At 43.0% G+C, this 72,089-nt stretch overlaps 1 pseudogene; it reads right to left on the reverse strand.

The window, feature by feature from the left end:
- Positions 1-4,884: 4,884 nt before the first annotated feature.
- Positions 4,885-10,058, reverse strand: LOC133927983 (serine/arginine-rich splicing factor RSZ21A-like; annotated as a pseudogene).
- Positions 10,059-72,089: the final 62,031 nt, after the last annotated feature.

The raw sequence follows: 72,089 nt of genomic DNA on the forward strand, positions 1-72,089 counted from the left end.
CTACTTCCGCTATGCCAGCTAGTGGAGGTGGATGCGTTGGCGGGGGCCTCAGAGGTGGTGATGCGATTCAGCTACGATAGGACCCTCCTCGCGTTTTCACCTACCGTTCGGCGTGATGGCGACCACACTCAAGGACGTCTCGCTCCTGATGGGCATGCTTTGCACGGGTGCCATTGTTGGGGCTAGGGACGTGGGCGTGGGTTGGTGCAACAGGATGTTAGCTTGCTTCTCCATCATTGGATGGAGGGACGGCGTTACCGCGTTCAGGCCTTTTCCATGGACTGAGAAGCACAACCCGACGAAGGCCTTTCTCGTTCAGTTTGTTGTACATATATATTGTATTGTATTCTCATCTCATTTATATTACTAACGGATGAAGATATTGATACTTATTCCTTTTTTACAGGCGGACAACATCCACCCACAGGCTGGCAATGTGGACGTCTCCTGCCACATGGAGCCATACCTCCTATGGTTGTACGGCTGGGTCATGTTCACCAAGACCCACAACGACACGGTCTCGAGGAGCATGATCCCCTATGCAGAGAGGTTGTAGATGCCAACTTGGGGGAGGTCCAGTAGTACAACTTGGCTTCAGCTGTGCTGGCTACGACGTATCGCTGCCTGTGCTATGGCTGAACGAAGACAGACATCAACGCAATCCTCATTAGGTGTCCCCTGCTTCTTCAGATGTGGTCGTATGAGCGCATCACCATCGTCAGGCCTGTTGTCGACCATATCGCGTACCAGTTCGCTGCGGACAACGTCGATGGCCCGACCATTGGGTCCTTGTGGTGCAAACATAGGGTAAGTGCTATGCTACTTATGTATGTATATGTTCATTACTTCCTTTTTTGTTTCTCTAAATTAGTTTGGTTGCACAGCCAAGTTGGTCTAGCGTGTAGACACACCACACGTACCCGGACTTTGTTCACCAGTTCGATGAGCTGATAGTGGAGTGTGTCCGCTGGAGGCTATACATGAAGGCCGAGATACATCGACACACTCTGCTAGCACTTTTGGTGCTCTGCTTACGTGATCGGGAGTACTGACTCATGACTTGCACCCTCATTTTTTATATCTACGTCGAGGAGTACTTACCTCATCGCGTGATGTGATAGTTCGGGAAGTTCCAAGCGTTCTCGCTATAGGTGACTAGGTCAGTGCTTATCAATATACACAGGTGTGTAATGTTGTAATTACATTTTCATATTTTTGTAGGTTCACGCAGAGGGGGCTCATTCCATAAGCGTGTTTGCATCGCGTGTGCAGTAGTGGGTTGATGAATGGGACCAAGCTATCGAGCACGTCATGGACAAGGATCGACCGCACTTTGAGGAAGCATATGCGAAGTACCTCTCGTGGTTCATGCCTCGGACGTAGATCCGAGTCACGTACACACTGGCTGAGATTCCACAGCACATGGTGGAGGCGCGCAACACGTACCCGACGCATAGGGACCAAGCACATTATCTTGAGGTACGAATAATACTACGCTAGTCCTCATTTACTACAATAGATTGTGAAAAGATTATGTAATTAAATGAAGCTTTCCTTTGTAGAGAGGCATATTGTACTAGATTGATGCCGAGGCACGCGCATCAAAGTTGCGACTTCACAGTGGTGGCGAGGTCTCCAGGGCCGAGATGAGCATGGTGTTTGGCTGGATTATTCGAAACGTGGCCAAGGTCTTCTGATCGATGAGCTGTAGTTCGTCCTCGGATGTTACGATAAGACCACGAGCATCGCCTTATATCCCTACATGCCCATCCACCACCTTCACTAAGTCGCCGTACCCACCAGAATGGCCGACCTTCGTCGCCAACCCATCGAGGACGTCTTCGACCCTGACTTCCTCTTTGACACCTACTACGGCGAGGTAGTCCTTCACCAGGGCTAGTCACCCCCATTATAGTGGGATGTTGCCTCAGCTTTCGTTCTCCAGTGCCAATGACCCCCACTATGGCATCACAGTGTCTAGGACACCCTTCACCCATGGCGGTGGCCGCTGGGGTTATGCACCCTTCCTCCGCGGACCCAGGTCCTTCGAGTTCTCGTATCCCTAGCTTAGGTACAACACTCATTTCATGCATAACAAATTGTTACGTATATCATAGTTTATTGATGCTAACATGTTTTCTTCGTTATTCCGTGTGCAAAGATCGATAATCTCCGGGACGTAGAGGCGCAGGGTAGCTACATGGAGCTGCTTATAAGGGAAGTTACTCAAGTCCCTGGGTACGACTTCATCTTCGGACAGAGCGACGAGTTTGGTGTATCGCAGCTACCTGGCGTGTCACTCCCAGGGACACGGCCCTCCCAGGATGAGTACGCCACTCCACTGCCCACTGGACAGCTTGAGTGGCTGATTATTCCACTGGACCACTTGACATACTCAGCTAACCAGGCGAGAGCGAGGAGGCGCAGGGTCCTGAGGACGGTTGTGACCAGGGGCCTCATCCCTAAGAGCGGACGTAACCTATAGGCAGCTATGTCATTGTTAGTTTTATGGTGTTATGTTATTGTCTTTCTTCATTCTACTATGTTATTAGTACTGTCATAATAGCTTTCATGTACCATGTTTTTGTTTTGTGATTCTATTCGGACCATTGACTCGTACAACAACCATTCCATAACAATCATACTGAACATGTCAACCAAATTAACGATGGCATATACGATACCCCTAGTGGTGTACCGATGCTTCACCTAACATGTCTTAGGGAATAAAAAACAGTACAAGTCAAATACAAAATCAAATCCTCTGTCGATAGCTAGAATGCATCAATATTACTTCCAGTTGTTCCTTTGACCCACCATGTGAGGTGGGATATAGCATCTTCTAACGTTTCTGGCTCTCTCTTGACGCAATTGTCCATATAGTTCCTCGATGACTATGTGAAGGTGATGGATGCATTCTTGAATGTGTATTCTATCCGTGGGTCAATCCAGTATTGGAACCCACAATCATCCATCTAGAAAAAGTGATAGATGAGAAAAGTAAATGATATTGAGATAATAGGAAAGAAAGTGAGCATTATTTGTTCGTACTCTGAAATGTGGACAATTGAAGAATTGATGTCATGTGTCATCAAAATGCTCATAAACTTAGACTACAGCGTCATCTCCATGTCGACATGGTAGCCAAAACGAGCAAGGAAGAGCATTGTGGTTTCCGTAGTAATTTCTACCATAGACGTCTAAATGGGGGTGTGGAGGTGGTGGATTGTGGGGCCATCAGGAGGATGAGGATACACCATTGTTTCAATTCAATTCAATGTCAGGAGATGTGTGAGTAGAGAATCGATGGGTTTTGTTTATATACAAGAAGTTCTGGCGGTAGTGGATAGATTTGGAAGCACTAAAAAGCCTATTGCCTAGATTGTACCGGCCTATTAGGGGTAGCACCGGAAAGCCTATTCACTAGACTGCTCGGGCCTATTAGGGGTCCACTGATAACTGTATAGTTTCTGAAACCTACTCTACATTAAGGTGAAAATCAGCGTCAGGACGTTGTCGAAAGCGTGCTAGAGGCAGGGGCCAGGGTAGGGGTGCCACACTATTAGGCAAATTAATCGTTGGCTTGCAACTTTCCACATCAAAACCATTCGTATTATGAACCCTACCACTAGCACGCGTGCAAACATAATACAACATTACATGACAAGGTACAACTTATTCAATTACAAATAGTATGGTATAATGAAATATTATGTAAGGGTAAGGCAGTACATCGTGATACATTAGTTCTATTCATACTGAATTGGTAACACCCTCATAAATTGCAACAACGATAGTACAATACACGTAGCATACGTTACATGAATGCCTTACGTGGAATACATTGGTCCTAACTAACTCAATGGTCTACACTAATTGAACCACCCTTCTCACGATAGGCAACAATAACTCCTTCATAAACTTTTGCAGAATAACATAGCCAAGAAAAGAAACCCGATCTGTGCAAAAGATGCACTTTTTAAAGTTACCGAACAAACATGCATCTTTTAAAGCATTAAAAACAACACGTAGATGATCAAAGTGTGACTCATGTGAATTGCTATAAATCAAGATATCATCAAAGTATACCATCACAAATCTTCCAATGAAAGCACGTAAAACTTCGTTCATCAATCGCATGAAAGTACTAGGTGCATTAGTTAACTCAAAAGACATTACTAACCACTCATACAAATCAAACTTAGTTTTAAAAGTAGTTTTCCATTCATCTCCAAGTTTCATCCTAATTTTGTGATATCCATTTCGCAAGTCAATTTTAGTAAAAATTATAAAACCACTCCACTTATCAAACATATCATCTAACCTAGGGATAGAATGACAATATCTTATAGTAATATTATTGATGGCTCTACAATCAACACACATATGCCAATTACCGTCTTTCTTAGGAACCAAAAGAATAGGAATAACACAAAGACTAAGACTTTCTCGTACGTACCTGAGATCCAATAGATCTTAAACTTGTTGCTGAATTTCCTTAGTCTCTTCCAGGTTGGTCCTATATACAACACGGTTTGGTAAATTTGCTCCCAGAATCAAATTAATTTGATGCTCAATCCATCAAATAGGTGATAATCCCAATGGTACCTCAGCTAGAAATACATCCACAAACTCCTACAAAAGGCTAGCAATAGCACGAGGCAAAGAGCTAGATATATTCTCTAATGAAACTAAGGTCTCTTTGCATATCAAAGCATAGCATGACTTCACCTTACCACTATTGTTGAACTATTGAATATGATAAAGATGAGGATGACTTCTTGTCAATAATACAAGCTTTTTGATCATATCTGAACTTATCAAGTTGTTACAACTTCCTCCATCAATAATAACTCGAACACGATAATCCTTGACTCTGAGAAACATCTAAAACAAATTGTGACATTATTGATGTTCCACTTGCTCTATTTGAGTGTTTAACACTCTCTGCACAATGAGAGTCCGATAATTCTCCGTGCCGATGGCATCAAGCACTTCCTTATGGTCAATATCCGTATCACGTCTATCCTCGTCACCTAAATAAGCCCAGCTTGAACATAATGTTGTCGTCATCTTTTCACCAGTTATTGTATCGTAGTTAATTCAAGGAATTCAATGAAAAATCTGTAGAAATATAGACAAATCAAAATAAAAACACGTAAAACTTGAAAGCTTTCTTAGCTGCCTTAAAAAGGAAAACAAATTTATCAATCCAGATGCATCAACTAAAATAATGTCTGCATATCCAAAATTTCCAATTACCACTGTTGTTCCAGCAGTGAGATGCAAATTAGCTCTGAAAAGTGTTGAAGACATGTTCTGCAGAAAACTGCACATTTGACACTGGATATTGAATGGAATTGACAGCTCGATGTGCAAAATTGTCCTCTCAGCTCCACAAATGTTGCTGCACCTTTCCTTCCACCAATACACAGGTTCCAACAACACTATCTTGCTCGGAATGACAGAGAAGATTCCACTACTAACTGAAAAATTGTTTTGTACATTCACTGAAATTAAACTGATCACAAATGATCATGCTTTTGTGAAGAACCCACAATTACATAAATGTAGAACAAGTTAACATGGATGCACCAAGAGATGCCATGCAGATGGGGCAAACAAAATCTAGAACAAGTTAACATGGATGCACCAAGAGACCAGTCTGCCATTTGAACAAACACATGGTGAGCATAAACTCATCTCCGACAACTTGATCTGCCTGCTGCCGCTCGTCTAACCTCCAGCGACACAGAGCATGGCGCGCAGGTGAGACGTCCAACTAAATATTGTAGTTCCTTAACCAGGTTCAGTTAGAAGAGACCTGGCCTACGCAGAAACTTGTGCTTCTAACACCAGATGTTGCATTTGTCAACACAATCAAACCTTACCAAATGGTTCGAGAAGGAAAATCATTACTGCTTTCAGACATGCAGCATCTTCAGCGAAGCATATGGATCGAGAAGAGGCGTCGGTAGGACTAACAGGCGATATTCTCATTTGTTTGCATGACCCATGTGAGGGCGTGCGAAGAATGAAGAGTGCAGAACAAAACCATGAAGACATAACTGTAAGTCGTAGTCAGTTGAGTCGTTTAAGCAGTGCAGGATGATGCCTTTTTAACACAGAGAAGAAAAGATAGCTGGTCATAGTTCAATAGATACATCCATCCATAAGTTTCTCTACTGATTATAAAATAGACTTGAGCATAATAAGATAGATAAAAGTTATGAGAACCTTAACCAAAGTCTAGTGGTCAATGATGGATCTTTCAAATGGGTTATTGTTCATAGCTGACAGCCCATAGAACAATATCTGCAACAGAACAGTCCTCAGACAAACAGACCTGGCTCTAGCTCCTGCTGTGGCGGTATCTGGCAATATAAGATAGCAAAATTGCATTAGAATACAGCTAAGGTGCAAAGATGTTCCAGTATCTGAAAATGAAAAATTTAGTAACTAAAACTTGCATTACCCGTTATCGTAGGGAGACTCCTACCGGCCGCGGTTGTATTGTGGTGACCTGCTATAGCTGTGTCCACAAGCTGGTGACACACTACGACGCCTTGGAGAGCGTGCTGCGGAGCTGTAACTTTTGTTTGCAGAGCGTATTATTTCTCAGGTTCATTCTTCTTCATTTATTAGACAACTTACGCGATTAGCATACAGTGCAGTACTTATTTGACAAGTACAACAAATAATGAAAATAACAAGACGAAAACAGACAAATTTGCCCACATTTATTGCTTACATCCACAAATGAGTGGACGTTGTGGATAAAGTGGAAGAGGAAATTTAAAAAACTTTTCCTGAATGATATATTATCATCTCATCTTAATAAAAATATGACAGCAATTTAAGGCATATGTAGTAACAGAAAGTCAGTTACTTTTAAAAGAAAAAAAAAAGTATGCAAGACTAATAGCAACACTGATTTTGTTACCTTCTACCATAACTTGTGCTCCTGCGGCATCTGGGACTACGACTGCGGTTGCGGCTCCTGCTGCAGCGCCTTCCACTGCCAAGACCTCCAGAACCAATCCTCAAGCAGCACTCACGAGCAAAGTGCCCAGTCTCACCACATTCATAACACTTTGACTCAAACCCACCATGCTGATCAGGACCACCACCACGACCTCTGCTGGCATTATGAGATAGCTCAACTCTCCATCCATTCTTTCCTATGCAAACATAATGCAAAAGGTTACAATACATCTACACAGGACCATAAACATGGAATATAGAAGCCTTGACAATAAAATAAGGATGGCAGGAATCTAAAAGAAAAAGGTGGAAAAAAAGATGCTAACACAAAAGATCAAATAAATTCAGCTCGACAGCTGTAAATTTTAACGTTACCCACTCTCCCAATGGCTACAGTGGATAGCATATGTTAGTAAAATATAGTCAACTGTGACCTCAACTCAAAATGATGTTTCCATACATTATAAACTTTGAACGAGTTTAATAACAATTCAGCTATTTCTCAGAACAGCCACCAACATCTATCTTGTTAACCAAAAAAGTAAGGCTGAAAAGGAGAAATGCTGTATACATATGGTCATATGATACATCATGCTGAGAAAGGTTAAACATGCTCGCGAGAAAACATTGATCACATACCATCTATATCATGAATTGCATCTTGAGCATCCCTCTGGCAATCAAAATCAATAAATGCAAAGTGCAAAGCCAGGTGGTTTTTGAGCAACCCATACACTGCTTCCATGGAATAAAATAAGAACACCGTATCAGAATCATCAGCGTCAAGCAGCAGCAGCATATATGGGTGTAAAAGGTAAATATAATATTTATGCATTCAATCATAACTTCATCAGTTAGTAATCACAACAATTAAGCATTCTGGTGAACTTCAGGGTTCAGGATGAAATCTTTGTTTTCAGAAAATTGGCCACATCATTCGCAGTAGTTACACAAATCTATCATAGTGTAAGCTAATCTTAGATGTATCCCTAGTGTATTTGATAAGATTATAGCGTGCAAGGTCCATCAAACTTGTGGGAATGTTGCAAAGCTTAAGGTAATACATGATACATCATCAGTAGTAAAGTTCCACCACAAAACCCAGATGGAATAATTCATGAAATTCCCAGCGAGATACGTCTTGTTTTGCGGCATCAATCTAGCTCGGTCATATTTCCTATCTGTCTGAAACACCAAATTATATAAGACGAAATTTGCCTTTCGAAAATATAGTATAATTGAATAGGGAGTTTCAGTAGTACTATGTGATCAATGGACAAAGCAATGGGTTTGTTTCCTTGCAGTTATCACATCGAAGCTCCCTGATGCCAAAAATTTCTCACAGTTCTCATTTATGTCCAACTCCCCCAATTCCCTTAACCTCCTCGCAGTGTTGCTTGGTGCCTCACTAAACACAATGTGTATCCTGTCCGCTCAATAGTTCTACACCATGGAAAATGTTCAAAGTAAGGCATCATATTCAGTGGTCAATGATGCTAGTTGCAGATGGAAAAGGGCACAATTTTCAAGCTAAAGCTTCAGCTCCAGGTACCAAATAGCAAGCTTATTTGTTCCAATTGGCATATTACCACAGAAGACAATAAAGCACTCAAAGCACATACCTGATTGCATAGCTCAAATAGGAATATCATCGCAGACAACCTCATCATGGATTGATGTCATGCTAAATGCAGTAGAGCCCCTAAACTGACATGAAAATCGCGGTCTTGAGATTCTAAAAAGAGAAAAGCTTGCACAATGGAATCATATAGCAAATGGAATCATTCTTTAGACCATGAAAATCACGGTTTTGAACTCGAAGAAGAAACAAATAAGGGGATGATCGGACTTACTAATGGCATGTAGACATAGACCCCAGCGCCGGGCTACTCCACCGGCGAACTATCAAGGCGTTGACACGACACGTACAGGAGGCGCAGGTACATCTGCTACAAGACAAAAAATAATTAGGTTCACAGCTCAGCCACACATGCACACAGAAAGCAAGTTTCTTACTTGAGGAACAATAAGTTATCTCTAGTAACCCTTGAGGCGGGCAGTACATTGCAAATCTATCATCTTGATTCCCTCAGCGTGCAGTTTTTGCAGAATCCATTGCCCTAACAAATAAAATTTTCTTTTATTTACATATTAAATACACACAAGATATAACTGAAATTGGAATTATAGAAACACACCCAGCTCTCCTTAGGTCAACACCCATGAGAACAATTGTTTGTTTTATAGACTAAAGCATCACATATTTGATATTGGTGAATAAAACAACACCAACCCTGCATATGTATGAGAGGATTCAAGAATCTAATTGTTTTATTTCATTGATGTCGACAAATGGAGAACATTCCCATCAGTGCTTGTTTTAACTTTTACTCTCCCTTCCTTTACACGGCAACAATTTAGTGCCTCAGAACAGAAGAAAAGGAAATTACAGCTTAACCATAAAATCGTCTCATCCTTAACATCTGATCGACCACCCATTTCATGAAACCATAGGCCTCGCTCGGCGTATATAATGGAACTGGCTGGAACGTTCGGAAGATGGTCATTTTGATGTGAGAGGATTCAAATGGCCACCGCAGTAGCACAAGCAAGAAGAGGCACTCCAGACTAATACCAAAGAAGTCAAAATTCAGTTTGATGCAAAGCAAAATAGGGAGACTAACTGCAGTAACCGCATGCGGCACAAATTAAGAATCGATTCGTGACTGATTTACTTAGCACATCGCACTTGTGCGCATACGCTACGAATTCATCCCTCGAAAGGAATACCACATGCTCGAATCGCGCCCCGGCCCACTGCTCCGGACCTCAGAGTAAGCCGCATCCAGATTTGGGAAAGCCTCATGGGGACGCCTGGGAGGAGCACTAAGGGAGAAGGGAGGGGAGGCCTGAGAGTCTGTTGAGCTCACCATGCGTTCGTGGAGGATGTCGGCGACGGCCTGGCCGGAGTGGTGCGCGACGGCATCGGTGTAGCCCTTGACCGTGCGGGTGACACCGCTGCGGCCGCTGGCCTCCACAGCCCGGCTCACCGCACTGCACAGCCACGATGACATCTCCAGTGATCGGGCGGGAGGCTACAGCTAGAGCTAGGGTTTTGGATTTGGACGGCACTGACCACCACGAGGACGACGGAGGCGAAGACCAATGGAGTGGATGTCACAAGTCGGGGAAGAATCCAACTCCGTTTCAGAAGAACAACGCGAATTAGGGAATCGCCATTGAAATCCCGGAAATATTCTCAGGTTTTTCCCCTCATGATGTTTCTGGAACAGAAATACAAAAGTGAATGTCCAACTCGAGGACTCCCAAGCTATATATGCTGTTTGCTAATCTCAGCATTAAGCTAAACTAATCGCAGCATTAAGCTAATGAATACGAATGAGTTGGACAACCAGTTTAACCGTTACCGATTTAGCTATTGTCACGCGGTAAAAACCATTTTAATGGCAAGATAAAAAGGAAACGATCATAGCCGGAGATCCGACCGTCAAGCGGTAAGAAGACACCATCGCCGTCCATAAAAACTTGAATCATAACAAATCGCTCCTTTTTAAAAGGTCACTTGTCCTCAAGTGTCCAAAGAATCTCTTATAGGAACATTTGTAGATTCTTCTTCAGACCACCATGTCTTGATAACATTGCTGTAGAATTTGGGAAATGTAGACTTGATAAAATCTTTGTCCTCCCAAGAAGCTTCATCAGGGGGTGAGTTACTCCATTGCATCAGCCATTGAGTAACAACTTGGTCCCTTCTTGGGAGTGCTCTAGTTTCTAAAATAGCAACAGGTTCAAAATTGATGTGGCCATGAGAATCCACTAGAGGAAGATCTTCAGAAGGTACAGCATGTTCTCCAATGTGTTTCTTGAGCTGATTAACATGAAAGACCGGTGAATCTGAGCATCTTCAGAAGTAATAGCTTATAGTCTATCTAGCCAATTTTTTGAATCACTTTGAATGGTCCATAGAACTTGGTAGCTAACATCAATGAGTTCCTTAAGCCAAAAACCAACTGCCTATATGGTTGCATTTTTAAGTACACAAAATCTCCGACATTGAACTGTCTCTCAGATCGATTCAAGTCAGCATATCGTTTCATTCTCGCCTGGGCTTGTGAAAGATTCTGCCTCAACTGATTTATCATATCCTGTTTCTTAGCAAGGTAGTCTTTTGCTGGAGAGTCTGGACCAGGGACAGATACTTCACTGATCATGGGTGGAGGAAAACCTTGAAAGTGCATCTAGACTCCCTAAGTGGGTTTTGGCTTATTGATAACAAAACGATTAAAGAACTAATATGTTTATCGAAGCTATGAACAGATTTTAGTCTCAATTGTGAAGACTCACGACGATTGACGCCCCTCGAAAAGAAAAGAGAAGCGGTGTGTAGTACTCAATAGGATTTAAATTGTTCTATCTTTGAAATTGAGTCTAGGTTAGCCGTACTATTAAGAGGGTTGCAATTAAAAGCTTCTATGGTGTCTCAATGCTCAAAATAACCTATTAGAATCAATAGTTGAGAAACACATTCACCCACGAACACCAGGAAAACTAGGTAGTGTGCACTGAGTCTGGAGTCTCCGGTGTTCACCGATACTCCAGTAGTTGATGAATTTTTGGCCGGAGTCTCCGACAAAGTCTCCGGCAGAGAGCCTCGGTTAAGCTTTTACTTTTAATAAAAAAGACCGAAGTCTCCGGTGTTCACCGGATACTCCGGGAAGAAAAAGTTTTTTTACCGGAGTCTTCGAGAGAGATTTTGCCAAGAGAGCCTCGGTTAGCATTTAATTTAAATGACCGGAGTCTCTAGTGTTCGCCGGATACTTCGGTACCTGGAGAGGCCGGAGAGTCCGACAATTCTCCGGACTGTTTCTTCATGGTGACTAAGTCTGGCCCGGAGACTCCGGACAGTTCAACAGAACCATAACAGCTAATTCTGACACCGTTCTGAGCCCGTTTTTGATTTCTGGCCGGAGACTCCGGTGTTCACCGGATACTCCAGGGTAGGTATGTCAGAACAGTAATGGTTAGTTTTTGAGGGTGAGCTCTATATACCCCCACACCTCCTAGCATTTATTGCTTGCTGTTGCTGCTGAGCTCCACTTTCACAAAGCTTCCCAAGAGCATTTAAAAGCCCTCCAAACATCTCTAGTGCTTAGTTTTGCGCTAAATTTGAGAGATTGTGTTTGGAAGTGAAGTTGAGTCATTGAGCATTGAGTTCATCATCGAGCATACATTTGTGATCATTTCTCTTGGAGCCTTGTGCTCCTAGATAGCAAGGCGTCGCCCGTAGAGCACCCAATCGTTATAATCGACATCGACTTGAGTAAGATAATCTAGCTTGATCTTTCTGGTCGCTAGAAGAGGATAGGGTTAGAAAAGATCCAGCTCTTTGTGAGCTCCTCAATGGAGATGTAGGCACTTCTTTGTGAGGTGGCCGAACTCCGGGATAATTTCTTGTATCATCACTTGTGCAAGTTTGTGAGGAACCGTCTAAATAATATTCTAATTAATCACCAGGAGGATCATTATTCATAATCACAATCTCGATGATTAACCCAAATATCATCCCAGTAGTCCCGGCACGTGTTTTGTGCCCAAGATCAGAACACATGCCTTTCCAACATATACATCACAACAAAGCTTAAGAAAGAGCGAGTAATTAACATTATTTTACAAGTTCTTAAACATGCAATAAGTTATCACAATTTACAGCAAAAGAGATCTAGAAGGAGACTAAAACCTGCTCAACTCCTAACTAACAAAAGAACTAAGCAGTGGAAGACTAAAAGCTATACAACAAAAGGGGATGGAGCCATATGCCCTTAGTCTCCATCACAAAAGCACGACCACCCAGAGTAGGATGCACTACTCTTTCCCACCACCTGCATCGGCAGGCACGAAGTAGCCAAACACCGTCTCTTCCTCAGCGACAGGAGTACCTGAAAGCGTAGACATGAGTACGAAGGTACTTGCAAGACTTAAACCATATAGAGCACATATACATAGCTTGACTCCAAGGATTATGCATTGATTATTAGCAAGGATGAACCATATGTTAAGTAAAATATAAGTACTAAGCATTCTAGACATATGTGTGAGCGACTGAAACTTTACCAAGCATATAAAAACTACCCTGCATCTAACAACTGAAACATGTAACTGTAACAACATGTATATCAATAAGTAACAAGTGCCACATCAACATCTCCCACATACCAAACCACAAACCATACTCGAAACTCTACGACCAGGTGCAAATAAAACAATAGCATACTCATGACCGAGAGCACGTCAGTTCAAAATGTTTATACACCATGTAGGGGGATACTCCTAGACCCATATGATACGAGGAGCATTCGGCTTGTGCCACCGGCCAAAGTGCACACAAGGGGGTACTCGTGACAACCTTTCCCAACCAGCCCCAACCGTGTGGGGCATGCATCGCTCGGCGCGGCGATACTAGAACTACTCCCGGAGCAAACTAGTACCGCTTACAAGCCCGCCCGCTCACACCATCGATGTTCACACCCACAAAGCCACAACTGCGAAGGTATTTGGCTTGCCTTACCATTAAATCAGCATGTGGTGAGTAAGGTAAGTGCTAAAGCCAACTACCCCGACGATCGACCTTAAACGATGCAAGCGGCCTACGGTGTCCGGTTTTCCTCTACCGACCTACCTAGGGGAACTCCACATCCGGACAGGATAAAACACCATCCTAGCACCACCCACACCTCGTCTCATACTCACCACTCATAAACCATGTCAACCTCAACAAGTGTGTGTAATCATAAGAAGGTCCTATGCTCGCGAACAATGGGATGCGCCGTCGTTCGACTTCTACCGAATGACCTAAGCATGGCTAAGCATATAAGTCAAACCCATACCTAGACATTGACAACACCTCAAGGCAACAAGGAATGTAAATACACAAGCATTCAAAGTAGAAGAATGCAATCGGCATAGGTTCTACCTATTGGCACCCGACACTGACTCACTAAACATGCATACATACATAAGCATAATTTATCAATATTTTGACTTCTCCAATTACACAAGAGGGATCAATATGCTTAGTTGCTTGCCTTGATGCACTGGCTCACAAAGGTGGGGTGCCTCTGGATCGCCCTCGCTCGCCGGGATCGTCAGATCGGCGTTCTCTAAAAAGAATAACGCGTGCAATGCCATGAGTATGGATGAAATGCAACAATGCATACCATATGATGCGTAAAACATGTTAAAAGTAAATTCAATTGGTATCAGAGCCTAACCTCCTACAAGGCTTCACCGCTTGGAGGAAATCAATATGTCAACATCTGGCAGTCCGAGAGGTCTAAAAGATGATCCGTCGAAGAACGACGATGGTAGTGGTAAGGGAAAGGGAAGTGAACTTCCTTTTAATTATGATCGTTTAAATTCTTCGAGCAATTACATCTCCATACTATCCGGGTGTGCACCATTCTTTGATGGTACACATTATGCCGCTTGGAGGCACAAAATAAAAATGCATTTAATATCTCTTCATCTAAGTATTTGGAAGATTGTTTGCACAGGTTTTGACTTACCGGATGAAGATCAAGAGCTTATTTCAAATGAAGAGCAAAATATGTACCGCAATGCTCAAGCTACGAGTGTATTGCTTAGTACCTTGAGTTCGGAGGAGTTCAACAAAGTAGATGGACTTGAGGAGGCTAAGCAAATTTGGAACACTCTCCAAGTTGCTCATGAAGGCACTACAAGCGTGAGAGAGTCTAAGATAGAGCTACTTGAGGGCAAGCTAGGAAGATTCGTAATGGAAGATCATGAAACTCCTCAAACCATGTATGATCGGATGATGGTGCTTGTAAACAAGCTAAGAGGACTTGGGAGTGAAGACATTGATGATCACAAAGTGGTGAAAAGATTGCTTAGAGCTTTTGCTTCTTGAAATCCCACTTTGGTGACACTTCTCCAAGAGAGAAGAGACTACAAAAGGCTTACACCAAGCGATGTGCTTGGAAGGATACTTGCCCATGAACTCATAGAAGAAGAAGCTAATGAAGTGAAGATTCATGCCAAGCAAAGCTCAACCTCCAAGAACAAGGAGGTTGCATTCAAGACAAACAAAAGCAAACAAATTAAAGAATCAAGTACAAGTGAAGAAGAAATCTTCGAAGATGAAGAAATGACCTTCTTTGTGAAAAGATTCAAGAAATTCATGAAGAAGGGAGGCTACTCCAAATACAAGAGAGACATGCCCAAGAAGAGAACATCTAGAAGGGCATGTTATGAATGTGGCAAAATTGGCTATTTCATAGCCGATTGTCCCAACAAGAAGAAGGAAAAAGACAAGGAAGACAATAAGAGCAAGCCATACAAGAAGGACAAATACAAGACCTATAAGAAGAATTATTTGGGTCAAGCACACATTGGAGAGGAGTGGGATTCAAATTCCGACTCCAACAACGATGATGAAGGGGTTGCCACCATTGCCATCCACGAGCCTACATCAAGAAAATCACTCTTAATGAGTGATGATGATGATGACTCCCCCAAGTGCTTCATGGCTAAAGACCACAAGGTAAATTCTCAATCTAAGCTCCTAGATAGCGATAGTGAGTATGATAGTGATTGTGATAACTTGTTAAAGGCTTAAATAAAAATGTCATGGCTAAGATAAAGGAGATAATTGATATAATAGATAGTCATGAGGAGACCTTCGAGAGACAAGAGGACTTGCTCATCCTTGAAAAGGAGAGAAACCTTGAACTCGAGGACCTCTTTGCTAAAGAGAAGGGGAAAGTTGAGAAATTATCAAATGATTGTGATTTGGTCAATTTCTCAATTGCTAATCTTAAGAGTAATAATTCTATGCTTCAAGAGAAATTATCATGTTTGGATAAAAATTATAAAACTCTTGAAATGCAAATTGATACCCTTAAGAGTGACTCATCCAACTCTAATGAAGCAAACTTGCTATCTAGTGCATCCACTAGGAATGGATGCTCTCGTTGTTTCAATATTGATGTAAATGCTTGTACCACTAATGTTGAATCCTTACAAGCATTAAAAAAGAGAATGTGAGGCTAAATGCCTTAGTCAAGTATGGATGCATCAAAACTTATAAATCAAAAGATGCACTCTACAAGACCATTCAAGCCAAAGACAACAAGCTAAAGATAGGACTTGGATTTGACCAATACATGAGCAAGCCAAATGGTCGTGTGATGATGAATGGAGTGGAATGCCTCAAGTTCGTCAAGTGAGGCAAGCAAGATGGTCACACGGCTCAAGCAAAATAACCAAAGGCTCATGCTCCTCAATCCACATTTTATGCCTCTTATATGCTCAAGAGAAACCACCGTGGTAAAGTGGTTGCTCTCTATGTTGGTCCCCGCACAAAAGATAGAGTTATCAAAAAGAATATGTGGGTACCAAAAGTGCTTGTGACTAACACTAAAGGACCCAAACAAATTTGGGTACCTAAAATAAAGGCATAACTTTGTTTTGTAGGCATACTCCTCCGGTGGATCAAGTTGGGTCATTGATAGTGGATGTACAAATCACATGACCGAAGGAAAAGAGTATGTTTTCATCTTTTGAAGAAGATGGAGGACCTCATGAAAACATCGTCTTTGGCGATAATGAAAAAGGAGAGGTAATGGGCTTAGGTAAAATTGCCATTTCCAATGATCACTCTATTTCAAATGTTTTGTTAGTCAAGTCTCTTAATTATAATTTGTTATCCGTGTCACAATTATGTGAGATAGGTTATAATTATCTTTTTACTAATGAGGGTGTGATTGTCTCTAGAAGGGAAGACGCCTCAATAGCCTTCACCGGTAAGTTGAAAGGTAAACTTTATTTTGTTGATTTTTCAACGAATGAAGTGAAGCCTAAAACTTGCTTGATGGCTAAGTCTAGCATGGGTTGGCTTTGGCATCGCCGACTAGCCCATGTTAGCATGAGGAATTTGTCTAAACTTCAAAATGACGAGCACATCCTAGGACTAACAAATATTTCTTTTGAGAAAAATAAAATTTGTAGTGCTTGTCAAGCGGGAAAATAAGTCGGAGCACCTCATCCCGCCAAGAACGTGATGATAACTACAAGACCCTTGGAGCTTCTCCACATGGACTTATTTGGGCCGATTACCTACATAAGTATTGGCGGTAACAAATATGGTTTAGTTATTGTTGATGACTTTTCACGTTTCACTTGGGTATTCTTTTTGCATGAAAAAAGTGAAACACAAGTCATATTCAAGAAATTTGTAAGAAGAGGCCAAAATGAGTTTGAAGTAAAGATCAAAAGGGTGAGAAGCGACAACAGAAGCGAGTTCAAGAATATACAAGTTGAAGACTTGATGAAGAAGGGATCAAGCATGAATTCTCGGCACCCTACTCCCCCCAACAAAATGGAGTGGTCGAGAGGAAGAATAGGACTCTAATTGAGTCGGCAAGAACAATACTTGATAAATACAAATTATCGGATCAATTTTGGGCGGAAGCAATCAACACCGCATATCATACCATTAATCGGTTGTATCTCCACAAGATCTTGAACAAGACCGCATATGAGCTCCTAACCGGTAACAAAGTAAATGCTTTATTTTGAATAAGAAGGCAAAGAGTTCTAAATTTGCTCTAAAAGTAGATGAAGGCTTTATGCTTGGTTATGGATCAAATGCCTACACCTACCGTGTTTTCAACAAAACCACTGGTTGTGTTGAAATTGCAAGAGACGTGATATTTGATGAATCTAACGGCTCCCAAGTGGAGCAAGTTGATCCTAATGTGCTAGGTGATGAAGAAATTCCAAGCGAAGCAATCAAGAAGATGGCAATTGGTGAAATCAAGCCTCTAGAACCACAAAAGCTACAAGTGGCTCAAAATGATCAAGATCAACCATCTTCATCAATGCAAGTGGAACCATCAACATCAATTCAAGACCAAGGCGATAAACAACCTCAAGACCAAAATCAAGCCTAGAAGACTCAAATAAATTCTTAGATGATGAAGTGGAAGAGATTCAACATCAATCTCAAGTTCCACACCCACGAGTTCATCAAAGCATCCAAAGAGATTACCCGGTGGATAACATACTTGGTGATATACAAAAAGGGGTAATTTCTCGCTCAAGAATTGCAAATTTTTGTGAATTTTACTTTTTTATTTCCTCTTTGGAGCCTTTGAAGGTAGAAGAAGCCCTTGATGATCCGGATTGGGTGATGGCCATGTAAGAGGAGTTAAACAACTTCAAAAGGAATGAAGTTTGATCCTTAGTGGAAAGACCAAAACAAAATGTAATTGGCACAAAATGGGTCTTCCGCAACAAACAAGACGAAAATGGGATAGTGACAAGGAACAAGGCAAGGTTGGTTGCTCAAGGGTTCATGCAAATTCAAGGTTTGGATTTTGGTGAGACTTATGCTCCCGTAGCTAGGCTCGAGTCAATTTGCATATTATTAGCCTATGCTACTCACCATGATTTCAAGCTATACCAAATGAACGTGAAGAGTACATTTCTTAATAGATCAATTTCCGAATTGGTATATATGGAGCAACCACCCGGTTTTAAAGATCCCAAATATCCTTCACATGTCTAAAAACTCCATAAGGCGCTATATGGGCTAAAGCAAGTACCAAGAGCATGGTATGAATGCCTTTGGGATTTTCTTGTTAAAAAGGGTTTTGAAATAAGTAAAGCTGATTCGACTCTTTTTACTAAAAATGTTGATGATGATTTATTCGTTTGCCAAATATATGTCGATAACATCATATTTGGTTCTACTAATCATCAATTTTGTGAAGATTTTAGTAGGATTATGACAAGAAGGTTTGAGATGTCAATGATGGGAGAATTAAAGTTCTTTCTTGGATTTCAAATCAAACAACTCAATGAAGGAACTTTTATTTGTCAAACAAAATATATCAAAGACATGCTCAAGAAGTTTGACATGGAAAATGCCAAACGCGTCAAGACACCCATGCAAACCAATGTCATCTCGATCTCAATGAAGACGGCAAAAGCGTGGATCAAAAGGTATATCGCTCCATGATATGTTCTTTACTTTATCTTTGTGCATCTAGGCCTGATATCATGCTTAGTGTGTGCATGTGTACAAGATTTCAAGCCGCTCCAAAAGAATGCCATTTAGTGGCCGTTAAAATGATTCTTCAATATTTAGTTCATACACCTTACCTTGGCTTATGGTATCCTGAAGGGTCATCCTTTGACCTTATCGGCTATTCAGATTCCGATTATGCCGGTTGCAAAGTGGATAGGAAGAGCACCTCGGGGACTTACCAATTCTTGGGTAGGTCCTTGGTGTCTTGGTCTTCAAAGAAATAAAACTTCATAGCCCTATCCACCGTCGAAGCCGAATATGTTGCCATGGGAGCTTATTGTGCTCAACTCCTATGGATGAGGCAAACCTTGAGAGATTATGGCCACAACATGTCCAAAATTTCACTTTTGTGTGATAATGAGAGTACCATCAAAATAGCTAGCAACCCCATGCAACACTCAAGAACCAAGCACATAGATATTAGACATCACTTCTCGAGAGACCATGCAACAAAAGGGGATATCGATATTCGCCATGTGAGAACCGAAAGACAACTAGCTGATATCCTCACTAAGCCACTAGATGAGCAAAGGTTTTGCGAGTTGAGAAGTGAATTAAATATCCTAGATTCTCGCAACGTGGCTTGAACTGTTGCATACATTTGATTGTTATAGTGTTATAGCTTTCTTAGCTAGGAGTTTGCAAAAATTGCATTTTGTGTGCTATTTTTCAAATTATTTGATTTTTTGATCTTTCGATCATAATTTGCTACTTGTGATCATGGTTATGTAATGATGCTTGTTGGCTGATCACAAGTGGTAAAATAGTCTTATATGTCCAACTATTCATCTCCCAAAAATTTCCTTCTTGAATCTCAGCTATTTCTCAATTCTGTCACAGTTCCAGGTGCCGGAATGTCCGGTGTCCATCGTAGTATCCGGTACCTGATACTGTTCATGTATTCGCTGATTTCTGTCAAGACTCCAGAACCTGGAATGTCCGGTCTTCACCGGAGTATCCGATAAAGTGTCAGGCCTAGAGTCTCCGGTCTACACCGGAGTCTCCGGTCTCTCCAGATCCTTTTATCCCTATTCTTCCCGAACAGTTATCTTTCTTCCTCACACACATCTTCTCTCAACTTCTCTCCTCTCAAGCAATCCCCTCCGGCGATTTTCAAGAGTAACCAAGGAGTTTTGTCATCTCTCGTTGTTTCTCTCTCAAATCCAAGGTCGGAATCTCCAGACTTCCCTATTCATCGAATCTCTGGAGTATTCTGCCCTAAAAAGGTACTTTTTTCGAAAAATCTCCCGATCTCTCAATACCCTTCTCTAGAATCAATTTCCTTTGGTAGACCAGCTCATTATCCATCTTAGAACTTATTGCTCCAACAGTTTCATCTTTTGTTGGACGAATCTCCCAAAACCCTATGGTTTTGGGTCTGGCTCGGGCTGACCGGAGTATCCGGTGTTCACCGGATACTCCGGCCTCAATCAGAGTTTCTGGAATAGCCCTTTCATCAAGCATATCTCGTGACCTCTTAAATCCTTATTTCTCATGTATCTCAGGGATCTCGATATGGTGGGAGATAGATATGTGCAAGGTGATGAGGACATCACTCCCTCGGATACATACAATGATCCTCCATTGAACTTTCAAGGTCCAATCACAAGAGCTCGCGCACGACAATTAAATTTAGAGGTGAGCTCGTTCCTAAGCAACTCTTTATATAATTTTGAGAATAGATTACTACCTAATGATTATGTGTTGTTTAGGAATCATGGAGAGGACAAGGAAACACATAGAGGAAGGCTTGGAGGCGTGGAGGAGCAGCTAGGACGTCCAACAACAGCAGGAGGTCCAGTCCAACTCGAGTCCGAATCAGCCTCGGCCTCCAGGACCAGCGAGCAATAAAACGGACGCCCAGGACGCATCCGGACTTTGTTTTCGACGATTCACATATGGTTGGAAATATAATTTCATAAGGAAACCAATGGCGTTAGTTTGAGGTCCAAATTCCTTCTGAGTCAACGGGAAACGTCGAAACAAGTCAGCGTCCAGAATCTGTCCCGGTGCTGCGTCACCGTTTTTGGTCCGTTGGGCCATGTATCGTGTTCGAGTCCATTAGGGACGCGTCTAGGGGTCCTTGGCCGACCCTAATCCTTTATATACAGTAGCCGTCGCCCTAATTAGGGTTGGGTTTTGCTTAAATTATTCTGTCAAGAACAGTTTCGCCGTTTCGTCGGTTTGTGAGACCCCAACTTGTGAGATTAATCATTCATCTGCAATTTGGTTGCATTCTTCCTTGTTCTTGCTTGTGTTCTTCGATTCGCAGGCAAGGATTTTAGCCTTCTTGGCGAGGTCAACCGTGCAACGCCGGTTGATAACCAGAGGAGACGTGGTGCTGCGATTGCGGGGTTTCGGATCGTGTTGTTCGGAAGCCGGATCGACTTGTGTCTCGTTTCCACCAAATCGAGAGTTACTAGAACCTTTCGGAAGATCAGGAACCCTTGTTCATATTAAGTGGTATTCAGAGCTTCAGGTATACCGTCAGGTTCATATCTACCCTTAGTTTCGAGTGTTTTCGCCTTCGTTCCATAGTCCACTGCCATATCGTTTTTTTTTTCCTGTCCTACAACCCTTCCGCGCCTTTAGCTTTTGCATATTTCAGTTTCAGAGTTCGTCGTGTTGAGTTTGTGTCCTGGTCAAGGTCTTGTTGCTGGTTAGGTCGTGTTAGAGTCCAGTTCGTGTGTTTTCCCCCACCGTTTCCATCAAACCCTAGCCTCCGTCGCATATTTTCCCCACTTTCTTCCCGTTTTGTCCTCTAATTCGGAGTCGTTTCTCAAATCGGGCATAACTTTCGCATACGAACTCCGTTTTCAGAAAAGTCATAGAGTTTTTCGCATCGAAACAGCGTTTCGGATCCGTTCGTCCCCCGCTTTGCCGGGTTCGGCGAAATCAGAATTCCCAAATTCGCCTCCGAAGTTTGAGTTTTCAATTTCCAAATATTTTTCTCATTTTACGGCTGAACTTCAGAAAATTCTACAGGCCACGTCTTTCACTTGTTTAAGCTCAAATTTTCTGTGGTTCCCTCTTGTGTGCTCCTAAGTATAAAAAAAATATCAAAAAAATAAAAAGAAAAAGTCGAATTTTCCCAAAAAAACAACGACAGCCCAAAAAAATAGAAAAAAGAGAGGGGCAAAAGAGGAACAATATCTAGAGGAGCACATAGAGAAGGGCAAAGTGAGCTGTGTTAGCGTGTGCTGTTTAGTTCTTTGTTTCTGTTGCTCTTGCTATCCATCATACTTGTTTCTCCACCTTGTTTCACACACATACTTGGTACTTGCAACACTTTAGGCCAGCAACGAGAACAAGTACTTGGGACTATAATTCAGCATTACTATCTGTTTCTGATTTGTGTTCCACATATACATATTTGTTCTCTTTGTGTGCCTTCCAAGCCCCACAGATTCTTCTGGACAGCACTGGTTTGCATCCCTGCAATCGCTCGCACGCCTTCCAGGTATCCTTTGCTTTGCTGGTAAGAACCCTGGTAAGAGCTTGGTAAGGTGTCTACCTTTGCTGATCTTGATTGAGAGGCACCACTCCACCTTTGTAGTACGATTATTAGGGATAACCTTCACTGTTTGTTGTTGTGTTTGTTTCCACAATGTCAGTTGAAGGAGATAAAACGCCAAAGGACTTCAAGGAGTGTGTCAGCCAAGAGCAGCTACAAGCTGTTGTAGACAATGCTCAGAAGGAGATGAGGGAGACAGTCATCAAGGCTGTCACTGAAGCGATAATTGAGATGAAACTCGCAAACGCGGTTGAGCGGGTGGACAAACGGTTATCCGAGCTCACCGACAGAGTAAATGCTTTGGAAAACCGTCCTGTGCACAACGAAGATGTGAATGGAAGCAACACCGGTGATGAGTTGTATGATGACGATGTTAATGTTGATCCAGCGGCGACATTGCAAAACAGATTACGGCGTCGTCTTCGCACTAACACCACAGGTATGGGTGGCGTTCCACATCACCACCACCATCGAGGTATGTATAATCGAGCTCCTGAAGATCCTTATGCTAAGGTTAAATTTACTATACCTTCTTTTTCGGGACATTATGATGCTGAGGGATATCTTGATTGGGAGATGACAGTAGAGCAAAAATTTAGTGCCCATCAAGTACCTGAACAACATAGAGTTAGACAAGCCACTAGTGAGTTTAAAGATTTTGCTATTATTTGGTGGACTGGTTTAGCTGCAGATGGTGCCACACCTCGTACATGGGAAGAGCTTAAGGTTGCTATGCGTGATAGATTTGTTCCCCCATCTTATCATAGAGACTTGCGTAAGAAATTGATGCGCTTAGAACAGGGAGATAAATCTGTGCAGGATTATTATGGTGAGCTTCAAAAGGGCTTGATGCGTTGTGGCATAGTAGAGGGAAACGAAGATTCTATTTGTCGATTTTATTCGGGTTTGAGACGTGAAATCCAGGATATTATTGATTATAAAGAATTTAACAATGTCAACCAGTTGTTTCAGTTTGCTATGCTTGCAGAGAAGGAGTTGCAGGGGCGTGAGCAGCAGGGCAAGTACAAGGCCAGCACCACATACACGCCGCGCACAGGACCATCCTTTGGGCTGTCCAAACCATCCACTTACAGGGCTCCCTCACCAGCGAGCAAGCAACAAGCAGCTACGGCACCAAATCCGGTCACTACACGACCTTCAGGCTCAGGTAAAAATTCTGTTTTGCAGGGACCTTCCAAGAGTGCTTCCTCTGTTGCATCAACAGGATGCACCTCTGGCATTCAATGCCGTCGCTGCCATGGATTCGGTCATGTGCAGAAGGATTGCCCAAGTCAGCGGGCATACATTGCAACGGAAGATGGGTACATCAGCGCCTCTGACATTGAAGAAGAAGAAGAACCAGTTGTTGAGGAGAGCAACGAAATCTTGGGCAGTGATGACACAGCGACCTATAGGAGCATCATTGTGCAGCGGGCGCTCAGCACAAAGGTACAACAACCAGAGAAGCTGCAACGCCATAACTTGTTCCAGATTTTCTTCGTCATCCAAAATCGGCGAGCACGTGTCATCATCGATGGAGGTAGTTGTAATAATTTGGTGAGTTCAGATTTGGTCAAGAAGCTTGGCTTGACCACACGCCAACACCCCCATCCATATAATCTTCAGTGGTTTAATGATACTGGAAAAGCTAAGGTAACACAAACTTGCAGAGTTTCTTTTTCCATTGGTTCCTATGCTGATTATGTTGACTGTGATGTGGTACCTATGGAAGCTTGCTCACTTTTATTGGGTCGACCTTGGGAATTTGATAATGATGCTATACACCATGGTAGAAGTAATACATATACTTTTATGCATAAAGGAAAGAAAATTACTTTGGTTCCTATGACCCCTGCTGAAATTGTACAAGCTGATAAAGAACGAGCTGCTAATTTGCGTGATACTAAATCTGAAAATCAGCAAGTTGCTAATTCTCTTTACCCACCTAAAAAGGATAAGTCTACACCTAGTTCTAAGGTAGAGGGCATAAAATTGAAGGGTGGTGTTATGCTTGCACTAAAAAGTGACCTTGCTGAAATTTCTAATAATGATATTTGCTACACCTTGGTTTGCAAACGAGTTTTGTATTCGCTTGATGATGTTATTAGTTCGATACCTCCTGCTGCAACTAACCTTTTGCAGGAGTATGAGGATGTTTTCCCAGCTGAGATACCCCCGGGACTGCCACCTATGAGAGGGATAGAGCATCAAATCGATTTGATCCCGGGAGCAACATTGCCAAATCGTGCTGCGTATCGAACCAATCCCGAGGAGACTAAGGAAATTCAGCAGCAAGTCCAAGAGCTTTTGGACCGCGGGTATGTACGTGAGAGCCTTAGTCCTTGTGCTGTTCCTGTGATTTTGGTTCCTAAGAAAGATGGTACTTGGCGTATGTGTGTTGATTGTAGAGCCATTAATAACATTACTATTCGATATCGCCATCCTATTCCTAGACTTGATGATATGCTTGATGAGTTGTGTGGCTCTGTAATTTTTACAAAGATCGACTTGCGTAGTGGTTACCACCAAATTAGAATGAAACTTGGAGATGAATGGAAAACAGCTTTCAAAACTAAATTCGGATTATATGAGTGGTTAGTAATGCCTTTTGGTTTAACTAATGCACCTAGCACTTTCATGCGTTTGATGAATGAGGTTTTAAGAGCTTTTATTGGACGATTTGTGGTGGTTTACTTTGATGACATATTGATTTATAGCAAGTCTTTGGATGAACATATGGATCACTTACGTGCTGTTTTTAATGCTTTACGTGATGCACGTTTATTTGGTAACCTTGAGAAGTGCATCTTTTGCACGGATCGAGTCTCTTTTCTTGGCTATGTTATTACTCCACAGGGAATTGAGGTGGATGAGATGAAAATTGAAGCCATAAAGAGTTGGCTGGTGCCCCAAAACATCAAACAGGTGAGAAGTTTTCTTGGACTTGCAGGTTTTTATCGTCGTTTCGTGAAGGATTTCAGCGCCATTGCTGCCCCCTTACACGAGTTGACAAAGAAAGGTGTGGTGTTCCATTGGGGTAAGGCACAAGAGGAGTCCTTTGACACTTTGAAGGACAAGCTTACGCACGCGCCATTGCTGCAACTTCCAAATTTTGGTAAGACCTTTGAGCTAGAATGTGATGCTAGTGGAGTTGGCATTGGAGGTGTTTTGATGCAAGAAGGTAAGCCCGTTGCATACTTTAGCGAAAAATTGCATGGCCCTGTTCTTAATTACTCTACGTATGATAAGGAATTGTATGCACTTGTACGTTCTTTAGAGACGTGGCGTCATTATTTGTGGCCTAAAGAATTTGTTATACATTCAGATCATGAATCGCTTAAGTATCTTCGTTCTCAAAATAATCTGAATCGTAGACATGCTAAGTGGGTTGAATTTATTGAATCTTTTCCTTATGTTATCAAACACAAGAAAGGGAAGGATAATATAATTGCTGATGCTTTGTCTAGACGATATGCTTTGTTGTCCCAACTTGATTATAGAATTTTTGGACTTGACTCAATAAAAGAACAATATGTGCTTGATCCTGATTTTAAAGATGTATTGCTGAACTGTAAAGAGGGACGTACATGGAACAAGTTTGTGATCAATGATGGATTTGTGTTTAAAGCTAACCGTCTATGCATTCCAGTTGGTTCCGTTCGTCTTTTGTTGTTGCAGGAAGCACATGGAGGAGGATTGATGGGACATTTTGGTGCTAAGAAGACGGAGGATATGTTGGCCACACATTTCTTTTGGCCAAAGATGAGGAGAGATGTTGAGCGGTTCGTGGCACGCTGTACCACATGTCAAAAGGCTAAGTCTCGCTTGAATCCACATGGTTTGTATATGCCTCTTCTTGTTCCTTCTATTCCTTGGGCAGATATTTCGATGGACTTTGTTTTGGGATTGCCTAGGACTAAGAGGGGGAGGGATAGCATTTTTGTTGTTGTGGATCGTTTTTCTAAGATGGCACATTTTATACCTTGTCATAAAAGTGATGATGCCGTTTATATTGCTGACCTCTTTTTCAAAGAGATTGTTCGCTTGCATGGTATGCCTTCTACTATTGTTTCAGATCGCGACGCTAAATTTTTGAGTCACTTTTGGCGCACTCTATGGAATAAGTTGGGTACAAAACTATTGTTTTCTACTACTTGCCACCCACAAACTGATGGCCAAACGGAGGTAGTGAACCGCACTTTGGGTACCATGTTGAGAGCTATTTTGAAGAAAAATTTGAAGATGTGGGAAGAATGTTTGCCCCACGTGGAGTTTGCTTATAATCGGGCAACACATTCTACCACCAAGGTAAGTCCTTTTCAGGTAGTGTATGGTTTTACCCCTCGCGCTCCTATTGATCTTTTGCCTTTACCTACCACTGAAAGAACACATAGTGATGCTAGTGCACGTGCTGATTTTATTCGTAAGTTGCATGAAACAACTAAAATAAATATCGAAAAGATGAATGAAAAGTATAGAATTGCTGGTAGTGAAGGTAGGAAAGAAGTCAAACTTGAACCGGGTGATTTAGTGTGGTTACATTTAAGAAAAGATAGGTTTCCAGAGTTGCGTAAGTCTAAATTAATGCTAAGAGCTGCTGGTCCTTATAAGATAATTGAGAAAATAAATGATAATGCATATAAACTTGAGTTGCCACCCGAGTTCGGGGTTAGTCCTTCTTTTAACATTGCAGATTTGAAACCTTACTTGGGAGCCGATGATGAGCTTGAGTCGAGGACGACTCCAATTCAAGAGGGGGAGGATGATGAGGACATCACTCCCTCGGATACATACAATGATCCTCCATTGAACTTTCAAGGTCCAATCACAAGAGCTCACGCACGACAATTAAATTTAGAGGTGAGCTCGTTCCTAAGCAACTCTTTATATAATTTTGAGAATAGATTACTACCTAATGATTATGTGTTGTTTAGTAATCATGGAGAGGACAAGGAAACACATAGAGGAAGGCTTGGAGGCGTGGAGGAGCAGCTAGGACGTCCAACAACAGCAGGAGGTCCAGTCCAACTCGAGTCCGAATCAGCCTCGGCCTCCAGGACCAGCGAGCAATAAAACGGACGCCCAGGACGCATCCGGACTTCGTTTTCGAAGATTCACATATGGTTGGAAATATAATTTCATAAGGAAACCAATGGCGTTGGTTTGAGGTCCAAATTCCTTCTGAGTCAACGGGAAACGTCGAAACAAGTCAGCGTCCAGAATCTGTCCCGGTGCTGCGTCACCGTTTTTGGTCCGTTGGGCCATGTATCGTGTTGGAGTCCATTAGGGACGCGTCTAGGGGTCCTTGGCCGACCCTAATCCTTTATATACAGTAGCCGTCGCCCTAATTAGGGTTGGGTTTTGCTTAGATTATTCTGTCAAGAACAGTTTCGCCGTTTCGTCGGTTTGTGAGACCCCAACTCGTGAGATTAATCATTCATCTGCAATTTGGTTGCATTCTTCCTTGTTCTTGCTTGTGTTCTTCGATTCGCAGGCAAGGATTTTAGCCTTCTTGGCGAGGTCAACCGTGCAACGCCGGTTGATAACCAGAGGAGACGTGGTGCTGCGATTGCGGGGTTTCGGATCGTGTTGTTCGGAAGCCGGATCGACTTGTGTCTCGTTTCCACCAAATCGAGAGTTACCAGAACCTTTCGGAAGATCGGGAACCCTTGTTCATATTACAAGGTCACACATTTGAGAGAAAGAAGAAGCAAAGAAGTGATCTTCGTGCACAAGAGCAAAGTGCACCAGCACAATTTGAGGATAGTGGCAGTGGGCATGCAAGAGGCGAGCGAGTTCGGAAGGTGGTAAATAAAGTGAAGTCACCTCAAGCCACTGGACGTGTAATTCATCTTGAAGAAGGCACTTTTGACGAAGGGTCACAAAGAACTAGTGTTGGTCTAGGCAGGACCAAAAATCAAGCTGGCAGAGGTCGAGAAAGTGGATGAGGAAGGGGATCAGCCCCTGTGATAGTAGAAAGAGGTAGAAGAAGCATGCCTTCTCGAGAAGACAGAGGCAAAGGTATTGCCATGGGGAGCAGCTCTGAGTCTCCTGATGCCTTTGAAGAAGAGCATGAAGAGGAGCGAGAGGAGGAAAATGTGATAGGGCCTCTGAAACTTCACATACCCCTTAAAACAGCTTCACCATTTGATACTCCAAAGCAAACAATCAACTACATGAAGCATGTTTCGAAGGTGAACTCTGAGGGGCATATAAATCCATTTGAATATGAGAAGAATGTCACTGACTATCGTTTCTAGAATGACTTCCAATCAAACTTTTACGAGACGATCATTCTCACCAAGAAGAAGCTTATAACCCATATGCAATGGATAGATTGGGACTATATGGCACAGAAGGATGATTCTGTGTTCAATGAGGTTATAGCTGCATGTGAGCACAAAAAGGTGAAAAACATCATGGCTTTCAAATATGATTGGTGTGAAGAAGTAATTGCACAATTCTATGCCACAGTCTGGTTTGATGGAGCAGAGAACCCCTTCATGCACTGGATGACAGAAGGAGAGTAGTACAAAGTGAGTTTTAGAGCTTTTGCTCACCATTTTCGGTTTGATACTCATGACACTCATAAAGATCAGATTCACAACAAGCATCAACTCACTTTGGAAGAGTTAGGCTTTATGTATCTTAATCATGGAAGGGTTGAGTTTGGAAAACTCACCGGTATGAGGCCTTTCTATAGATGTTTGAACTCTCTATTTTGACTCATGTTGGCACCCAAAAGCGGAGATGCAACCACAGTGCAAAGTATCTCAAGGAATCTTCTCACGGCCATGTCCAATGATCATGCACCTTTTAGTGTTGCATACTTTCTATGGGAAGAAATAGTCTTTACTTCAAAATCACCTGTCAAGAGCTGTGGATATGCTCCTTACATCATGTCCATCATCGAGAGTGTATCCAAGAAGACTTTTGTGAAAGAGATCAAACATGAGCCATATCGTATGAGGCCTCTGAATATTAAAGCTCCATCTCCTTCGCCATCTCCTCCTCGTGTCCCACAGAGCACTAGGAAGATTGCTTCAAGACGTGCTCCACCACGAGGATCACCTTTTATAAAGAGCGCTCTCAAGGCCATCTTCAATGTGTGTACTCATAATGCCACTCAGATTAAAGAGCAGAATGCCAGACTAAGAAGATGGAAAAGCACCAAAAGGCAATGTATGCTTCAATGAACCTTCAGCTGCCCTGCTCTCCTATTGCTTTAGACAAAGCAGAGAGTGCACCCGTTGAATTTGAGAATCCGTGGGCTTGGTATGATGAAGTTCAAGTGGCTGCTGAAAGCTCTCAAGTGCAGCATGATGATGATTCCTCCAATGCCAAAGACATCCCTGCAGCAAGCTCTTCTCACAATGGCAACAACGATGGAAGTGGGGATGATGACGACGGAGATGATATCTATGAAGAAAGCAGTGATTAGTCCCTCTCCTCTTTTTGGTGCTTGATTCCAAAGGGGGAGAGATGTCAGTTTCTTTCTTTTTCAGCTTTGAACTCTTATCTTTTCATCGCAGTTGGACATTGAGACATATCTATTGTTTGTGATGAACTATGTGGTTTGTTTAAAAATTTGTAAGACATTTTATGTTAGTGTGATGCTTGTTGAGTTTGTCGTACCTTATTTATTAGATTGAGTGATATATATCTTGTCATATGCATCTTGAATACTTTTATATACTCAATCTTGCATCCCACGGATCCTAGGATATAGGGGGAGCTCTTGCAAAATTTTCTCTTAAATATGTGCATTTGAGCTCAACTCGATTCTCAATCAATGCACACATTTAGGGGGAGCTCGTCATATCTTCTAGAATTCAAAATCCTTTTCATTCAGCTATCTTTTGGAGCTTTAATCATGTTATCATCAATCACCAAAAAGGGGGAGATTGAAAGTGCATCTAGGCCCCCTAAGTGGGTTTTGGCTTATTGATGACAAAACGATTAAGGAACTAATATGTTTATCGAAGATATGAACAGGTTTTAGTCTCAATTGTGAAGACTCATGATGATTGACGCCCCTCGAAAAGAAAAGAGAAGCGGTGTGTAGTACTCAATAGGATTTAAATTTTTCTATCTTTGAAATTGAGTCTAAGTTAGCCGTACTATTAAGAGAGTTGCAATTGTTAGATTTTATGGTGTCTCAATGCTCAAAATAACCTGTTAGAATCAATAGTTGAGAGACACATTCACCCCACGGACACCGGAAAAAATAGGCAATGTGTACTGAGTCTGGAGTCTCCGGTGTTCACCGGATACTCCGGTACTCAGTGTTTTAGGCCGGAGTCTCCTAGAAAGACACCGCCAGAAGAGCCTCGGTTCTGAATATTTTTAATTGTCTGGAGTCTCCGGTGTTCACCGGATACTCCGATAGTTAGTGAATTTTTGGCCGGAGTCTCCAACAAAGTCTCTGGCAGATAGCCTCGGTTAAGCTTTTATTTTTAATAGAAAAAGACCGAAGTCTCCGGTGTTCACCGGATACTCCTGGAAGAAAAAGTTTTTGGCCGGAGTCTCCGAGAGATACTTCACCAAGAGAGCATCAGTTAGCATTTAATTTAAATGACCGGAGTCTCCGGTGTTCACCGGATACTCTGGTACCTAGAGAGGCCGGAGAGTCCGGCAAGTCTCCGGACTGTTTCTTCGTGGTGACTAAGTCTGGCCCAGAGACTCCGGTGTTCACCGGAGACTCCAGGCAGTTCAATAGAACCATAATGGCTAATTCTGACACCGTTCTGAGCCCGTTTTCGATTTCTGGCCGGAGACTCCGGTGTTCACCGGATACTCCAGGGTAGGTATGTCAGAACAGTAATGGTTAGTTTTTGAGGGTGAGCTATATATACCCCCACACCCCCTAGCATTTATTGCTTGCTGTTGATGCTGAGCTCCACTTTCACAAAGCTTCCCAAGAGCATTTAAAAGCCCTCCAAACATCTCTAGTGCTTAGTTTTGCGCCAAATTTGAGAGATTGTGTTTGGAAGTGAAGTTGAGTCATTGAGCATTGAGTTCATCATCGAGCATACATTTGTGATCATTTCTCTTGGAGCCTTGTGCTCCTAGACGGCAAGGTGTCGCCCGTAGAGCACCCAATCATTGTGGAGTGCCACGGGAAGTTTGTAATCGACATCGACTTGAGTAAGATAATCTAGCTTGATATTTGTGGTCGCTAAAAGAGGATAGGGTTGGAAAAGACCCGGCTCTTTGTGAGCTCCTCAACGGAGACGTAGGCACTTCTTTATGAGGTGGCCGAACTCCGGGATAATTTCTTGTATCATCACTTGTGCAAGTTTTACTAGTTGAGTAGTTTTCGGATTTTTCCCATATATTAGTTTTTGTGATCATCATGCTATTAACTCTTGTTGTTTAAGCATTGTACTGATAATAGCACTAGTGTTATCTTTTAGTCCTTAGTTATACTTGCTTAGCTTCAGTTGTTCTCGAGATCCTGTATAGACTGGATATTCCAGACTAGACCGGATACTCCGGACAGACCAGAGTATCCAACCTTCACCGGAGTATCCGGCATCTGTTTAATCCGCTGTTTAGTTTTAATTTTTAGAAAATCCTATTCACCCCCCTCTAGGCAACTTTAAGTACATTCAAACCTATAACGCTTGAAATGGTGTACATTTTAGGGATGAATGGTACTTAGTGTCATGCATCTCAAATAAGTTTCAAGGCACTGATTGACTCTCTCAGTTTGTCCATCACTTTATGGATGGTAAGCTGAGCTAAACCTCAAAGAGACCTTCAAATTATTGAACAAAGATTGCCACAAATCACTCAAGAAAATCTTGTCCCTGTCTGAAACAATAGCAGTAGGCAGACCATGCAACATGAAAATATTATCCATGAATAATTGTGCAACTGTTGAAGCTGTAAATAGATGTGCTAGAGCAATAAAATGGGCATATTTGGTCAACCTGTCAACCACCACTAGCACCACATCCTTGCCATTAGATTCGGGAAACCCTTCTATGAAGTCCATGGATATTTGGGTCCAAGCCATGTCTGGAATTGGCAAAGGTTCCAGCAGACCTGGGTAATGGCAGTTTTCAGTTTTAGCTCTTTGGCAAACTGGGCATGATGTAACAAAGGTCTCCACTGACTTCTTGAGACCCACCCAGTGAAACACCTTTTTAATTCTTTGATAAGTAGCTGCTATTCCAGAATGCCCTCCGATTGATGTTGAATGCATAGCTGACAATATATTCTACCTAACCTCATTATCATCTCCAATATGAATTCTCCCTTTGTATCTCAAAATATCACCATGCAAGGTATAAGCAGAATTACTATGAGGTGATATTGCTAACTGGGATATGAGTTGATGACACAAGATATTATCTTGATAGCTCTTCACTAATCCACAAGGGTTGAACTGAAGAAATAGCACAACAATCAGTCTCAACCCTTGATAAGGCATCAGCCACTCTATTTTCTTTTCTTTTCTTGTATTCAATTGAGTAATCCAATTGCAACAATTTCACTAGCAGTTTGTGCTGAACCCCCTCAGTCAACCTTTGCTCAGTCATGTATTTCAAACTTTGGTGGTCTGTCTTTATAATAAGTTTGGATCCAAGGAAATAATGCCTCCATTTTTTTACTACCTCCAAGATGGCTAGTGCCTCTTTATCATAGGTTGACTGTCCCTGTGACCTTTTTCCAAGGGCTTTACTCAAATAAGCTATGGGTTGACCCCTCTGCATTAAAACAATACCAATCCCAATTCCACTAGCATCAGTTTCAATTGTGAAAGGCTGTGAAAAGTATGGTAATACCAACACTGGAGCTGAAATCAACTTCTGTTTTATCTCTTGAAAAGCTTGAGTCTGAGTTGGTCCCCAAGAAAAGGAATTCTTCTTCAACATATCATGCAAGGGTCTACAAATGATTCCAAATCCTTTCACAAATCGTCTATAATACCCAGCCAATCCCAAAAAACTCCTGAGCTCAGACACATTCTTTGGTATGGGCCAATTTTTGACTGCCTCAATCTTAGATTTATCAGTGGAGAGACCTTCTTCATTTATAACATGCCCCAGATATTCAATTTGTTGCACAGCTAAAACACACTTTTCTTGGCCTTTAGCTGGTTGATAATGAGAATCTGAAGCACCACCTTCAAGTGACTAATGTGTTCCTCTCTAGTTTTGCTATAAACTAGAATATCATCAAAGGATATGAGAACAAACTTTCTAAGGAAATCAGCAAATACTTGGTTCATCATGGATTGAAAGGTGACAGGAGTGTTTGTTAACCCAAATGGCATTACCAGAAATTCAAAATGGCCCAAATGTGTCGTGAATGCAGTCTTGTGAATGTCTTCTTCTTTCATAAGTATCTGGTGAAACCCAGATCTGAGGTCCAAATTTGAAAAATATTTTGCTCCATTTAACTCATCAAACAAATCATCAACTACTGGAATGGGATGTGAGATCATTCAACTGCCTATAATCAACACAAAACCTCCAAGAGTTGTCCTTTTTCCTTACTAAGATTGATTGTGATGAATAAGGCCTCTCACTTGGCTGGATTACCCCTTGTGCTAGCATCTCTTTAATTAATCTCTCCACTTCGTCCTTTTGGTGGTGGGGAATCCTATATGGTCTCAAATCGGAAGGAACACAGCCAGTCTTCAAAGGAATAGAATGGACACAAGATCTTCTAGGTGGAAGCCCACTGGGTTCAGTGAATAGCTCTGCATACTGATCTAGCAGTTCAGATATCTCTTCATCATAAATTTCTCCTTGGCTGCTGTCGATCCTTGTTGTGTTTATAAGTATTACATAGCCCAAAACTCCCTTGGAAAGCAACTTGTTCAGCTGGTTTTCCTCTACAGCACAATTCTCCTCCAACTGTGAGCAATAAGGAAAATTGACCTTTCTGTCTCCCTCTTTGTAGATTGTCAATTCTCTTTTCTTTAAATCTATCCCAATGGGACTGTGGTAATATATCCAGTCACAGCCCAAAATTACATCATAGTAGTTTAACACTAGCAATTGAGAAGGGTTTGTGAACCTTTCTCCCAGAATCTGATATGTACATTGAGGAACATAACCCCCAGTTTGAATCTCCCCTCCACCAGCCACTTTTACAGATAGCAATGGTGTATGTTGTATATTACAACTAGCCTTGCTTGCAAATGAAACATCTAAGAAGATGTGAGTACTTCCACTATCAACCAAGGCAACACCTCTTTTGCTGCCAATGGTTAATGGAAGACAATAAGTAGCCACAGTCCTTATACCATGCACTGCATTCTTTGAAATTTGCATCAATGTAGGAGAAAGCTGCTGGAGATCATCATCTCTGATCACAGACATTTCTAGATCATTTCCTTTACCATCATTATCATCATCATCTATAGTTATAGCATGAGCAGCTCCTTGGTAGAACTTGCATTTTAGTTTATGTTATGGAGTCCAAGGTGTTGAGCACTTCCAGCAAGTCCCAGGTTCTTTGGGCTTCACATTAATTTTGGGCAATTTTTCAGGTTTCTGAACCAATTCAATCTTTGGAAGTTGACTGGAAGATTGAGATGGCCTCATTATATTTGTTGCTTGAGGTAAGAAAGACTTCCTGCTCATGACAGCCTTTTCCAAGTCTTTTGCTATGCAGTAAGCATCAACCAAGCTATGGGGTTTGTTTTGCTTCAAATAATGTTTAATTTGGTCTTTCAGCCCCTTCACAAAACACCTCACATAATAGTCCTCTTGTAAACCTGGGTGCTGCCTTTGCATGCTTGCCATCAGCTCTTCAGACCTATCAATGTAATTAGATACACTGTTTTCTTGGCTTAGGGAATGGAACATCTCCACCACATCAAACATATTGTGATCAACAAATTTGTTACAACCAGATTACAAAATTGACTCCATCTCACTTGTCTAGAGGTTAATCTCAACCCTGTCCACCAGTGTTCTGCCCTTCCAGCACAGTGTAGTGTTGCTATAGGGACCCACATTTCAGGTGGTACATTTGCTAAATCAAAATATTTCTCACACTGCCTAGTCCAACCTATGGGGTTATCTTCGTTAAAACTGGGAAAATCTAGCTTGGGCCTCGAAATGGACATACTAAAATTCGCATCATTTTGCCTATGGCCTCCCTTATCGTGTTGACAAAAATAACCATGCATTCCCTGATCATAAGGTATTGCATGAGGAGGAATATAAGTGGGATGATGGGTATTTCTATTCTGAGTATGCAAATGAACAGTAGAGGGTCTATCCATGCCACTGTCCTCATCACGAACTTTAGTAGGAGCATCACTGTAAACGAAACCAAATGAGGGGCTAGGAAAGTGAGTAACAGATCCATCATTTTCATGCTTACTTTCACGAGGGGGGTTAGGTGCCTTCTCTTCAAGGATTGACTTCTTCAATTACTTCACCTCAGCACCCAATTTGGTCATCATGAACTCATCTGGATCGCTTGGGCCTTTGGTCCTCCTGAGTAATTTCATCAATGCTTCTTGCATAGAGTCCATACAATCCTGCACACTGGTTAATCGGACATCAAATATGCCCATCTTAGCCTTCATATCCAGAACCTCCTCCTACAGATGCTCTGTGAATCCTTGACTAGACTCATCCAACTCTTCTGGCAAAGTGATGCCTGAGGAAGACGCAGCAGATGCCGCTGTTGCCGCCGTAGCCTTCGTATTGCAGGTCATATTCACCTGTGAGATGGATCGGTTCAGGATTACTCCCTCCCCTTTTTAGATCCACTCACGAAGTCTACCGTCGCCTAGATTGGGGGAACTCGATCGAGGGATTTTACAGTCAGATGAACTGAGAAAGCCAAACCAAGGCCCAATCAACCTCCGTCACCACCGCGGGCTCCAAATCGATCCAAGCTCTAGGAATTTTACACCCGGACAATTGCTGAGCAACCTTCGCTAGATCGACTTCGCCGCTGATTTTGGCCAAAGATCACAAGCTCTGATACCAATTTATCACAATTTGGGGAAGAATCCAACTCAATTTCAGAAGAACAACGCGAATTAGGGAATCGCCATTGAAATCCTGGAAATATTCTCAGGCTTTTCCCCTCATCATGTTTCTGGAACAGGAATACAAAAGTAAATGTAAAAATCCAGGACTCCCAGGCTATATATTTTGTTTGCTAATCTCAGCATTAAGCTAAACTAATCACAGCATTAAGTTAATGAACGTGAATGAGCTGGACAACTAGCTTAACTGTTACCAGTTTAGCTATTGTCATGCGATAAAAACCATTTTAATGGCAAGACAAAAAGGAAACGATCACAGCCGTAGATCCGACCGCCAAGCGGTAAGGGAACACCATCGTCGTCCATAAGAGCTTGGGTCGTGACAGTGGAGAATGCGGCGAGAGGTGGGAGGTGGAGACGTGCTCTTCGGATTTCGATCCAGATGCGCGGGGGAGGGGGCAGCGGTGAAGTGGGAGGCACGGGGGGGGGGGGACGATCGAGTTAGGGGCATACAAATAAGGAGATGGAGGAGGGCGTTTCGGTGTGAGATAAGCGCGAGAGCTGGAGATGAGCAAAACGAGGGAGCAGAACGATCGAGGACGCGAGTGGCATGCGGAGGGGCAGAGGAATATTCCTAATGAAAGAACATGTCTTACTGTTTTTTAAGTAGGAGAGATAAACCTTGCTCTTCTCCTATCAACCCTTTCCTGTGTTAGTTTGGGCTAAAGCACCGTAGAAGCCCATAAGGCCATTAACTGTTGGCCTTAAGACCCCTTGGCCATTAACCGTAGAAGCCCATAAGCCTATAAATTTGTCATTAGAGCCCCTATAAAAAATTTAAATAAATAGACTACTCAGGGCAATATTTACAAAAATAGGCGTCTGCTGCCTTCTACAGCCTTTCAGAGGGCGGTAAGGAGTGCCACTTTGGCAGGGCCACCCCTTACCACCCTCTAAAAGGGCGGGTGGGGCTAACCACCCTCTCAGAGGATGGGTACGGCGTAACCGCCCTCTCAGAGGGCGGGTAGGTGCCAACCGCCCACTGAGAGGGCGGGTAGGTGCCAAGCGCCCTCCCACCGGGTGGGTAGGCCCAGTTTTGGATTTTTTTTAATTGTACATTTGTATTGCTCAATATTTGAAATTGATATGTTGCAAAATTTGGAATTAAAATGGTAAAAAAGTGGCCAATGCGACATAATGGGGAAGCGATATTTTGGAAAATATGGATCATCGATATTTTGGACTAGTTTACGTATAATTGGGAGGATACAAAATCAATTTTTGTGAACAAATTATATATGTGACACACTCACAGCATATTACGCGTCAATGAGGTTACAAACGGTGACAAACATAAGATTATACATACGGTGGAAAGCATTACATGGGACTGTAACCACAAAGACACGATGACAAAAAAAGGTGGCATGTATGGTTCACATAAAGACCTACTTAATAGTGCACCGCTGCTAATCATAACATGCCTTAGGGAGTGGAAACATGCCGGGTTACATTAGATGCTCTCTACTAAGTGCACCTAGGATATTTGCCCTTTTGCAGGGCATCGGGACCTGCCGTCCTAGTGCGACGGGCCCTCTCCCGCTTCCTTGCCCTCTCAGCTTCGCGGGCCTAAGCCGCGGTATGGTCCTGTGTTGCCTTCCTTATTCGCTCTTCTTCGTGTCGCTTCAGGCGTAGTTTCTCTTGCCGTTGTTCGTACTCCCGGCGTGTGTAAGCTTCCCTCCTCCACCGTATGGTCATGTCGACCCATCGCTTCTGGTCTTCATTTTGCTTAATGTCGAACCATTCAATAAAGTCACATATAGGTGGAGGAGACTGCACAAATAAAATAAGATGAGAGATTAGTAAAAGAGTGCATGAAATCGGGAAAGATGTGGCTGATCTTTATCGCTATACCGGTGGGTACTCATACGATCCATATTGAGGCTTGTCGTATTGGTAGTTGGCACACATGAAGAAGCGTAGGCCATAGGTGTAGGAGATGTCCTAGGACTCGTAAAGCCTACAATGGTCACCACAAAAGTGCATCGGTGGTTTGACCCCCTGGGGATGAAAATCCCCCAATATTTCTTGGGTGGACTTGGTGGAGCTGAGGAAGACATTGCAGTTGAGAGAACTGAGAAATGAGTGGTGTATCCATGCATGAAGGTGGGGTTATTTATGGTGGCGAAGGACAAGAGCATTGGATTCCCTCTTGAAGAATGGAGTGAGTGTATGGGCTTGGCCGGGGGCAGGAGCATTGGATTCCCTCTTGAAGAATGGAAAAGTTGTGACATTGATGCTGGGCAGAGATTCCATGTGTCAAGATACATGTGTTGCCATTTAATTTTTGGTAAAAGCTCTCCCATGTTGTCACTTCTTGTCTACAGCCTGCGCGAGGACAAAGGTGTTATCATTTTATGGTTAAAGTTGAGTGGTGTGGTCAATTCGTGTCTACAGATTACGCCAGGACAGAGGTGATGTCATTTAATGGTTAAAGTTGAGTCATGTGGTCACTTCGTGACTAAAACTAAACTCCCAACAGAGTTTTTGAGTGGCCACTTCGTGTATAAGTAGCTTTGTAAGAAATACTTTTCTAAATCTGTCTTGAACGGTTCATACAAAGGCGAGGATGATAGAAAGTAGCGTTTGGTCACGTTGGATTAAGAAATGCAACTAGCATGCGGTCACATTGGAATAAGAAATGAAGTTATAACATGGTAAGTAGACCATAGAGATTAGACGCGTTTGAATATGTAAGAATAGCTCGTGAATCGAAGATGCATATGTAAGTTACAAAAGCAAATGTACAATCCTACTGCTGTCTCTCCCACTGACAGCAACTTGCCTGGTTGGCCCTCACGTGGCCCCTAGAGTAGGTCAGGGTGTCAGGTGCACCAACCTGCTTGGTAGACCTAGTAGGGATCAAAGGTGTTGAGGCCTCCTCCTGGGTGTGCTGTATCCGAAGTGGAGCACTGGGTAGCTGTGACTGCTGGAAGTTGTCGTAGTCTGGTGTGCCCCCGAAGAAGTCCCTCACGAGGTCAAATGGGGGGTCTGGCCCAATCTCATCCTCCTGGCTTGGGTATAAAGACTGCAAAGGTTCCGCCGCGTCCATGTGTACTAGCTGGAGGGGCCTACGAGCAGATGAAGTTATTAGATACGGAAAATGCGCAAATGAAAGTATTTGTATAAAATGCACTATTGTACCTGTGTGGTATGCATGTGCGGTAGTAGATGGCCAGGCATTCATTCCGTAGTAGGGGTCGAACGGTGGTAGTGGGATCGGTCGAGGTGCAGCTGAAGACGGCCCAGCGTCATCTCCGTAGTAACCTGTGGACAATATTAGATATACTATTGAATATATTGAATACGGCAATGTAGTGTCACCCAGTACCTGAGTGGCAAGCGAGTGGTGAGGGTGTCGGCACTGGGCTAGGTCTAGGTGGCAGCGTCGAGACGTGTGTAGGTGCACCTAATATTTGTTTCAAATTATGCATCAGTAACAAACAAATATCTTTAAACGCCGTGTGTATGAAATATTCGTACCTATTGGGTCCAGGCCTGTAGGTCGTGGTCCAAATGGCCGTATGGGTGCCGACCCCGGTGGATGGCATTGCACATCATACCTCCTGGACTACTCTACGTGGACCCCACTCGACCTGGGAGGCGCCTTGGCGGTGTCTGTGGTGGACCGACAGGAGGTAAGCTTCAGGGCCCACACGGTCTTTTCGAAAATTGGCTTGACAAACCACACTACATCCGCCGCACTGAGCTGCACCCCTTGCCTGAGGTGGTCCATGGTTCCAGCTACGTCCCTATAGATATCATAAATGATATCGGCCTATGGAAACAAAAAAGAAATGAGAATTTCAATTTATAGTCGTTCTTATGCGAGTATATGCTACTGAAATAAGATGTAAATTACACATACCGCTAATGCAGCGTCCTCGTCCCAACGGCCCGGGTAGGCCTCCATTGTCGACGCGACGTGGGGCCGAACATCCTCTAGGGTGAAGGTGACAGGTGTACGTGTATGTGGCACGTACCACCGCAGGTACTCCTTGAAGCTCCGCTCATCGAATGGATGTGTCTCCTCCACGACATCCTCAAGGGCTTAGGACCATGATGAGATGTATGGCGCCAAGCGATCTGCACAGAGGTTGCCACCCGACTGTCCCTTTCGTGTATACTTGCAAGTGAACCACATTATGAATTATTTACTTGATTATAGTTACCTGTGGATGTAGTCTGGAACCGTGTGAATGTTGACGAGGGGGAAAGCCTGGTAGCGCTCGAACTGCCGCATGACGCGGTAGGGTGAGTACTCCTCGACGAAGATGTCGAAGATGAGCAGCATCTTCGTAAGCCAGTACTCCTCGTCACAGGTACACAATGGATGGACAAGTAGCTGTAGGGGGTCCAGACCACGTCGTCCGGACGAAGCAAGTCGAACTGCGACTAAAAAAATTCGTACGCGCTATGGGCCTACTCATGCGCCCAGTGCGGTTGTGTGAGAAACATAGTCAGAATCCAGAACAAAAACGTGTGAGAGGTAAATCATTCAAATATTACATACGTACCCGGCGTCAACACCACAGTGAGGGCATGGTGGGACCGTCCTCCTCAGGCTCGTTGTACTATTCCTCAGGATACGGGGAGCGGTCCACAACTAGCCGACCTATCACGAACCGCTCGTAAGACCATAGCTGCAGCAATAGTGGGCACCCAGCAAAAGTGGCTAGTGGCTCCTTCTTTGTGCACGCGTCGCACAATGCCCGATATGTCGCAGCATGGATAGGAGAGGCCCAACTCAATTGTGGGACCTCATCGCCCTCCGCATCCACTATCCACCTCGCGTACGGAACAAGGGCCCTCGACACCAGGTGGCCTTGGCCGTTGGTGAACATAACCCAGCAAAACAGTCAAAGCAAGTAGGCCTCCAAATGCCTCGACACCGAGTTCATGCTGGCCTCCGAGTGCATCTACAAAGGCTACAAGTAATGCAAGTGATGATAAGAAAAATATCTGGAAACTCAAAAGGTAAATGAGAAGTTAAATTGGAAGGTACCTGGAACTGTAGGATCCACTTCTTCGTGGGCCCTTGTGTATCAGACAAGAACTCAGGAACATAGAGGGGTGCATCGTTAGTTCGCTGAAAAAGGGTGAAGCGCTGATGCATGACGTTCATCCAATCAGCATCCATGTCGATGACTCCAACGGTAGCTCTGGCGCAAGGTAAGCATAACAGGTAGGCTATGACCTGCAATGTTGGAGTCATCTCGCCGCAGAGGAGGTGGAAAGTATGGGTCTCAGGCCTCCATCGGTCAACCAGGGCAGCTATCAGCGAGCAGTCAAAATAGAATCATCTCGCCGCTGCCTCAGGGTTCTCCGTCGCTCGAGCCTCCACCAAACGACAAAGCAGTAGGAGTCCCAATGCTGCCAACCTGCATCATTCGGAATAGAAATAAACCGGGGGATGCAATACATAAATAAATCGGCACATACATATCTAAATAGCGACATACCAGTGCTTCCAATGATCATCGATCGTAAGTAGCTCCCTAGGGTCACGTGGTCGGAATACCCCTAACTCCGTCTGGTGTACGGCGGACAAGAAGCCGTAGTACCTCTTGTCCACTGCAGGGTCAAGAAGCTCGGGGGTCAGAGGGTGCGTCATATCTGCATTAAAACCACAGGTACATGAATATATTACAACATGTACACAAGAAGAACATATATTGAATCGAAATATACATTGCAACTACATATACATGAATAATATGTACAATTTGTTACATGAAAATATGTACATAGTTACGTGAACAGAACAACATATTACATAGACGTACGAAAAGTTACATGAATATATTGCGACATGTAGGTACAAATGTAAGGTCCAAATGCAACATAGGGAACTAAGGCTATTACCGTACAAATATAACAGTAAGGTACGCTAAATACATTCACACTAAACCGCGGTCATGCATTCACCTACACAACAGGTGCATTTTTCGGATAATACTTGTACGTGTGACCTGTTTCATTGCACTGGCTGCATCGCCTCACCCTTGGACCCACCTTGGATTCATCCATATCGTTGGGAATCTGGCGAGTTTGTCGACGTCTCGGTGCATTCTTCATCCTTTCAAAATCAGGCACATAGATTCATGAGGGACCTGGATTACTTGTAAATGTACCAACCATGTCGTAGCCATACAACTCATGATTACAGGTGTTCAGTATCTAATCCTTCATGAAGTACTTTGAAACATATTTCCTGGAAAGCATATTGTGCTCTGCACATGTAGCTATGACGTGTGTACACGGCCACTGAAGCAATTGTGGCTTTTGGCATGTACAAATGCATGACCCACACCTAAGCATGCACGCTTGCACATGCTACTCACGTCTTCCACCTCTACAACCCTTATCCCGGCACAGGACACTGAACCTGTGCTCCGCAGTCCCCTCTTGATTAGCGTAGTGCATGTGTGCCTTTTTTGTGGCCTTCTCCATGTACTCACATAGCATCCATCCATAAAGCATATGGTTGTCTTCTATTGCATTCGAAGCAGCTGCATACTGATCAATAAAATATCTGCAAGTCCCATGCATAATACCTTCTACAATTCCAACAAGTGGGAAGGACCTCATACCCCGAATGACCCAGTTATAGACCTCAGCAAGATTTGTTATTATTATCCCATACCTTGCCCCACCACTGTCGTACAGCAAAGCCCATTTTTCATTTGACTCATTACGTATCCACTGCGAAAAGTTCCTAATAGCTGACCCTGACCGCCTTACTATCTAAGGAGTATCTGTTGGGAGAGGTCCAAGAGCTATCGGTTCATCACCTGTGGCTGCTACCTCAGCTATCTGTTTCATAGTTAGTTCGTCTAGTCTTGCCCATAGGGCATTGAACTTTCTTTGTTGGTTCTAACTGCACAATTTCTTGAAAAGCTTCATCAAGTCTTTATTTTTGAACTGTCTATAAAAGTTTGCACCCATATGGCGCATGCACCACATGCTCTTCAAGTCGGGCCACTTTGCTGTAACACACTGTCGAACACTCCCATATTGCATATCCAGCAAAACCTGCAACAACCCCGCATGTCTATCATGAACCAAACAAATATCTGACCGGTCAAAAACGATAGCATGTTTCACCCGCTCAAGGAACCAATACCAGCTATCCCCATTCTCACTCTCCACGAAGGCAAATCCCAGTGGCAGGACTTGGTTGTCCCCGTTGACCCCATTGCAGACAATATCTGTCCTTTATACTACCCAGTGAGGACGTCCCGTCAAAACAAATGATGGGTCGACAGTGCCTAAATTCTTTGATGGTTGCCGCGAATGCAAAGAAAGCACGCTGCAATACTCGTTTCCCGCTGTACTCCACATCAGTCGAGGGGTAATGCTTGATGTTATAGTAATTTTCAGGGTTTCTTCCACATGTTGTGGCTAATTGACGGGGTACATTGTGATATGTATCTTCATATGTCCCGAACCTCATCTCAATAGCCTTCTGTTTCACCCTCCATGCCTTCGCGTAGTTTATTGTATACTGGAACATTTGCTCAATAGCACGGATTATTGATCGTGGCTCATACTTCAGGTTATCCACAATCTCCCCATACATAACATTGGCAATAAAAGCAGATGACAGGTTCCACTAGGAGAACTCTATTTCCTCCTGAATTATGCTCCCTGACTATTGAGCACTGCCAGTAGTCAACCCACCTCCCCCTGAATGTGTGCACCTATTAAGTACATTCAGGCACCAAACACTTCACATCGTACTCCCTTTTCCTCAACTTCAGAACCTTGAACCACCTCCGAAGATACAGCGACCAAAATTTAACTGCATAAATAACAGATTCCTTATTAGGGTACATAGCACCCTGAGATACCTCGTTCTCATGATACTTCCACAGTGTACGATCAGGCTCACTAACCACCAGCTTTGAAAATTCCTGATTCCTCCACTCTACAGGAATAGTAGCATTTCCCTCCTCGTCGGATGAATCCTCATCGGCAACGACTTCCTCTAGCTTTTGATCCTCCAACTCCATCTCTTCAATTATGCCAGAGATGTTGTCGGTGACATGGGAACTCGCAACGTCAAGCGTCAGCCCATGATGGTTGCTTTCCATTTATGGCATCTTGGGACTCGCGCCCTCCTTTCTGGGCACGCTAAGCCACCCCGACGGGGTATAAGAAGGGGTAGGCTCCCTGGAGAAGAAGGGGGTGCTTCAGGTCGACCAAGTCTCACAAGTTGAAGAATACCGAGACAAGCTAGTGAAGAACAAGACACACGAAGCTCTAGACTTAGACAGAAATCCTTGTAACACAAGAGATCCTCATAGAGGCATTCCTAGAGCATTTATAGCATACACACAGGAGTAGGGTATTACACTCCGTGCAGCCCGAATCTGTCTAAAATCCCCTGAGCATTTATTTCCTCTAGCATCCGATCTTCCATTCCACTTGCATCTCATTTACTCCCATTTATTTCACGTGCGAGGTAGATTCAGAATCATCCCCCCGGCTGAATCTCAAAGGGGTCCCTCCGGATCCCCGCTTGTGGAGTTCATCCTCCGACAGATGTGCTCCCCCTCATCGGCTACACCCCTCAGTTGCATCTCAGGCATATCCCTAACATCTTGCCTGTCCCCGATATTTACTACTTCTGATTCATCTACTACTATCTGACTTGTTCCCGCTACTGCTTCCACAGAGTTTATCTCTGCTGGATCCTTCTGGTACACCTCAGCTAACAAAACCAGAGGGAGTCCACGGTCACATGATATATCTACATACTGCCACCAAGTAGATATCGCATTGATTGGGATGAGCTCGCCAAAATAGCCCTGATTAGCACAGCTTAGGATAGCTCTCAACTTAAGAACATGTTGCTACGGATCCAGTTGAAAATGATGCATTAGCCACTTGCACACACCCACAATGGTCCTCTCATTGGCTTTACTAAGACTCTTGACGACATGCTGAAACCCAGAGAGATCTACACCGTTAGGACCATAACTAATTTGATCTTCACCATAATATATCTGAAAATATAATTTATCTACCATCCCTGGAAACATCCGAAAAATATATCCAATGTTAAGACTGGCAAATTATATTTCTGATTATCGAAACTATAAGAAAATTACCGACACCGATGATCGCCTAACACTAGGTTCTTCAATATTGCCCCTAAGCAAACTAACCAACAATTATTACTTACATCGTTATTATGTACAATCTAGATATTCAAAACTATCATACTCTAAATACTACTATACATTTAATGGCTATCCTGCCATGTCGTAATTAATTTTGACAATATACTACAAAATACAGCATTTTCTAAACCCTAAACCCTAGGTCATACCGCTAAACCCTAGATCTAGTGGTACTTTACTTACTAACAAAAACATGAGTATAAAAGAAATTACCGAAAAATGCCCTTCAAAATCCGCCGATCGAAAAAAGTAGGGCTTCATCGCCCTGTCTCCCTCTCCTCTCCTCTCCTCTTCTCTCCTTTTCTCTGTTTTGGAATAAAATGAGGATTTTTCCTCAATTAATTGGCTTATATAGAGGAGGGAGGAGGGGAGGGGGTGCGGGGCTGGCCTCCTAACCGCCCCTGAGAGGTCAGCAAGGGGCCTTACCGCCCTCTCAGAGGGCGGTAAGGGTGGCGAGCAAGGGGATTCTCCCCACCCGCCCTCTGATAGGGCGGTTAGCCCCACCTGCCTTTCAGAGGGCGGCAAACGCCTATTTTTGCAAATATTGCCCCGATGAGTCTATTTATTTACATTTTTAATCAAAAAAATATTAAAAAAAACTCCAACTGTGTGATGTCTTTGCCTCAAACCCAGACCAAGAAACATAGAAACCAGTGGAAGACTCGGGCCTAAAATCAAAACTTGTTATTTCGGTCCAATCCAAAATCAAGCATAGGCCTAGTTTAGTGCGTAACCTATTTTGTTTGTAGGCTGGATTCGGAATTGATAAGAGTTTGGACCAAATTTAATGGTTGGATCATAACCCATCTTGGACAAACGAACCGTGGATCAGAAGCCTAACTCGTCTCCAGAGGGACATTCGATTTTTTGCCACTCTGTCATCCGGTAGAATGGAAATTTTTTTACTAGGCCTACTGTCATAGACTCAGGAGGATTCATTTGTCATCCTCGGTGATGAATTGTCACTCCGGTAGAATAGCAAAAGGTTAAATATTCTGTCTCCAGCCTGACCCAAACCCTAATTTGGACCTAACCCAGATCAAGTCCAGCTGACCCAATCAATAGAGGCCCACATGTTAGGGTCAACGACCAACTATTGACCGTTGACTTTCAGTGTGGCCCCCTAATTTGTAATTTTGGATTTTCTGAAATTAAAATCAATGAATATTAAAGGAATGTTCCCTCCCTTCTCTTTTCCCAAATTAATCATAGATCAATATTCCGAAGGTCATATGTTCTCTGTTTGGACTCTAATTTTAGCGATTCTTTTGCCTAAATTCATAAAAAAAAAATCAAGGTCTATCTCTTCATCCTAGTGTAGTAGTTGTTAGTGCCCATTTGATGTTCCATTGGTGTTTATTGTTTCTTCAATAATTTAGGCCTCTTATTGTCATAATTCGCACCTTGCAGAGATAGAGGACTTCATGGAGGAACTTGAGGACCTAGACTACGAAGAAGGACAAGAGGAGAGAACTTTGAAGAAGGAAAGTCCTAATCTCCTTGACCATTCTGAACCCAAGTTTCAATAATCTAGAATAGCAAACTTAAAACTTGATTTATCATCACATGTGATATATGCTAGTTCTATTTCAATTGCTTGTAGTAGTTATATCGTATCTATCAATGCTTGCCTTGATTTATGTTTTCATGATTCCATGAAACCATAGAATTCCCTATCATTAACTATATTAATGCTAGATGATGCCATGTCAACTAGTATGCTTAGGTTGAATAACTCTCTTTTGGGGAGGTGTAACTGGTTGATGCCAATTAATCTCATGGGGATTTGTGGTGAGTGCTTGGTGGGTGTGTGGAAATGGTGGGTGGTAGCATTGAAAATTATTTTGGTGGGGGCAAGTGGGTGTTCCTCGGGGAGGATGCCCTTTAGAGGAACGAGTCACCTGTGTGGTACTTGTTGTCGAAGAAGATGCATACCTTTGCCATGTATATACCAAATCATTGTGTTGCCATGTTGAGCCACCCTAGTACAACCATATGTTCCTGGTTATAGTAAAGGGATTGACCGTTCATCCTCCCCAACCAAGCTGGAAATAACAATAGTAGAGCTTAGAGCAGTGGGAATCCAAGTGGCAGACAAGCATTGTGTTTCGCTTGTAGGACCAAGTATTCTAAGGAGACTTGGGATCAATGTTGTAATGACAAACTGTCAAAAGATCAAAAGCCCTTGGGGTGTCCCGGAGTGGGAGTAGAGCAAGGAAGGATGGGTGAAGAGTCTCATTATGATTCACTCCTTCGCATGCAACGGTTAGAAGCTGAGCATATTGCATGGATAAAGTTGTACACCTCTACAAAGTGTATATCTATTTGAATAGTCGTATCCACGATCATAGATATGCAAATCTTTGTACACACTTTGGTTAGACTTGGGAGCGTTAGTAGTCCTTGGTGGATGACTGTGTGGAATGCATGATCGTTTGGTGGTGGTGCTAGCTTAGTGTGCCAGGAGCTGGTCGGTACTATTTGTGACTTAGTCTTATCGATGGGGATTGCGGAGTGTGGAATACCCCCTCCTAGGACCAAAACCTTCAATTATGACTTGTTAACCTATTGTAGACAATTTCAAAGTTTCTAGCTAGATGATACACTTAAATAGTTGTATAAAATCAGCTTTAAACCTAAATTTATGTTGTATAACCTTGATACTTATGATATTCCTTAAGAATCTATCAACTTCTTGAGTAGTACTAGGACTTGTTGAGTACTTTCTATAATTATTCTTTCTGCTATTTAGATGAGAAACAAAGTTTGACTACACTGGTGACAAAGGTGAAGATGAAGAGCAGCTATTTTGGCCGTGTCTGCACCCGGGCTGCCTATGGCTTTAGGTCGCTCCTGTAGTCTCCACTGTTGTTTGATTTGGCCGATCGGCCATGGTTGGAAGGAACCATAAGGCTTAAGACCTCTATAATCTAGCAAACTTTATGCCCTAATCTATGCGATGTATGTCTGTGATGCCACAAATTTTGTAACTTTGTGTATTAGTTACTTAATCCAGGGACTGATACAAGAGTCATAGAAGATCCTAGGTCGAGCTCTTACAAAGTTAGTTCTTTGCTGCTCCAGTATGGGCCACTCTTCATGCTCACTATGCTTGCGGCCACTCCACAAATTTTATTAGAGGGTCACACAAGACTCACTGCCGCCAAGATATTTAAGTGTAGGAAAATACCAAGAGTAATAAGTGTGGATCACTTAATAAAACTATAGGCTAATCACCTAGCTAGATACACACTAGGTCTAAACTAGCACTAATAAAGTCTTAATCTTGTTGTAATTTCCTTGATGTTCAACTTTAATACCAAGGTGACATAAATCCTCTCCAATACGTTTGTATGCCTTGTGGTGGGAGTGAGCAACCTCAAATGGCTGGTGGATGGGGTATATAGAGCCAACCTCAATAACTATTACTAGTATTTGTAAAGGAATCTATGAAAAGTTTAGTCACCGTAATATGTGGTGACTTCATTGCTTCACATGGTGACCCCCTTTCCAACAGTCTGAAATTCGACCATTGGAGCCTTGTCAGAACCCGCCACATCATGTGGTGCCCACCACATCATGTAGTGACTGTAACACCTTGGGGACCTCCACAAGCCCGACATGGTAAAAACCTACGCTACAAGTATGTCAAACAAGAAACTTTGGTAGTACCTCCACTACTAAAAAAACCTCTTCACTGTCGGCCCATAAAGGAGTTTCACCACCGATTTTGGAGCCGGCAGTGGGCAACGGGTAGTGATAGTCCTCGACTATCACTGCCGGTCTGGGACCGGTAGTGAAGGGGTTATCACTGTCGGCTGAAGGCTTCAGCCGGCAGTATAGTCGGGCGCCGAATCGATCTTTTTGGGGCTAGAAAAATTGAAAAAAAATAATATTTTTTGCACCCGAGGAACCCCACACCCGCGAGTCACAAGTCACTCGAACTCGAAACCTCGTAGCTCGAGCAATATATCCTTACCATCCCACCACAGAAGTACTAGTGATACCATTAGCATATGGAATCCTTTTGACATCTTCTGTCTGAAACTTCAAATGATTATTTGAATATCTAAATGACATCAAATGAAAAGTTTTTCAACTACAAAGTTGTAGATCTCATCGAGGGCTACAATTTTGATACAAAGTGTGTCCCCATCCGACTTCGTATGAAAAAAGTTATGAAAGATTTAAAATAAGCTGTCATCCACTATCAGTACTTGCTCGTGGCTAGAGTCGGCAGTGAAACCTTGACTATCACTGCCGGTTCTAGCCACCAACCAGCAGTGATGCTTTCACTGTCGGCTCGTGGCTAGAGCCGGCAGTGATAGTGGATTTTCACGGCCGGTTCTTTTTGAATGGCCTTTTAGTGCCAGTCCATGATACGAACTGACAGTGATATTCCATCACTGTCGGCTCGTAAGAAACCAGCAGTGATAGGCCAACATATAAGTCTATTTCTGTAGTAGTCCCTAGAAAATAGAGGTAACGCGAAAGCCACAATATACAAATAGATAGATATATAAGAAACATCACTATCGATAGAAGGTCATGATTCCAACATACATAATCACCACGATTATGTATTCATACAACATTAATACAACATAGGAGTGTGCACCGTACCCCTTCTTGGCGATGCACCGGTACGGTCATGAACGCTGCTGACATAACTTCCAATACATGAGATGCATATGACATGCTTTATGCATAAGTAAAGGCATAACTTCCAGCATACTTACACACTTCAAAGATTTGCATATGTAGAATATAAGCAACCAGAAAACAACATATTCCACTTCATTATCCTCACGATTAAAGAAACATATAACTTCAAAAAGGTAAATAGCAAGGTAACATTCTCACATTTAGTTCATTAGAGTATTCGTAAGTGCTACAATTAAAAGAGTGGAGGTAATCAAATAACAAATTAAAGCGTAGCACGACCACTATATTCATTTGCCGTCACCGATGAAAAAGACGGGCAGTATTTGTGTCCCACAGTGGCACCACTTGAACCAGCACATATTTAGCACCAAATACACAACGATAACACATAAGAAAAAAAGGCATGAGCTCTGCCGCTCAAAACCCCTATACTCACAGCATTACTGAAAAGCCGACATTTGGCCAATAGCCTCAAGGCTGCTTCGCAATTTCATATCTTTAAATCTACTGTACAGAACATAGCCAATTATGAAATTTTTTGATTCTATAGAATGAGAGCTACAACTTTTGCAAATACTTTAAATTTTAGTTCTATCCACAACCATGTGTAAAATGCGACGGAAAACTAAAGACAGAATATGTCTATGCACTTTGAATATAAACATTCAAAAGACCACTATTGACAAACCCAAGCTCCAAAAATTATGATTTTTTTACGGTGAATAGATAGCTTATTTAACATAAGCTAGGTCTTGACGGTAGCTACAACTTTATAATTGACCGGTTTTGCAGGAAAAATTTCTAAGGTTGTGAAAATGACTACCAAAGTAGCACTGCAACATCAGCATCACAATTCTAGACAACAAGATTTAAATGGATGCACAGGACAAGCTGCTCAACCAAATTAGACATTTAGCCCTCTATGGAAAACTTATACTATAACCTACATCTTCCTCTATAATGAGCAAGGCAGATTCAGCCATTAAGGCCCCCAAGAAGGGTTAGATCAGAATTGCGCCCCAACTAAGCAACAACTACAAAATCTCCCTACACAGCTAAACCAAAATAGGATTTCATTTGAGGTCTCTTACCTAACTAATCCAACAAAATGCAACACGAGCTAGTGAGTGTCTTCCTATCACTGCCCCTCTCTTCTTCCTCTTCCCTTCTTATTCTTTCCTTTTCCTTCCCTTCTTATTCTTTCCTTCTTTTTCCCACAGCCTACACCTTATTCTTCCTTTGGGTGACCTCTACAGCAGCAATGGGGGGAAGGTGGCACACAAGGAGGAGGGGCGCAGTCAAGGAGGAGGGGAGGATGTGGTGGCTAGTTTGGGAGGGAGGTGCGGGTTAGGTTAGAGTTTTCCCTTTTTTCTTTTATCTGATCATCTCAAGCGTCCAAAATTTGACTGCTTAAAACCCCATGATTGAAAATCCAAACGTAATGTGTGAGTAGTCAAACGGAAAGGTTTCGATGAGCTCTATGCATCCGCAATCTCTAATCGTCCATTTGAGCTACGGATCTAAAAGTAAATTTTTGTCCACATTTCTCTCCTTGATCAACGTTTTGTTTTTTCCATTTAATTACCAGGTATTATAGTGACCTTCCTCTCTGAAGCCTAATACCTTCTATAAATGAAGTATGTTGCACCATCCTATGATCACCTCATCATACAATGACTTAACCTTTAATCTCCTTGACTTGCAACCTCTCTGCAATAGACATACGATGCACTGTCCCATGGGGCACTGTATCATACGGTGCCTGATACAGTGCCACTGGATCATGCGATAACTTTATCTCCGAAATCTGAAAAACCTTTTGCACTAGCTACCCACAGTCACATGTCATAAGGTGTCTGACCATATCATGCAGTGACTAGGTATCCACAAGGAATTATCCAATTCGACCTTTCTCAAGTAACGATCTTTGCGGCTTCTCTTTCTCGATCTCTTGGGTCTTCATTATGATCTTTTAGAGCTAGTCAAACTTAGTGTGCATCACCTACTAGATAACTAACATAAAGTCACTAAATCAAGCAACTAAACATAAACCCATCTTCATAATATGGCCAAAAAAATAAATATATCTACACAAGTAACACTCTCAACACCATAATCACTTGTCTAAATAATAAATTCTTATATATATCTTCATGAATCTATTCTTTTACCTTGATGTTCATCCCTTTAAGGTGTTTGGAGCCACAAGTTAATTATATAACATCCATGTGACTAAACCTTGTATACTAGTAAATAATGTTAGTCATATTAAATATGTTGATATAATCACTAAAATCCCATTGATATGATGTTAGGGTCCTTAATCTGTTAAATCGGCACGTGTTCAAAAGACCATATAAATACTATTTAAAATTACATTACTTTTGTTGCACTTAAGAAGGAGGTGTAGTTCTGGAGCTCGGGTGGGCAAGGTGCTATAGAGCTAGCTGATAATATGTCCAACCAGCTAGGGTTGACAGTAGAGCGAATATTTTTCTCTTCATAACTGGAAAAATGGAAGCGAATAGTCTTACCCAGATACAGATACAAATAATTTTAGATGGATACGGATACATACATAAAAAGAAAACAGAAACGGTATTTGGTCTGATAAAGATAAAAAACAGATAGCCAGTCAGATTCAAAATGGATAATATCCGTTTTTAGCTTTTCACCCAGCCAATTGAAGAGCAAATTCATAACCATCACCAACAGAGTAACAGCCCACCATGACTCTTAAAAATTAGAATTTCTCTTATGTGTGAAGTTACACTATATTGTTATTTTTATTATTTTTATACGCATAATTTATTTCCCTTACGTGTGAAGTTATACTATATTATTATTTTTGTTGTTTTTATACGTATAATTTATTTCTCTTATGTGTGAAGTTATAGTAAATTATTATTTTTTGTTTTTATATGCACAATTTAAAGGGTCTTTATCATTTGACAAATATTCATATCCGTATTTATATTCTATTCGTGTTCATACTATATTTGTTTTTTGATACTATTCGTATTTATTTCTGTATCTGTAATTTTCGTATCATTTCTGTTTCCAAGTAAAAATATAGATAAAGATATGAAACAACCATTATTCATTTGTATCTGCTCCATTTTCACCGATAAGACAGCCAAGCAAGCGTCTAGTCCCCATTCTCGGAAATATATATGCATTGCATTGGTGTGCATACATGGTCCCCGCTCTCAAGTCTGCCCTAGTACTACCAGCTAGCGTATATGTACGTCATTTTCAGTGCCCATATGGTATGGAGATGGTTTGGATTCGGGCCCATGGATACGATCGCATTTAGGACCATACCGGCCGGATCGAATTTAAAATGATAACACGAGGCTAGTTCCTTTCATCCCCGGTTTCCATCTTTCCTGCGTGTCTGTGCTGTTGGTCAGTGCTTGTTTGGTTGTTGATCATATAGTTTCACAGTTTAGAATGGCAAGCTAATTTGATACGTTGCCACACTCTTTATGTGCCAAACTTTTTCTTCTTGATTAATTGGGACCTATATGTCAGTGATTCATCTTGGTACCAATCTTTGTCAAAGTTTGGACAGACGCTTTGTTCGCCACAAATGGTATGGCGCACTGCAGTTTATAAACCACAAGAAACTGTGGCAAGCTATGGGAAGCAACCAAACATGGCATTAATCTTCTGTATCTCCCCTCTGCACCACTCGTCACCGGAAAAAGTTTGCCGTTGGTATGTGGAAAAGCATATGCACCTGTAAGTACATATGATGGCTCACCATGACTCTTGGAAAATTGTTGAAGTGTTTAGTTTCATCAAACCTAAATACTATGGTAGCACTATACACTACTGGAAAAATTATTTTTACAGACGGTTCAGAAACTCCGTGAGGGATAGTTTTATTGACGGGTTGCACTTAAGCGTCTATACAAATCAGATTTGTACAGACGGGTTTTGAACCGCGTGTACAGAACTTTTGTACAGACGGCTCCAGTTACAAGCTGTCTGTACTATAGAATATCACAGACGGCTCAGAGTCATAAGCCGTTTGTGATATAGTAATAGTACAGACGACTCTAAACAAGAGTCATCTGTACTATGTAATATCACAGACACCTCAAAGTTTTGAGCTGTCTATGATATAGTAACAGTACAGACGGCTCGTTATTAGAGCCGTCCGTACTATAGGACAGTATAGACGATTCTAATTTCGAGCCGTCTGTATTGTATAGCAGAGGCCGTATAAAAAGCATTTGTATAGATGGTTGTATTCCTAAAATCGTCTGTACTATCATATATACAGTACATAATTCATATATTACTGAATGTAACTGACATATCAACAACAAAATACACACAGAAGTATGTCATACACACAATAGATCATTTGCTTTCAAACTCCATACACTTTGTAAATCAAACATCTTCATTCAATATCACAAAGTCAATATTACAAAGCCTCACAACATTACAAAGTCACAAAGTTTTCGGGATCATACATACAATTCACCGTTCTCCTTTATGATCTCCACAATTATGAAATGGATGAGCCATTTTTAATATACATTAGACTATCCTTACGAGATTACCTGTAGGAAATTTATACGTCAGAAGAAAATTTAAGTAGTTAGGCACAACGATGAAAAATACATTTTAATATACTATAATTACACTAACCAGCGGATATACTGGTGGACTAGAGCCAACGATTCGTAGCATATACTGGGTAATATAGAACCCACAGAGGTTGATGCCCTACGGCTGCCTGTGACACTGCAGAAATTTGTGCATGGTACATTTAGTTCTATGGAATGCATATTATAACAGTAAATTGATGTGCAACGGAGGAATTATTATCGGGAACTAATATTGGTGGGTCACCGAGGGTTTATCTCTCCGTACAATCCCGTCCATCGAAAGATACTTCACGAACGCCCTTGTCAATAAATCTGTCAGATCTGAATACCTCTCTGGGTCATAGTACATCGAGTCGAGGTATATGCAATGTTGATTATGTGTATAGATAAATGGTCTTGGTAGTTGTACAGTAGAAGAATAAGATCCTTCGATCCACAGAGAGCGACCATGGCCTCCGCGACGTATTTCTCGACCCCCCCCCCCCCCCCGGAGACTAAGTGATCATTGACCCACATACGACCTGTGGGTCAAGGAATCCATTTATCAGATTCTATCTCCTGGCTTCTTGAATCATAAGTCTACACATAAGAGTGATGTAGATGAATGAGCGTACCAATGAGTTAGGCGACTCATTACGCATAGACCGCGACTAATAACTTTTACAGTGTCCAGCATGTCAGTAGACCGATGTCCAGCTTGTCAAGATGGTAGAGGAAGAATAAATCCTCGAAGGTCATAAGGAAGGTTCCAGCTGGTTGTAGGAAATGTTGTTGCTTGTATTTGGCGCTGAAACAAGGAGAAATATGTTTCTCCTCATGGAACCTCTTCACGTATAGGTCGTGCAAAATCATACTTGCCCAGCTCAATTGCTCTAACGCTTTCTTGCTCAGTAACGGCTGGCCTGCCACGTAGGTGTTTGACAGAGGTTCTTCTTCTACCTCCTTCTTGTCCTTTTGTTTGCTGGCTCTGCGCTTTCTGGGAGGTACCGTTTTGGCGGACTATTGGCCAAATTTGCTAGATAATTTTTGTTGCTCATGTGGTGCAGAAGGGGATTTGACCTTTGGCGGAGCACGACAAAAAGAGAAATCGCTACTGTCGCAATTTGGAAGCATGTCTGATAGGAGTTCTAATAGCGTACTGAAACTCTTGTCTGACTAACCATCGCTTGCTTTCAATTTAAGCAGTTCAAGCACGGATGACAACTTTATGTATTTCAGTTTGCATCTAGGGAACAACAGCACATGAATTTGTTAAAGTCTCTCTGAGTACTCGATCAAGCACATGAATTTGTTAAAGTCTCTCTGAGTACTCAAGTTCACGTCTGCATCGCACAGCATCTGATCCAATCTATCATCATCGCCTGCAGCACCACAACCATCATCATCTACACCAAATTCCTCATCATCTTCTCTTCTTATGTCAACTTCGGGTTCTTTGACGATACCAATGTCTTCATGTAACATATTCTGCTCTTCACCATATTTAGTCCAACACGTGTAGTCTGGTTTGAAGCCCCTAATAATCAAGTGTGCTTGGATCTATTGGGATGCGTTCTGTCTAAGAAATGATCTTCCGTTTCTACAATCGCAACAAGGGCAATATATAAATTCAACACCTTTCTCCAATCGATCCTCCTCGGCAGCTGCCAGAAAAGATATCACACCATCAAGGTACCCTTGGTTCGTATGAGAATCGTACATCCAGCTACAATCCATCTACAATGTATGAAGTAAATTAATGTCAAATCAACCTAATAAAAAAGAGCAACCAAGCTTTTCGTCAAAAAATGGAGCTATTGTTGGCACAAGAGATCGTCTTGCCCCAGCAAGTATGGCGAGAGTTTCTTCTAAGGAGAAGACTCAAACTTGGAGATGAGGTTTGAGAGGAAGGAACACAACAAATGTATGATAGTAGAAAAATGGATCAGTCTAGGGGGTATCACAGCATGACTTTGTGTTTGTGCACCTCTATGTCCTATGTGTTTCCCTTTATGTTGTATTGAGCGTTCTCCTTGTGACCCGTCCCTGCCCAGATGACCACGACCCTCTATTTATAGGGTCGTATGTAGCTTAGTGTACAAGTTATCATAATGTACAAATATCTAGGACCAGACCGAATTACTGAGTCTTATCCTGCATAACTATCTTTTACCCTATATAGAAGAAAAATATATACTATGGTAACTATTGTGGTGCCTGTCACCTGAGGGATGAGTCGGTCGCCAATTGTGGCCTGGCGCTGCTCTGCCGGGGGTGTTAGGATGACTTTCATCGCACTGGGGTGTTAGGATAAGCATCACATGCACTGGCATTAATCGCCTGTCACCTCACATCGGTTCGGTTGTAGGGGGTGTCCTTTCTTCCCTAATATTATCTCTGAAGACCTGCTGCATCTTTAAGCTTCGGAAGGCCGCACAGGCATCGGAGGGGTGGCCCAAAGGGGTCCGCAGCCTTCGGAGGCCTGAGACCAGACCTCCTGCTGAGAGTCCAGAGGCTGAAGGCTCTGGAGGGGCTTACTGTAGCTCCGAGTTTTGGGAAGGCCGCGTACGTACCGGAGAGGTGGCCTGAAGGGGCCTGTAGCCTCAGGAAGTCAGGCCTCCTGCTGAGGGTCCGAAGGCTGAAGGCTCCAGAGGGGGTTGTTGTAGCTCCGAGTTTTGGTAAGACCACGTACGTACCGAAGAGGTGGCTCGAAGGGGCCCGCAGCCTTAGGAAGTTGGGCCTCCTACTGAGGGTCCGAAGATCGAAGGCTCTTAAGGGACCTTTGATAGCAATCTTCAACCATTGTCCTCAGGCTGGTCTATTTCCCCCCAACAGTACCCCCTCATTCTCTGACCCAAACGTTCAGAGGGGTGAGAGGATGTAGAGGAAAGCCAACTCCAGTGTGGTATAGTAACAAAAATGCCCGAAGGCCATTCTCTGGCTCTGAGAAGTTTTTCGGCGAGAACCGTGGGCGTTGATGATGAAGCTCAATGCTGATAGTGCATTGGTGGTGGTGACATGCCCCGAGGTTCATGCTGAGGTCAGAGGTGCGGCCGGCGTCGAAGTCAAAGACCAAAGATGTATTGGCAAAGGAGGCATGCTCCGGAGCCTGTTGGAGTTGGTACATGCGGTATCGAGACTCGAGGACAGAGGGGCGTCGGTGGAGGTGATGCACTCCGGGGGTCCATGCTGAGGTGAATTTAGATTCTTCGAACTTTTTTGGTGATGGGCCTTCTTGCCATTTGAGTTTGTCAGATTGGAGATTACGTGTGAGATCAGGGGACACCCCCACATTTTCCTATTTGAGGATGGCAGGATAGGATGTGTTACTGACGTGTTCTAACTGGATAATGCGTTGGTTCATTTAGGGTCTTGTGCCCACACCCCTGGCATGCGCGGAAAGGAGTCTAGGTCATTAATGTGGCCTGCTCTTTCCATAGTTGCCTTTTGCCACCTTGTACTCTTTCTCCCCTTGGTTTGCTCTTTCGGGATCTGTCTCCTCCGTAGCGGCCTTTGTATTATTGCTTCTTTGTACACGTCCTCCAGATGCACGAGTTGTTAATAATATAATTTGGACCTTGGGGGTTGATTGTATCTCTTTTTGGGCCAAAGTGTAAGGGGATCCTTCGAGCAGGTGATCGCATGTCTATGTGCCTTCGTGCCATCCTTCTTAATCCCCTTCGTAGGCGATGGTTGGTTTTTCAGATGAACAAGGTACCAAGACTTTGCATAGATCGTAGCCAGCTTCGTTCCTTCCTAGGGAGATGTGGCCTCGGGAATTTGGTAGTGGTAGACACGTAGGGTAAGTAAGGAGGGCCGGGTGAAGTAGTGGCGACCTCGCCATTCCCGATCATCGCATACTCCTTGGGTTCGGTGTTGGTAGGGCCTTCTTCCAAATTTGTTCCAGATTTTTGACCCAACGAAGTTCATCTGGAACCTTTGGGGACAAGCTCTCGAGGTGGTCAACTACCCTTTGGGTTCTTAGCTACTGCCCAGCTCCAGCGGCAACTCGTCCAAAGCTTGGCGACTGCGTGTCGGAGGCGAAGTCGAAGGCTAGACGAGAGAGGTGGTCCTTGACCCCCTCGGCCCTTAACTGTTGCCCGGCTCCGAGGTAATCCGTTTGGAGCCTGGAGACTGCATGTTAGAGGCGAAGCCGAAGGCTAGATGGGAGAGGTGGTCCTCGACCACGTCAGCCCTTGGCCACTACCCAGCTTCAGAGGTAATCCGTTCAGAGCCTGGTGACGGCGTGTTGGATGCGAAGTCGTAGGCTAGACGGGAGAGGTGGTCCTTAACCCCCTCGGCCCTTAGCCGCTGCCCGGCCCCGAATGTAATCCGTCTAGAGCTTGGAGATGGTGTGCTCGACCACCTCGGCTCCAGAGGCAATTCGTCCGGAGCCTGGCGATAGCTTGTCGGAGGTGAAACCAAAGGCTAGATCAGAGAGGTGGTCCTCGACCACCTCGGCCCTTAGCTGCTGCCCGACTCTGGAGGTAATCTGTCAGGATCCTGGTGACGGCGTGTCGGAGGTGAAGCCGAAAGCTAGATGGGAGAGGTGGTCCTCGACTACCTCGGCCCTTGGTCGCTGCTTGGCTCCTGAGGTAATATATCCGGAGCCTGGTAACGGCATGCCAGAAGCTACTGCCTCTGCAAATGAACAATTGGGGATTCCATACTATTTTTCGTGCCACGTAGAGTGGGCTTTTACTTAATATTAGCATAATCTTCATAAATGACGTATGAATCGTGTCTTAGATGAGACTATAGGTAATGACTTTACCTTTTACCATACGTATTTGAGTCACATGGGCCATACCACTTCCTGCGGGGAGGTGGATTTATACCCCTTTGGTCTGTTGGTTGTGCCTCTCGGGGGCTAGTGGGTTTCGCACCCCTCCGGCACGGAGGCATTTGCCTTCAAGATGCCGAGGGATTTTGTTTCTATAGATTTTCTAGAACCTCTCCGTCTAGCGGGGGTTTTTGCAAGATATCCCCACTTGCATGGGTTTTTGAAGACTCACTGTCTTGCGAAGGTTTTTGCAAGGCTCTCCGTCCTGCGAAGGTTTTTGCACGGCTCTCCGTCCTGCGGAGGTTTTCTAAGACTCTCCATCTTGCAAAGGTTTTGGGAGTATCTCCGTTTTGGCAGAGGTTATGCAAGACTCTCCATCTTGCAAGGGTTTTGGATGTCTCTCCATTTTGGTGGAGGTTTTGTAAGACTCTCTGTCTTGCGGAGGTTTTGTAAGTCTCTCCGTTTTGGCGGAGGTTTTGTAAGACCCTCTGTTTTTACCAGAGGTTTTGTGGGACTCTCTATTTTTGCTGGAGGTTTTGTAGGACTCTCTGTTTTTTACAGAGGTATTTTTAAGTCTCTCCATTCTTGTCGGAGGTTTTGCAAGACTCTCCATTTTTGCCGGAAGCTTTGTAAGACTCTCCATTTTTTCCGGAGGTTTTGGAGGACTCTCCATTTTTGTCAGAGGTTTTGTAGGACTCTCCATTTTGTCTGAGGTTTTATAAGACTCCGTTTCTGCTGGAGGTTTTGTGCGACTCTCCGTTTTTGCCGGAAGCTTTGTAAGACTCTCCGTTTTTGCTGGATGTTTTGTAGGACTCTCCGTTTTTATCAGAGGTTTTGTAGGACTCTCCGTTTTTGCCGGAGGCTTTGTAGGACTCCATTTTTGCCGGAGGTTTTGCAGGACTCTCCGTTTTTGTCAGAGGTTTTGTATCCCCTTCGGCATGTATTAATGCTGAAGTACATACACACTATCGGGGCTACGCAATACCTTCCAAGAAACCTAGACAGTCTTGCCTTCCAGGTGACCTAGGCATACTACGCCCGCGATGTGTAGGCTTGTTGTGCTCCCAAGGAAACACCCCAGGTGCACCGCAACACTGTCTACCAAGGGTGTCCCCTGACGTGTGGCATTTATATGATCAAAGCTATGCAATACCTTCCAGGAAACCTAGGCTTGATGCCTTCACGGTAACCTAGGCTTGCTGCGCTCGCAGTGTATAAGCATGTCGTGCAACGAGGATTCCTTGCGACATCATTCTTCATAGCACCACATCCTCACATCAAAGTCATCCCTTGATATGCGGCGTCCACACTACCAAGGCTATGCAATGCCTTCAAAGACACCTTGGCATGATCTGCCCTTTAGATGACCTAGGCATGCTGTGCTAATGCAGATGTGTGGGCTCCACTGCCTATCAGGGCAAAGTCTACCATCCGGGAAACCTTTTCAGGTGACCTTAGGTTTAGGCAAGCAATGTTTACAGGTGTGTGGGCGTGTCACGCCTCCCGAAGAAATCCTTCGTGGGCGCCGCAACTATATTACCAAGGAAGTCTCTTGGTAACTAGTATCTACACACTATCGAGGCTATGCAACACCTTCTAGGAAATCTAGGCTTGATGCCTTCGCGGTGACCTAGGCTTGTTGTGCCCGCAGTGTGTAGGCATGTCATACAACAAGGATTCCTTGTGACAGCATTCCTTAGAACACTGCATCTCCACCTCCAAGGATATCCCTTGGGGCGTGGCTTCGACACTACCGAGGCTATGCAATGTCTTCCAGGAACACCTTGGCAAAATCTACCTTTTGGGTGACCTTAGCATGCGGTGCAACTGCAGGTGTGTGGGCCTCACTGTCTATCGAGACTATGCGATACCTTCCAGGAAACCTAGAAAGTCTTGCCTTCCAGGTGACCTAGGCATGTTGCATTCGTGGTACATGGGCTTGTCACGCCTCCTGAAGAAGTCCTTCGGGTGGCGCCACAACACTGTCTATCAAGGAAGTCCCTTGATACCTGGCAACTATACTGCCGAGGCCACACAATACCTTCCAGGACACCTAGGCAATCTTGCCTTCTAGGTGACCTAGGCATGTTGCGTCTGTAAGAGTGTAGACATTTGCATGGTTATGTACTAGTTAAGTTTTGCAGTTTACTGTTGGCAATAAGCAGCTAATTGTAGTATAAGACATAGCTAGGTCAGATGACTATTCATAACTCATGCCAAATAAAGATGTAACTTAAGTTCTACTGCTTAATGCTAAATAGGGACATAATCTAGATTTACCATTTCTACTTAGTGGCTATCTGTTGTAAAGACTTCTAGCAGTAAGGTTGGAGGCCTCCAAATGTTTTGATCTTACTGTAAGAAAGATAGACCAACTAGGTAAACAGTCGATAGGTAATAGTGGCGTACCTTTGCCAGAATAAGGCTTCTATTATGAGGCTTGAAGGTCTCGAAGCCTATGGCTAGGCCGGGAGAGGTGGTCCTTGACCCTCTCGGCCCTTAGCCGCTGCCTGACTCCGGAGTAATCTATTTGGAGCCTGGCGATAGAGTGTCGGAAGAGAAGCCAAAGGCTAGTCAGGAGAGGTGGTCCTCGCCCCCCTTGGCCCTTAGCCGCTGCCCGGATCCGGAGGTAATCCGTTTGGAGCCTAACGATGGCGTGTCGGAGGCAAAGCCAAAGACAAGTCGGGAGAGGTGGTCCTTGACCCCCTCGGCCCGTAGCTGTTACCTGGCTCCGGAGGTAATCAGTCCGAAGCCTGGCAACGGTGTGTCGAAGGAGAAGCCAAAGGCTAGTCAGGAGAGGTGGTCCTCGGCACCCTTGGCCCTTAGCCTTTGCCCAGCTCCAGAGGTAATCTGTCCAGAGCCTGGTGACGGTGTGTCAGAGGCGAAACCGAAGGCTAGTTGGAAGAGGTGGTCCTCGATCCCCTTGGCCCTTAGCCGTTGTCTAGCTCCAGAGGTAATCCGCCCGGAGCCTGGCGATGACGTTCTTCGACGCTGTCCTCGTCACTAGGATATTGCACCGTCGGTGGCAGAGTTGGTGTCAATGGAGCAGGATCAGAGGGCCAGGGGTTTGCCCGGGAGCCTGCCCCAGGCTTTCGACCCCTATGTCATCCTTCGCTGGTTTCCTCTACGGCCAGGTATCCTGCTTGTCTTCCGAGTATTCCTCCTGGTAGGTCGTAAGGGTTCAGCAGTCGTCGGTGTTATGGTCGCGTCCTGGTCCATGCAGGATGCACCTGTATGCCTCCGGTGGTTCCAGAGCTTGTTGTTGATGTTGAGGTCGCTGCTGGGGGTCACGTGCCTCGGAGCCTGTGGTTTTCCCAGGGCCTCCTTCCCTTTGGGGAGACCGTCGAGGTCGTCCGGTGAACTGGCTTTCGGAGCTAGAGTGGCTCCGACTATGCCTCCCTGAATGAGGTGGACTTGGGGTTCCCTGTGCGCAGTTGGCATCACAAGGGCTGGGTCAGGAGTGCTGGCAGGGTCTATGCACTCTGGAGCCCTGCGCCTCCTCGGAACCCTCTTTCGCCTGAGGGTCTCGAGGAGGACGCTGGATCGATAGACTCTCGGTAGGTGTTGGCTCGCCCGAGGCATCCCGGGTGCTATCGAAGGAGATACTTTGGGACCAAGCTCAGGCGGGAACACCCCTGGGTTCGACAGCCCAGAACCACTGGAAAGCGGCCCGCTTGGCTGCGGCCTCGGCCGCGACCTCTCCTGGTGCGGTGAGATCTTCGCCATGCAGAGGCTAAAAGACCTATACACCGTCTGGAGTTTCCGTACCGACCCAAGGTTCTGGGTTGGTCAAGGCTGGAGGAATGCCATCCCACACGGTAGCGGAGCTGGAGGGTGCATGCGGTGTGCATGGCTGAGATAGCCACGCATATGGTTGCATTGTTTCAACGGCAGATATGGTAGCTAGAGCTAGCACTTTGGTGGTTTTTCTGTGGATTCCTACCTCTCTTTAGCACTTCTGTGTTCGAGTCCCTACGGATGCCGTGCTGTTGGCGCAAGAGATCGTCTTGCCCTAGCAAGTATGGTGAGAGTTTCTTCTAAGGAGGAGACTCAAGCTTGGAGACAAAATTTGAGAGGAATAAACACCACAAATGTATTGATAGTAGAAAAATAGATCGATCTAGGGGGTATCACAGCGTCACTTTGTGTTTGTACACCTCTATGTCATGTGTGTTGCCTTTTGTGTTGTATTGAGCGTTCTTCTTGTAACCCATCCCTGCCTAGATGACCACGACCCCCTATTTATAGGGTGGTATGTAGCTTAGTGTATAAGTTATAACGATGTACAAATACTAGGACCTGGCCAAATTACTAGGTCTTATCCTAGATAACTATCTTTTACCCTAAATAGAAGATAAATATCTACTATAGTAACTATTGTGGTGCCTGCCCTCTGAGGGGTGAGTCGGTCGCCAATTGCGGCCCAGCGCTGCTCTGCCGGGGGTGACAGTACGACTTTCATCGCACTGGGGTGTCAGGATAAACACCACTTGCACCGAAATTAATCTCCCGTCGGTCGGTTGCAGGGGGTGTCCTTTCTTCCCTGATATTATCTCCGAAGACCTGCTGCATCTTTAGGCTTCGAAAGGCCGCACGGGCACCGGAGGGGTGGCCCGAAGGGGCCCGCAGCCTCCGGAGGCCAGGCCTCTCGCTGAGAGTCCAGAGGTTGAAAGCTCCAGAGGGGCTTGCTGTAGCTCTGAGTTTTGGGAAGGCCACGTATGTACCGGAGAAGTGGCCCGAAGGGGCCCGCAGTCTCAGGAAGTCGGGCCTCCTGCTGAGGGTCCGGAGGCTTAAGGGTTCGGAGAGGCTTGTTGTAGCTCCAAATTTTGGAAAGGACATATACGTACTAGAGAGGTGGCCTAAAGGGGCTCGCAGTCTCAGGAAGTCGGGCCTCCTACTGAGAGTCTAGAGATTGAAGGCTCTGGATGGACCTTTCATAGCAATCTTCAATCATTATTCTCAGACTGGTCTATTTTCCTCCAACAGCTATCATGCATGCATGCATGAATGAACCATACAAATGACAATTAATTTGAAAATAATTAATTATTACCGTTATATTATATACATGAGTACCTAAAAATAAGGGCAAACATTAATTCAAAACTTGTCATTAGATACTATATAGTTATTGATAATTTTTTATTTAAATATCAAAATCCAAAATTTATCTACAACACTAGATTAAAACTAGTCATTTATAGTATCACATAATTAGAACTTCATCTATACTTTGGGTTTCATATATACCTAGAACAACTAATATATTCTAGATCATGATGAAAAAAATCTAAATTTAGATGTCGATATATTTTATCCCTCAAGACTAAATTAGAACACAAATCTACATCATCTAATGAATAGAACAAAACTATGTCATTATGGAAAAAATCTAGATCTAGATCTAGATAACTCTCTAAACCAAAATCTAGACCATCTAAACCAAAATAGAACATAATGCTTACCTTAGAGAAACAAATACCAATAAATCTTTGAACTTTCACCGAAATCTAACAAATTTTTTGGTCAAAATCGCTCTCTCCTCCAAAAGCTACGCGCTGTTGTTCAGCGCCACTGCTCTGCTTAGATTTGGAGGTAGGGGGTGATGTGCTGTTCTAATAGTACAGTCAGCTTCATGTTTGAATCCGTTTGTAATAAAGTGTCCCACCTCACTCGGTTATTTTCTCAGACGGTTCCAAATACGAGCCATCTGTATTAATTATACGGACGGTTCCTCTTTAGAGCATGTTGTGATATCCTTTTTAGTACAGACAGCTCCAAATACGAGCCGTCTATATTAATATTACAGATAGCTCCAATTTAGAGCCATCTGTGATATTAATTTTATTATAGATGGCTCGTAATTAGAGTCATCTGTAATATTAATACAGACGGTTCCCAATAGAAACCTTCTGTACTGAAAGCATCCTCTACTTCCGGATGGGTCTTATCATTATCATAGATGATTCTTGTCTAGAGTCGTCTGTGATAATCTTTACACAGACGATTTTACAAAACCGTCTATACAGGAGCGTCCACTAAATTATTTTTGTAGTAGTGATAGTAGGTCATTTTTTTCCAAGTTGTCTAATAAGCAAATGCTCCTGGACCCACTCCCATCCGCCGCCCTCCACTTTTATGCAAGCTCCACAACTGGATGCGCATCAAAACTGTCGATACACCCAGATATCATCAAGGCATGATGGTATGCACATCCCAGTCCAAGTTGAAAATAAATATCAACCTCGACAAGCTACTCAGGATCAACTAGACCAAGGCTGGGTTTGTGCTCGGCTCTAATCATCTAATGGTAAACGAACCAACCTCTTGAGCATGCGCCTAAACTTTACTAACATTCTTGTTCCCAATTTTCTCCTACATGAGAGACAGCTCGATCGATTCTCTATGCTCCTCTCCTCCAAGTTACCGAAAAATCTTGATCCACGTTACTCAAGGACATGTTAGACACAGGAGTGATAACGAGTGGAATGAAAGGTATATATGACGATTCAAGTAAGTTTAGTGTTTATGAAAATTACTCTAGTCCCCAGTTACTCCTCCGTTCAAAAATATATAGAGATTTAGAAAATTAAGTCAAATTTCCTTTTAATTCCGATCAACTATTTTGGTTGGTCACTGGAAAAATAGTACCACTAGATTTGCTCTAACAAGTATTTTCAGAATATAATGTTTACCTTCACTACTAGAGCAATAATTTGGGTATAAGGTTCAGAAACCCTGTGTAGAATATTTTTTTTAACTGTTTATACTAAAGAGTTTATACAAATCAGATTTGTGCAGATGATATAAATTAGAACCGTTTATACTAAGTTTTATAGAGCTAAAAAAATTCCTACCCATACCAACCCCCTATGAGTCAAACCCGTGACTTATAACCTTGTGTGAAGTTTCCTTCGTATCTCACTTGTCATTGATCGCTAACAATTGTATCAAAATAATTTATATAAGAGATATGCTGCAAACGAGTGAGACACTATTAGTATAAGCGGTTCTAATTTGAAATCATTACTTTTTGTTTCAAATTGGCATCACTGTCGGGTTTGGAACCAGTGGTGATAGTGTTATCACTGTCGGTTTATGTTACGAGCCGACAGTGATACTCAGCCTTAAATCTGATGTTTTTGGAACCGAATAATTTTTTTTTTCACTCAACAAATCCCACACGGGCTTTGTTTTTTGATGAACCCATAGCTTTTGTGGGAGTCAGAATCCGCAAAAAGCAAATTATGCTCACGCACAGTTTATGAGAGTCGAACCCATGATCTCACCCCTTGCTCAAAGCTTCCTTATCATATCACCTTATAGTTTTAAGTTATGGGGTAATTTATTCTTTTGACTTTTCCTGTCTAAATCTTTAGATGATTATTTGAGCATTTAGAGTACTTCAAATGAAAATTTTCTCAACTACAAAGATGTAGATCTCGTTGAGAACTACAATTGTCATTTCTATCCGACTTAATATAAAAAAGTTATGAATTTTCAAAAATCAGATATTTACTATTTCGTAACAAAAACTAGTAATAAAAAAATCTATTTTCACTGCCAACTCATATCACTTAGAAGTAACAGTATTAGTGTCAATTCTTTGCACGAACCAACAATGATAATTATTTTCACTACTAGTTCTTTTTCGGATGGATTTTTAGTGTCGATTCTTGATAAAATCCGACAATAATATACTATCACTGTCAGTTCGGATAACCAGCCATGATAGTAGGGCAAGGAAGGGTGTTTCTGTTGTAGTGGCCGTCTGTGGTACCATTTGCTTAGATAGCTATGTAGATCCATCTATACAGAAACGTCTCGCTAAATAAATTTAGTAGTCGTGCTTTCTTCAAGTACATTTCTATGAAATTAAAATGGGTGTGTCTATACCTCAAGTGACTGAAAAAATACTAATTTTTGCTTGCCTTTTTAGTCAATAATGCGCATCCAATGAACTAAAAGATCATGAACGATCTTAGAGTAAAATCCAAGGATAGTACATGTGTTGACTAAATGTAAATTTCAGTCGCATGAAGTTTATCGATCCCAAATTAAAATGAAATTATGACAACAAAAATTTATATTGAAGACCGTGTCTCTCGTCCAAAAGTAATGTTCAGGATCACTAGTCCGAGTTTGAATAAGAACGTTAGATCCGTTTATGTCGTTGGTTTTGTCCGGTAAATGGAAGCACAGGAGTTGTTGGAAGCTAAGCAGCAGTGCGTTAGCTGTCCAAACAAAGCACGGGCCACTAACGATCCGGCGTGTGTTCGAGTGCCAAGGCGGCCACGCTTGCGCTGCCCTCCCCGCTAGTTCAAACAGTGGATCCTTACCGTGGCCGCAACAGCTGTGACCGCCCTTGTGGCCGCACGTCGTTATACATAGCTGTTGTTAGCGTGTTACGAAAACTTATATATCATCATCACTCAGGTAAGCTAAGAAAACCATATATGTTTCGTGCCTCTCCTTTGTCTACAGTATATATATATATATATATATATATATATATATATATATATATATATATATATATATATATATATATATATATATATATATATATATATATCAGTAGCGTAAGCATGCACATCATTCCACTGGCAACTCTCTGGTAGGCAAATTTCGATATGATCATTTCGATGTATCTTGTTGGAGTATCATTTCCACTGCATCTTTTGAACTAGCGTGCACGTTGCCACCTCAGGTTCAAAATATAAGCTCACTTGAACCCGTAACCAAAACTGATGTTAATAAATAACTATGCTAGCTATCCGTCAATCACTATTATTTAGTGATGATATATTTCACATTTATTAATGTCATGGGAGACAGGAAGAGGACACATGATAAAAGTAAAACATGTTGAAATTGTATAATGTATTTATATGTGGAGAAAAGTTGAAGCGCCCAAATGTACAAATATTATGAACAGAGGCGGTGGTTGGAAAAGTTTAAAAAAAACGAACAGACTGAAAAACAATCAATCTTATAGAGTAGGAGAAAACAAGAACAGATATCGGTACAACCCATATTTGCCTGGAAGACTTCCACACCTTGTTAAGGGGCCCACACTAAAAAGGAAAGCTCATATGAGATATTTTGTCTCTCATGGTTTCTTGGGAACCGTGTCAAAGTATTATCTCTTACAGTGTTCGTCGGTAGCCGTGTGAGAGATAGATAAGTATATCTCACGATTCTAGTATGAACATATCTCAGATAATGTTAGGGACGGATTTACTCATGAATTATGAGGAATACTCTAAAATCATGGAGGATACCAAAGGGCCGAACTTCTCTCACACATTTCCTCTCTCCCACCTATGAGAAATAAATGTGATTCATCTCTCCCATCGGTCAGCTTTTAAGTTCTCATTGACCGGTTGCTCTCTCTCTCTCTCTCTCTCTCTCTCTCTCTCTCTCTCTCTCTCTCTCTCTCTCTCTCTCTCAAGAAAAACCTCAATCCCCATCCCCATCCCCATTTGCCTCTCTCCTTTGCCTCCCAGTTGCCACAAGCTCCTCCACTGCTCTGATCACTATCGCACCTCCCTATGGCCATTCCTCCTCCTCCACCACCACTGGTGCCCGTTCCGCTATCTCCTTCTTGGTAGAGCATGGAGGAGAAGGAGGAGGAGGCTATGGAGGTCTTGTCGGAGGAGATCAACTTTGAGACTCCTCTCCATTTAGCCGAAAGAGGTAGGCAACGATGATGACTTTGACATGTGGTGGGGAGGGCACCCCACCGCCACCGTACTCGGATGAGGAGGCTATGCCACTGCACTCCAAGGAGGAGGTGGAAGAGGATGAGGAGGAAGAGGAGGTGATAGCACATTCATCGGCAAACCGACAACAAGAAGGGGGGCAAGGGTGAAAACGAGGCCAAGAGGCCAATGATGTGGATGATGCTGACCCCAAGGTCCTTGCCGGTGCCAAGGCAGACACTGACGCCGAGGACCGAGGGCACAGACGACGGTGAGGGCACAAACGATGACTGACGATGTTGATAACTCTTTTGCCGCTTGCCCCTTCTTCACAATCAACCACAATGCTGTCCTCGGTGGCGAGCCAAGCAAGAGACATAGGCTCTTTTAGGATTAGTTACGTGTAGGCGACAACGATCCAAATTGCGGGATTTTGTGTAAATTCAGATTTTTTTAGTAATTGACCTTTCTTTTATGTAAATTTCTAAAAATATCAATTACCAACTACGTTAAGAGTGTCGATGAAGAAAGTTAGGATAGTGTAGCTACGATTGAAGGCTGAAATGTATTGATCTTCTGTTGTGTATAATAAAAAGATCATTTTTTAAATTAAATTCACTTGTGTTCTTGTGTTAATGCATGATTTAAATTTCTAAGTTAATGTATGATTTAAATGTGTTCTTGTGTTTGAAATTTTGATGTCAGCTGAACGTGGTAATAACATGTTAAAAAGAATATTTCTGGAATCCAAGCATGAAACATAAGCTAGCTTAAGCCCCGTTTGTCACAGCTCTAGATCTAAATTTTTTTGAAGCTGGTCAAATCTAGCTCTAAGAAATCTTACATCTAGAGCTATGAGTGGATTAAGGGTATTTTATATAGTTATCCATTGCATATCTTCCGCATATGCCTCTTCTAACTCTTTAACAATTCTTGGGACTAATATTTTTCATATCTCAAATAAGCATATTAGTTCATATGTAAATATTATCATTAATTATCAAAACATAAATTATGAGTCTAGATGTTTCAGCCCTGCCAACTCACGATGTTGTCTATGGCCTGAGGAGTCTGACGCTCTAGTTTTGTGACTAGTTTGAACAAAAGATATAGTTTCTGTGGGAGTCTATCCGTTGTGGGTTGGTGATTGCTTAAGTGGACTCTTAATATTGTTAAAGAGAGGTAGATCCAACAGGGGTTGGGAGGCTCTAGCCTCCTACTGCTTCGCAGTCAACGGAAACCCTTTGAGTCTCTAACAATTTTTTGTCATGGATGAGAGAGAGGAAAAAGGAGAAAAAAAGGGAAAGAGATGAATGAGCTCTCTACCTGACTCCTCTGCATCCGCCACTGTTGTTAAACTATTTAAGCATCTGTAAATAAATAGTTGTTTCCATTAGAAACTGGCCCCCTGCATTGATGCTTGGTGATGTAACATTCATTCTCTCTAAGCGTCTGAATAAGCAATTAGATGCATATGGTGTTGCCAGCGGTCCAAATGATCCTATACTCACCCCTTGCTGGCCATCCTCGCGTAGTCGTTTTCACCCATCCTCCAAGCTTAGAGATGGGATACATTAAATCAGTTTCACTCTGTCGCAATGATTGCACCCACTAGGAATATAGTACTTTCGTCGTCAGAAATAGTATATTTTTTTAAAAAATAAACTTTATATATTTTAACTAATATTTAATTAAATTATAAGAATGTCTAGTGTATAAAAATCATACAATTAGATTTATAATTCAAAATCATTTCACAATATAAGTATTGCAATTATAAATGATATATTTTGTGAGAAAACATTAGTTAAAATTAAACTTTGAAGACCGGATCCGAAATAAATATGTCTATATTTATGAACAGAGAGAGCAGGATCCAAGTAGTTTGGCCCTGTTTGATTCAAGTGCAGCAAAATAGAAACATACAAAAACCAAACGGATATGACGGTGAGCTCTTTTCACAGTTCAGCTAGGATAGATCATTGGAGGATACATATATTCTTTTAAAAGAAATTTTCTTTTGTGAAATCACTCCCTACCCTGTTATCCTCCTTGCTCCTCCCTCATAGCCACATCTAAAGATGGCCAACTGGGCCGGGCCTAACGGGCCAGCCCGCGGCATGGGAAAATTGGCCCGGCCCAGGCACAGCATGGCACGAAAGTAAATGGGCCGTGCCGGCACGGCACGGTTAGGCGGGCCGTGTCTGGGCCGGAGCCGCAGCACGGCCCATTTAAGTTTTTCTATTTTTTAAGGTTTTATATAATTTATTTATCCCTAATACATAAAGAGATCCTTAACAAGGTAGTAGAGTCATTGCTTCACATGTACGAGGTCTTGAGTTCGATCCCTGCATTCGGCGGTTTTTTGATGTTTTTCGGGATTTTCACGTGTTAACGGGCCGCCAGGCCAGAAAAATACTAATGGGCCTATCGTGCCACGGGCCAGCACGGCACGGCCCGATCTTAAATGGGCCGTGCCTGGGCTGCAACC

Source organism: Phragmites australis, chromosome 9, assembly GCF_958298935.1.
Source record: "Phragmites australis chromosome 9, lpPhrAust1.1, whole genome shotgun sequence".
NCBI classification, from domain to species: domain Eukaryota; kingdom Viridiplantae; phylum Streptophyta; class Magnoliopsida; order Poales; family Poaceae; genus Phragmites; species Phragmites australis.